The sequence below is a fragment of the Nicotiana tabacum genome, chromosome 5 (genome assembly GCF_000715075.1).
Source record: "Nicotiana tabacum cultivar K326 chromosome 5, ASM71507v2, whole genome shotgun sequence".
NCBI lineage: Eukaryota > Viridiplantae > Streptophyta > Magnoliopsida > Solanales > Solanaceae > Nicotiana > Nicotiana tabacum.
The window spans coordinates 119,463,500-119,535,588 of NC_134084.1; positions in this window are offsets into that span (position 1 = coordinate 119,463,500).

Genomic DNA, 72,089 nt, shown 5'->3' on the forward strand with positions numbered 1-72,089 from the left:
CATAAACCAAAATTTCAATTCATATCCTAAAGGTTCAACTCATATCCACAAAAGTTCAAGTCATATCCTAAAATTTCAATTTATAAACTAAATTTCCAATACATAGACCAAAATTTCAATTCATATCCTAAAGGTTCAACTCATATCCACAAAAGTTCAAGCCATATCCTAAAATTTCAATTTATAAACTAAAATTCTGATACATAAACCAAAATTTCAATTCATAACCTAAAGGTTCAACTCATATCCCCAAAAGTTCAAGTCAAATCCTAAAATTTCAATTTTTAAACTAAAATTCCAATACATAAACCAAAATTTCAATTCATATCCTAAAGGTTCAACTCATATCCACAAAAGTTTAAGTCATAACCTAAAATTTCAAATTATAAACTAAAATTCCAATACATAAACTAAAATTTCAATTCATATCCTAAAGGTTCAACTCATATCCACAAAAGTTCAAGTCATATCCTAAAATTTCAATTTATAAACTAAAATTCCAATACATAAACCAAAATTTTAATTCATATCCTAAAGGTTCAACTCATATCCACAAAAGTTCAAGTCAAATCCTAAAATTTCAATTTATAAACTAAAATTCCAATACATAAACCAAAATTTCAATTCATATCCTAAAGGTTCAACTCATATCCACAAAAGTTCAAGTCATATCCTAAATTTTCAATTTATAAACTAAAATTCCAATACATAAACCAAAATTTCAATTCATATCCTACAGGTTCAACTCATATCCACAAAAGTTCAAGTCAAATCCTAAAATTTCAATTTATAAACTAAAATTCTAATACATAAACAAAAATTTCAATTCATAACCTAAAGGTTCAACTCATATCCACAAAAGTTCAAGTCAAATCCTAAAATTTCAATTTATAAACTAAAATTCCAATTCATAAACTAAAATTTCAATTCATATCCTAAAGGTTCAACTCATATCCACAAAAGTTCAAGTCATATCCTAAAATTTCAATTTATAAACTAAAATTCCTATACATAAACCAAAATTTCAATTCATATCCTAAAGATTCAACTCATATCCACAAAGGTTCAAGTCATATCCTAAAATTTTAATTTATAAACTAAAATTCCTATACATAGACCAAAATTTCAATTCATATCCTAAAGGTTCAACTCATATCCACAAAAGCTCAAGTCATATCCTAAAATTTCAATTTATAAACTAAAATTCTAATACATAAACCAAAATTTCAATTCATAACCTAAAGGTTCAACTCATATCCACAAAAGTTCAAGTCAAATCCTAAAATTTCAATTTATAAACTAAAATTCCAATACATGAACCAAAATTTCAATTCATATCCTAAAGATTCAACTCATATCCACAAAAGTTCAAGTCATATCCTAAAATTTCAATTTATAAACTAAAATTCTAATACATAAACCAAAATTTCAATTCATAACCTAAAGGTTCAACTCATATCCACAAAAGTTCAAGTCAAATCCTAAAATTGCAATTTATAAACTAAAATTCCAATACATAAACCATAATTTCAATTCATATTCTAAAGGTTCAACTCATATCCACAAAAGTTCAAGTCATATCCTAAAACTTCAATTTATAAACTAAAATTCCAATACATAAATCAAAATTTAAATTGATATCTTAAAAGTTCAACTCATATCTGTGAGCACGTGATTTTTGCCTTACGAAAAACTGCTCCAAAATAAATCAAAATAAATTTCTTTTACTGTGTAATTTCTGAATTCGCATGGTGTTAAATATTTGTTTATGTCCGTAAAATGTTTGTTTTGTTATAATTAAACAAAATGAAAATAAAAATACATGTTTCATGCATATCTAGGATTTAAGTATGCATTTAATTAAGTTAATTTAAATAAAATCATAAAAATATGCATTTTGTTCTATTTTTAATGTTCCACTGTGTGATTAATATTGTCCATGTGTTAATAGTTGTTAAAAAGATAATTAATATCTTTGTAATGGTTGTTTTGTTTTTATAATTTTAATTAAGATTTTTGTTAATTAATAATGAAATTAGAAAATAAAAAATAATAAAAAATAATAATAACACAAGTTATACAAAATTGGACCTGGATTAAAAATCAGGCCCAAAACGTTAAATCCCCCCCCACAGCCCAATCCAAACAGCTAAGTCTGACCCAGTCCCAAACTAAGACCAAACGACGTCGTTTGGTAACCTCTCAACAAGGGCCGTTGGATTAAATCCAACCAACGGCCAAGATTTCACCACCCTAACCCAAGACCCTTACCCGATCCATTAACCCGATTCAGTCCGACCCCAACTTCAAACCGAACGACGTCGTTTGGATTAATGAAATAATCCTGGCCCTTCATCTTGCTTGATCGGACGGACGATATCAATCCACCCCACCCCTATATAAATCCCAAACCTTTACCCCGGCCCCTAACTAAACACCCCCCCCATCCTCTCCTGTTCATCATCTTCCCAAACCCCCACTCCTAACCCTAGCCGCCCTAGGATTCCTTCGCCTGAAACCCGGCGGCATCAACGCCGCCGGTCACCAAAATAACACCATAGAATCCCCTGAGCCTCCTCTATCCAAATATGTTAGCCGTTGGGCTCGAATCCTCCTGAAGGTTCTCGAATCTTCGTTTGAAGATTCGAGCCAAGTTCAGACCTAAACCAAATAACACCTAGTTAACACCATAGCTTCCCCTAGTCATCCTGAGTATGGATCTGTTGGTTGTTTGGCTCGAATCAGTCCCGAGCTTCTCGAATCTTCTTTTGAAGATTCGGACCAAACAAGGACGAACTCAGATCCGTTTCAAATTAACACCAAATAACCCCTAGGCTACCCTCACCATTGTGTCATGTTTGGTTCTTCTCGAATCTGACCAGAAATGGTTAAATCCCAAATCAAGTTTTTTAAGAACCCTAAAAATACCAAACTTCCAGATTCTGTGCATATTAAATGAAGATTGAGGTTTAATCGACCTTAGCCGAAGTATTTTCAATGGAAAATACTTCGACTAAGGTCAGTTTGATTTCAAACAAAAATCCGAAATCCAAGTTGAGTTCGAGTCGGAATAAAATTGAAGATTCAAAGGTATTTTTTCTATTTATATTGTGTATTATATATGTATTTTTGTGTTTGTTTTAGTCTGTATAATTTTTCAACCTGTTATTATCATACTGTCTCCTACTCGTCTACTTAATTTTAAATGTGAATTGTTTCTGATTGATTGTGCTTAGTTACAATGTGTGTAATCGACTCGATTTAGTTCGTCGATTAGTTATATTATGAATTTTCATTCATAATAATACTGATTGAAACAACCTGTTTTCTATCATATGTACTGTTTGTTGACAGATATTGTAGATAATCATCAGTTAAATCATCCTGGTTTATATGAATCTGTCAATAAGTGTTGTATATGTGTTGTCTGAACATTAAAGTGTCAAGGGCATTGTCAGTATTGGCAATGATCCTGTATGTGTCTGATTTTGGTTCAATGTTAAATCCAGTCTGAATTGTTATGATAACTTCAGTAATGTTGTTATGATGATAGTTCTGAATTCAGTATAATATTGCTGTAATGTCCAGTTTGAATTCAAGTTTGCAAAAGTTGGTCAAATGCAATTGTGTTAGGAGGTTAATAGGATTGGTTTTAGCTGTAAATCAGGGAGATAACTAAGTTTGTACAGATTTTAGAATCTGTTTTGCTATAGGTTCTGATTTTTCAGTAATAACATCAAGATTTCAGGGGCACTTCTGGGAATGAAACAGTAAAAAACAGGGTGTTAGTGCTAGTATATTATAATGTAATGTTAGTGGCTATTAGTTAATGATACTAATGGGGAACAAGGGATAATGGGCTGCTGAAAATCAGGGAAAAGGTTTTACATAATGGGATTTTTTGTTTTTAAAAAAGAAGAAGGGGGTCCAAGAAGCACTCAAATTGCCTAGGACCAGCCCTGTATAAATACAGGAGCTGGACAGACAGTTAAAGAGGACAGAAATTAGGAGAGAATTTTGAGTGAGAAAAACAGAATTTGGAGAGAAAAGAGAGAAACAGAATTTTCAGAGAGCTTTTTAACAGATAGAGAATTTTTAAGAGAGAATTTTTAAGACATTTTGAGGGCTGAGATTTTAAAGGAAGGAAACAGAAAATAGAATACTCACATACACACTCACACACAGATACAGCAGCAGAAACAGAAAATCAGAAAACAAACTGAATTTGAAACTGAAGAAAAATTGAAATCTGAAATGTTGTTCTTGTGTTGAATCTGTTCAACTTTATGTGATTCCACTGTTCAGTTAAAATCCGAAGTGTTTCTTAAAAGTACTTTACTGTGCATCTGGGCTCTTCGAATCCTATTCTTGATCAGATTTACTGTGTTATCAGTATATTCTACTGAATTTGTTACTGCTGTAACTGCTGAAACTTACTTCTTCTACCTCCATTTTCAGGTATATGTCTTTTAAATTTTAAGTTGGAAAGAGATTTCAGCATGACCCGTCAATGAAGCTTGAATTGAAATGTTATTTTCCAATTGTCCAAGTTCATTAGTTCTAATTTCATTTTTTATGTTAGTTAACTAATAGTGAATTCAATTTGATAGCTATGAGTTAAATTGTCTTATTTTGAAATTCATATAAAGTTTTGTAATAATGTTAGCTATTCCGAAATCTCGTTGGTATAGATATACGTGAATTGTCAAAACAGGGAGTGAGGCATAAAAAATGGGCCATTGATTACATCCCATAATACCATTAGCTAAATGTAATGATTAAGAAGTTACATTAGTAGAATATCTCGTAACAAATATGATTTTGTTTAGGTTGGTATAGTTATTATATGGTATGATGACAGGTATAATCATATGAGTAAAGTAAGTTGGTATAGCTCATCATGATGTTAAAACGTTATGAATGTTTACGCCAAACAGTTAGGTTGTATATAAGGTAATTTTGTTGAATTAACTTGCATAATAATGCCTTTCCTATAAATTCGATGCTTATCTACTTTCATAAAACAAAGTGACCGAATAATTGGGTCTATTAAGATTAAAACGAGTATGTGAGAATAAGTTGAGTTGTATATACACAAATGGCAACATCTTAAATCAATGGTAATTAAAAACAAAATTTGCATTAAGTAATCAGGAAAATTCCCGGAAAATATTTCCTTCCTTTATGAATCATTTATTTTCGGTTTCATATGCAATTTATTCTTTGGCATATATATATATGTCACATTTGTTTTAAAGTTAGTATTAATCATATTTTTAAACTGTCCTTTGAATTTGAATAATTGGAATGAATATGATTTATATTCGGAAATTATAATCAATGGTCGATATTTAATAAATGGTGGATTATTTTTCAAAAAAAAAAAATAAAAATTTAAAGAATATCTTAAAACGAGATTTCTCGTGATATAACAAACATTTTTTTTGAAATTCCATAATATCATTACAAATATGTTGCGCAATTATGGATACGTTCGCGTACCCTGATTATACTTTTAAAAGCAAAATTTCGGATTATGCGTAAGCGCAATTTCGAATGATTATTTAATAAAAGGATTTTTCTAAAGGCATTAAATCAATTTCATAAAAATCCGATATGTACGGTTCATTATTCAAGAAAAATAATTATTTTTGATTCAACGCAATCTCGAAAAAATGTGCTTAATAAATATATTGTCAAGAGTAATTGTGTACACGTAAGCGTGACACAATTCCGCATCTTTTTAATTTATAACACGAATATACGTACGCGTAATTCGATTCAAAGAAGGTTTCTCAATCATAATAAGTATAAGCGGTAGTAAAATCAGATAACATCAATATTTAATAAAATCAAGTTGATTAAGCCAATAATAAAAACAGTTAAGCGACCGTGCTAGAACCACGGAATTCGGAAATGCCTAACACCTTCTTCCGGATTAACAGAATTCCTTACTCAGGATTTCTGGTTCGCAGAAAAATAAACAGAGTCATATTCTCCTCGATTCAGGGATTATAATTGGTGACTTGGGACGCCTCAAAATTCCCAGGTGGCGACTCTGAAACAAATAAACAAATCCCGTTTCGACTGTCCTTTAATTGGAGAAAACTCCCCACGCGCCCCGCGGGCGCGCCCAAAAGGAGGTGCGACAGCTCTGGCGACTCTGCTGGGGACTAAACCAAGAATCTCTGGTTTAGGGTTTAAAGAATTCGAGCTTAAAATATCTGTTTTATTAGCTTTATTTACTATATAATTATCAACTGTTTATATGCTAATATGCTAAATGTTTTTTTTACCGCTTTAATATTATTCGAATTGTGAATATATAGAACTGCTACGAAACCCCTTTCTTTCTGAGTCTTCTGAATTTATGGTGTACACGTGCGCGTGACCCACTTTTCTGTTAAAGTCATACCAAATAAGACGGAGTTGGGACAAGTAACTAGGCCGGGCAGACTTTCGTGCTCCCGGTACATTACCCCCGCTTCGGCTCAAACTGTCCGTTTGGGTAAGCCAGGTTTAGAACAATCAACCTAAGGTTTTACACTTAGAATAACTCAGCCATGTACCGGATCCCTAGTAGGAACGAATATTTGCATCATATGCATTTGGCCTTGGAGACTCAACACAGGGGTTGGGTCTGTCTAGGACAGGTGAACCAAAAATTAAAAGACCATCATGATGCATCCTACTTGTTATTTGTGCATTCATTCGCCTCAAACATGCTTGTTGACCAGCTTAAATAAAATCATGGTGAGAAGCAAGGAATAAAATTGGTTGCTTTAAAAATTTCGAAAAAATATAGTTTTAATTTTTTTTTAAAATAAAAGAAAAAATTTCGAAAATGATTTTTAGTATAAATTTTGAATTTATTAAAATTAAATTTCAGATACAAAATGAGCAACACACAAAGCCCCTCATCCACAAGTACGGAGGAATTTCTATGTCAGCTTCAAATGTGGTGGTATGATTTAGGCGAAGACGGTCAAAAATGGGTCGTCAGGCATTTGGGAAATCTTACGAACATTATGAAAATTGAGCCTCGGGATGATCTGATTACAACATTAGTAACGTTCTGGGATCCTGTTCACAATGTTTTTCGTTTCTCTGACTTCGAGCTTACTCCTACATTAGAGGAGATAGCTGGCTATGTTGGTTTTGACGGAAGTTTAAGAAATCAAAGCTTGATATTCACAAAGGCTCCTTCAATACATCGATTCTTCGGTCTTCTGAACATCAGCAGTCAAATCAGGAAAAGCAATGTCATCAATGGATGTTGTTCCTTCAATTTTTTGTATTCCAGATTTGGAAAGTCAGATGGGTTCGAAATTCATGAGAAAGGCCTTACTAATAAGCAAAACAAAGACATTTGGCAGATACACCGTCGATTTGCTTTCATGGTGGCTTTTCTAGGAGTCATGGTCTTCCCAAATAAAGAGCGAACAATTGATATTCGCACCGCAAAAGTTGTGCAAATCCTCACCACTAAAGAAAATCACACCCTTGTCCCCATCATTCTATCAGATATTTATCGGGCTTTGACTTTATGCAAATCAGGAGCGAAAGTTTTCGAAGGATGCAAAATTTTGTTGCAAATGTGGGTGGTTGAACATCTCCAACAACAGCCCAAGATCATACAGTATGGGTCGAACAAAGCTAATTGCATCGAGAGCTATGAGGAAAGAACAAAAGATTATCAAGCTCCAGAAGGGATAGAAGCATGGGTATCTCATCTAAAGGCTTTAACTGCAAATCAAATTGAATGGACTCTGGGATGGCTCCCGATGAGAGAAGTAATACATATGTCAACCTCAAATAGTTATCTACTACTATTGGGATTGAGAAGCATTCAGCCGTATGCACCACTAAGAGTCCTAAGGCAACTAGGGAGATATCAAGTAGTTCCTGATGAGGAAGATTTGAGTATGCAAGTAATCGAATTACACCCAGAAGCCACTATTCCCGAAGCTTTACTTCAGCAAATGTGGAATGGGTGCCGATACTTGAAAAGTGATACTCAAGTCCTAGACACTACCAAGGGTGAGATAAATCCTGGATATGCAAGGTGGTTCGAAAAACGGTCTCGCGTGGATGATGTACCAGAACCTGAGCTAAAAAGGCCAACAAAAAGACCCCATGTTCAAAACTTCAATGATAAAATCCAAGAGCGGTTGATTTGGGGAGAAAAAGAAAAAGGGTACAAAGCCACTATCCATGCCCTAAAAGAAAATCTAAGAAGCCTCAGTTTGGAGAAAGATTTGCAAGAACAAGAAGCCAAAGGCGAGAAAAAGAGTCTAGCTTGTGAGAATGAAAATCTTCATGCTCGGTTCCAAAAAATGAAAAGAGTCTCTGAAACGCCAACGAGGAGCTGGAAGGATCAAAAAACCATCGCCAATCTCTTCGAAAAAATGCAAGATTATGATTCCATTCTTGCGGAAAACGAAAGGGCATTGAGCAAAGCAAAAGAATGGATCCAACAATTAAACGAAGAAGCCAGATCTAACAAGGAACGCCAAGATAGGCAATCCGAAAAAGACAAGGCTCAATTCAAGAAGGAAAAAGATTATTGGATGCGATCAAAAGACCAGCTTCGTGCACAACTAGAAGAGGCAAGAAGATGCAACAGAGAATATCAACAAGCAGACCTCGACAGGGAAAGATTGCAAGCAAGATTAGAGCAGGCCAGACTCCGAGCTCTATTAGAATCAGCTTTAGATCGTGAAAACCGTGTTAGAGACATAGCCACCACTCGTCAGCAGCAATTGCAAGACCAAGACCAACGTCTCCAAGGTTTCAGAGCACAGATCCACGACCTGGCAGTCTTCACATCTCAAAGTTATGTAAACTGCCAAGGAATGGATTATGAAAGGTTTACAGAACATGCACCCACTTTTGCTCGTCATCTAGCAATGGAATTGGAAAGGATGTATCGTACGCTGGGAGGCCATCCAGGTCAAGCCCCACATTGAGCAGATAATCCAATATTAGAGAACAAAAGTGGAAAGTGGGGCATGTTGTGAGATGTTATGAATTGTATCTTTTATTTTGATTTAAGTGTGTGTGTTTCAAGCTATTTTCTTAAAGTTTTCAAATGTAATTCCATCTTTGTGTAATAAATAAACATGATTGACTTTGGTCTGAACTACGCAAGGTCCGATTCATGTTTGGCATGATACGTAGGCAATCTCTAAAAATTCGACCACCACAATAAAGATATATATATTAAATAAAAGCGAATGACAATTTTTCAAAAAAAGCTGGGACGACACAAGCAACCGAGCGAATGCATAATAGAAAGGGATTATTTGTCTAGGAGCATTGCATCTCAACGTGTGATTATATATGTGTTAAACTCTCAAAACTAACAAGTTTGTCCATTTTCAGAATCCAGAATTCAACCAGTTAGTTTCTCTAAAGAGTATACTGGCATATTATCACTATCACACAAGATCAAAAGGACCAATACCCGAAAGTATGTCTATCCCAGATGTTGACACAGGTATGGAGATAGAAGAGATGGATGTCGGGAAAATGAAAGAAGAAATGCTTAAGCTCAAGCAGCAAATGGCTGAAATGTACCAAGCTTGGTCTACAGGACAGTTACCCCCATCTTACCCAAATAACCCTGCTCCATCAATGATCCAAACTCAGGATAATATCACCACTGAATTATCCCCAAGTTTCCCCATTTATCAGCACTACCGAGGCACCACCTCTCAGACACCACAGTCTCCACCTCCAAAACCAGTTCCGTACCTTCCTCCACCTATGACTCCTGTTTTCGTAGCACCTCCCCCTGCTACATTTCACAAATCTCCTAGTAAGCCTACATTTCAGGCCCAAGACAACCAATATTACCCCTCGGAGCCCACCTTCAAAGCCTCCGAAATCAATTCACCTGTTCCTCGGTTTGATCTCCCAACCGAAATTGACAAGCCAGCCAAAAATGATGAACAAGAAGAGATGTTCAGGAAGGTCAAAAGTCTAGAACAGTCGTTCCGAGACATGCGGGGATTGGGTGGGCAAGTCAGTGTAGCATACAAAGATTTATGCTTATTCCCTAATGTACAATTGCCATTTGCCTTCAAGATGCCCAAATTTGACCTATACAGCGGGCACGACGACCCAGTAGCCCACTTAAGGGGTTTTTGTAGAAAGATGCGAGGAGCTGGGGGAAAGGATGAATTATTGATGGCATACTTCAGTCAAAGTCTAAGCGGATCATCTTTGGAGTGGTATACACGCCAGGACCATGGAAGATGGTACACCTGGGATGACCTGGCACAGGCGTTCGCATACCATTTCCAGTACAATCTGGAAATCATCCCAGACCGGTTATCTTTGACCAAATTTGAGAAGAAACACAATGAAAGTTTCAGAGAGTATGGTTTTCGGTGGAGAGAACAGGCAGCAAGAGTGGATCCTCCTATGAAGGAGAGCGAAATGGTAGACTACTTCCTCCAAGCTTTGGAACCAACTTACTATGCCCATTTGGTTTCAGCGGTTGGGAAATCATTCAACGAAGTAGTGAAGATGGGAGGTATGGTGGAAGAAGGCCTCAAGACAAATAAAATCATGAGCTATTCAGCAATTAAGGCAACTACTCAAGCCATTTAAGGCGGGGTAGGAGGAATCGGAAGAAAGAAAAGGGAGGAAACAACAGTAGTTGATTCAGGAATTTGGCCGAGACCCAGGGGTTCACCGCTTTACTATAATCAGCAACGACCTCGCCAATCAGCTTACCACCATGATTCATCCCAACACTACTATCACCCTTCAGAGCCTCATTTTGCCATTAACCATGCTCAAGCATACAATCAGCCACCTGTTCACACCAATTGGCATGCTCCTGTCACATCAAATACTTACCCACGAGCCTATCCCAGACCAAGTTTCAGGCCTAGGCCAGCATTCAGGGGAGAAAGGGAACAAAAAAAGAAAACTTACACTCTATTAGGAGAGTCTTACACTAGTTTGTTCCACAGGTTGAGACAGCTAGACATGCTGAGACCAGTACAATCCAAACTACCCAATCCTCCACCAAAGAATCTGGATTACACCATTAGCTGTGAATATTGCTCCGGTGCACCAGGCCATGATACGGAGAAATGTTGGCATTTGAAAAATGCAATACAAGAGCTGATTGATACTAATAAAATCGAGGTTCAAACCCCCGAAGCTCCAAATATCAATAGAAATCCAATGCCAGCCCATCAAGAGACTAACATGATAGAAATCATACAAGCTAATGGGGAGACAAAGAAGCCGTCACAAACTGTCATGATGATCAAGTCTCATGAAACCAAGCCAGATAAACAGTTAATGGAGGAGAAGCCGGTGTCTAAGCATAAAAAGAATGGTGGTGAACCGTCTATGATAGTCGATGAGGGATCATCGAACAAAGTTGCCGCAAAACAAGAGAGGACAAAGGTGATAGTACCAGGGGTTGCTAACAAACCCGTTGTATTCGTGGAAGGAGCACGTACAGATCGGGTTATTATTGCACCTGTGATCCAGCTGCCAATAATCAACAACAAAGCCATCCCATGGAACTATGAACGGGTGACCGTAATGTACAAGGGCAAAGAAATCAAGGAAGAAGTGTGTGAGGTGCAAGGCTTGACTCGTTCGGGAAGATGTTTTACTCCCGAAGAGTTGAGAAAAACTAAAAACAATCCAATATCAACAAAGAAAGTTGTGACTGAAGAAGAGGCGGAGGAGTTTTTAAGAAAAATGAAGCTCCATGATTATTCTGTTGTGGATCAATTAAAGAAGACCCCCGCTCAAATTTCATTGTTGTCATTACTGATCCATTCAGAGGAACACCGTCTAGCGTTGATGAAAATCTTGAATGAAGCTCATGTTCCTGAAAAGATCTCTGTAAATCATTTGGGCAAAATAGCCAACAGAATCTTTGAGACAAACAGGATTACATTTGCTGATGATGAATTACCTGTGGAGGGTACCGAGCACAACAGAGCTCTTTACCTCACCGTGAAATGTGAAAATTCCGTAGTAACCCGGGTATTGGTCGACAATGGGTCCAGTGCAAACATATGCCCTCTTTCCACTTTAAACAAATTAAAAATTAAAGAGGAGAGGATCCAAAAGAATAGTATCTGCGTACGAGGATTTGACGGTGGAAGCAGAGATTCATTTGGCGACATAGTGTTGGAACTAACTATAGGGCCAGTTGAATTCACAATGGAATTCCAAGTGTTGGACATGACTGTTTCTTACAACTTGTTGTTGGGTCGACCATGGATCCATGCTGCTAAAGCAGTCCCGTCAACACTACATCAGGCTGTCAAGTTTGAATGGGACCATCAAGAAATAGTCGTGCATGGAGAAGAAAATTTAAATGCTCACAATAGCACCATTGTACCAGTCGAGGGAGCAGAAATTGACCAAGGACCATGGGTATACCAAGTGTCCGACACGGTGACGGTAGAGAAAATTCCAGAAGGAAAATACCTTGCAAATCCAAAGGTATCCTCTGCATCAGTCATGGTAGCTTACGAAATGCTGAAGAATGGCTTTATACCCGGCAAAGGTCTGGGCTTATCTTTGCAAGGAATTGTACAACCAGTATCTCTCCCCGAGAACTGGGGAACATTCGGTTTAGGGTTCACACCTACCACCAATGACGTGATAAAGGCCAGGAAGTTGAAACACCAAGCATGGGTTCTTCCAAAACCAGTACCACAGCTGTCGAAGTCTTTTGTCAAGACCGGCGCTAAAAATCGCCCGATAACAACAATTCCTAAATCCCAGGTTAATCCTGAGGAGGAATTAATTGAAAGGTTCGAGAAATTGTTTAGTGATGTGAATATGTTGGAAAGCGGAGAAGGGTGTAGTAACGCAGAAGTGCAATTCGTTGGACCGAAAACAAAGCTCAATAATTGGAAAGCCACTCCTCTCCCAATTCGAAAGGAGTCTTGGTAGTTTATTTTGATTTTCTTTCAGTTTGTTTGGGTTATTTCAAGGTTGTAATCCCAAAGTTTATCTTACAGTTGGTTTGAAGTGTGCAAAACCTTGTTATCTTTCATTATCCAATAAAAATCAGTTTCCTTTTTATTATCATTCCTAATAGCTTTCTTTTCTTTTTTTTCTTTTCTGTACAGTTCTTTTTACGCTGGCTCTAGTGATATGGCATGCATGAGGAATCTTCAGCCCAGTCTTAAAAATCAATCTGGTTCCGAAATATTAATTCAAGAAACATATTGTGATTATGAATCAGAATATGATGAAGATGAGGTTTTTGAAGAGATTAGTAAAGAGTTAATTCACTTTGAGGAAAAAATCAAGCCTAACTTGAGTGATACTGAGAACGTCAATATAGGGGACACGAGTAATGTCCGAGAAACTAAAATAAGTGTCCATCTGGAACCAAAGATCCGAGAAGAGTTAATTAAAGCACTCATAGAATTCAAAGATGTTTTTGCATGGTCGTATGATGACATGCCGGGCCTGAGCACTAATTTGGTGGTCCACAAATTGCCCACCGATCCAACAGTGCCTCCTGTTAAGCAGAGACTGAGAAAATTCAAGCCTGATATGAGTATGAGAATTAAGGAAGAAATCACCAAACAATTGGAAGCAAAGGTCATTCGAGTTACTCGATATCCTGTTTGGTTGGCTAATGTCGTTCCTGTGCCAAAGAAAGATGGCAAAATTAGAGTATGCGTCGACTATCGCAATCTCAACAAAGCAAGTCCAAAGGATAACTTCCCATTACCCAACATACATATTTTGATCGACAATTGTGCCAAGCATGATATAGGGTCTTTCGTGGATTGTTATGCCGGGTATCATCAAATTCTAATGGATGAAGAAGATGCAGAAAAGACGGCATTCATCACACCATGGGGAACTTATTGCTACCGGGTGATGCCATTCGGTTTAAAGAACGCCGGAGCAACCTATATGAGAGCAATGACCACAGTGTTTCATGATATGATACATAAGGAGATTGAGACTTCGCAGGTACAACCTCAAGCTTAACCCTGCCAAGTGCGCATTTGGAGTTCCATCCAGAAAGTTGCTGGGATTCATAGTCAGTCGACGAGGCATTGAGCTAGATCCGTCAAAGATCAAAGCCATCCAAGAACTGCCACCCCCAAGAAACAAAACTGAAGTAATGAGTTTGTTGGGAAGGTTAAATTATATCAGCAGGTTTATTGCTCAGCTCACAACAACCTGTGAGCCAATTTTCAAATTGTTAAAAAAGGATGATGCAGTCAAATGGACCGATGAGTGTCAAGAAGCGTTCGATGAAATAAAAAGGTATTTGTCAAACCCACCCGTGTTGGTCCCGCCAGAGCCAGGAAGACCTTTGATTCTTTACTTAACGGTTTTGGAAAATTCATTTGGTTGTGTATTGGGGCAGCATGACCTCACTGGCAGAAAAGAGCAAGCCATCTACTACCTTAGCAAGAAGTTCACAGCTTATGAGGTTAAGTATACTCATCTGGAAAAGACATGTTGCGCCCTAACATGGGTAGCTCAAAAATTGAAACACTATTTGTCATCCTATACTACTTACCTCATTTCTCGGTTGGATCCATTGAAATACATTTTTCAAAAGCCTATGCCAACGGGAAGACTTGCAAAGTGGCAGATATTGCTCACAGAATTCGACATCATCTATGTGACTCGAACTGCAATGAAGGCTCAAGCACTGGCCGATCATTTGGCCGAAAACCCGGTCGATGAGGAATATGAGCCGTTGAAGACTTATTTTCCTGATGAAGAAACAGTGCATATCGACGAGGTGGAGCAAATTGAAAAGTATGGCTGGAAACTTTTCTTTGATGGAGCCGCTAACATGAAAGAAGTTGGGATAGGAGCTGTAATCATTTCTGAAACAGGGCATCACTATCCTGTTACGGCTCAATTACGATTTTATTGCACCAATAATATGGCTGAATATGAAGCTTGCATTTTGGGGTTAAGGCTAGCTGCAGACATGGGTATCCGAGAAATCTTAGTCATGGGAGATTCAGATCTTTTGGTACATCAAATTCAAGGAGAATGGGAAACCCGAGACTTGAAGCTCATCCCATACCGGCAATGTCTACATGATCTTTGTCAACGATTTCAATCAGTGGAATTCCAACATATTCCAAGAACACATAATGAGGTTGCCGATGCATTGGCTACCCTGGCATCAATGTTGCACCATCCGGACAAAGCTTATGTAGATCCGATACATATTCAAGTCCACGATCAACACGCTTATTGCAATATGGTTGAAGAAGAATTTGATGGTGAACCATGGTTCCACGACATCAAGGAGTATATCAGAATGGGAATATATCCCGCACAAGCCACAGGAGATCAAAAGAGGACCATTAGGCGATTAGCAAATGGATTCTTCTTGAACGGAGGAGTTTTCTATAAAAGAACACCAGATCTTGGATTGTTAAGATGCATAGATGCCAGACAAGCTACAGCTGTCATGTCTGAAGTACATTCAGGAGTTTGCGGACCCCACATGAGTGGATATGTGTTGGCAAAGAAAATCCTCCGAGATGGTTACTATTGGCTTACCATGGAGAGAGATTGTATCAGTTTTGTACGCAAGTGTCATCAATGCCAAATACACGGAGATTTGATTCATTCTCCACCATCCGAGTTGCACACAATGTCGGCACCATGGCCTTTCGTTGCTTGGGGCATGGATGTGATTGGTCCAATTGAGCCGGCAACATCCAATGGACACAGATTCATTCTGGTAGCTATTGATTATTTTACCAAATGGGTTGAGGCCAAGACATTCAAATCAGTAACCAAGAAAGCTGTGGTCGATTTTGTCCACTCAAATATCATATGTCGATTCGGAATCCCGAAGGTGATCATCACAGATAACGGTGCTAATCTTAACAGCAACTTAATGAAAGAAGTATGTCAACAGTTTAAGATTACACATCGTAACTCTACCCCATATCGGCCCAAGGCGAATGGAGCAGTAGAAGCAGCCAACAAAAACATAAAGAAGATACTTCGGAAAATGGTAGAAGGTTCAAAACAATGGCATGAAAAATTACCATTTGCATTATTGGGATACCGCACTACTGTTCGCACTTCAGTAGGAGCAACTCCTTATTTGTTGGTATACGGCACTGAAGCAGTAATTCCTGCAGAAATTGAGATTCCTTCCATTCGGATCATCGCCGAAGCAAAGATTGATGATGATGAATGGGTCAAAACCCGTCTAGAATAGTTAAACTTGATTGACGAAAAACGATTGACCGCAGTATGCCATGGTCAATTATATCAAAGAAGAATAGAAAGAGCATACAACAAAAAGGTGCGTCCCCGGAAGTTTGAAGTAGGTCAGCATGTGCTGAAGCGTATTCTTCCACATCAGGTTGAAGCAAGAGGAAAATTTGCTCCGAATTGGCAAGGACCATTCATTGTGACCAGAGTATTATCGAATGGTGCACTATGTTTAACAGATATTGAAGGCAAATGCATAGATATGGCGATCAATTCTGACGCGGTAAAGAGATATTATGCATAACTTTTTGAATGTTTGTATTTAGCACTATTTCGAAGATTGAAATGACAAAGGCAATTTATTCTGCTATCCAAACACTATAACATTTGCTTCCCCTTTGAGCCATACTTGTTTCTTTCCTACCCTCTCTTGGAATCAGAAAGTCTAAAAAAAAAAAAATCATCAAAATCTTCACTATTATATGGTGAACTACGTTTGACCTGATTCCTCAAAGAAGGATACGTAGGCGTTTCACGGCTCGGTCATAGGATGCACAACATACATAAAATGTGCACAAAAAGAAACATTAAGCAACCCCAATCAAGGAACTGGAACAAGAATTGTATTAGGAATAAGAAAAGATTCCAAGAGTTGTAATTTCAAACACATACCAAAATTGTTTTTCACCTAAGAACCCCATACCAAAAAGACCTTTCGACCAATCTTAGAAAAAATGCTAATGAAGATGGTTCATAACATTCTGGTACAAACAAGAAAAGAAAGTAAAAACGAGAGAGTCTTATAGGTGAAAACCCAAATGGGCACCATAAGGCGACGGAAGTTGAGAGAAAAAGTAAAAATGAGAGAGTCTTATTGGTGAAAACCTTTGTAGGCACCATAAGGCGAAAAGGAAATGAGAAATGAACAAATGAGGAAGGTTTATCGGTGAAAACTCTTTGAGACGTTACAAGCCCAACAGGCTCGTGAAATGAAAAGTGAAGTTGGATTATGGAAATTTTGGGGAGATTGATTAAAAGACTGGGTTGATTAATTCGAAAGGCATACCCTGATCATTGGTGCCAGTAACTCCAATCAGATAAGTTTTTATTCTTTCTCAAACAGTCATCCAAAGTTGGATTTTTCTTTTGTTTAATTGTCGAAATCAACGTATTTCGTCACTAATAATCTTACTTTTCTCCAAGCTTTGAGATAAGTTTTATTCCAAACAAATAAGAAGGAATGTCAAGGTATACTACCAAGATTCAAGGTTACAAAAAAATACAGCCACGAAAGGTGGGAGATAAAATACGGGTGTAAGAAAGATGAAATAAAAAATGGATCAGCAAAGTCAGAAGAGGCACATGATTATAGTTGAAAGGTTTTAAAGGAAAACACACAGAGGGAATCCTATAGTCAAGGCTCAATTACAAAGACAAAACAGTCTTTTCAATCATTCCAAGGCAATAAAAAGAGACGAAGAGAAACATCACCATCTGCAAGAATACCACAGCCAACCACCCTGCTTTAAACTAACGAAGTTTTCTTTGATTTAAAACAGGGGCAAAAACAATATTTGTGTCAGGAAATACCTGGTAAAGAAAAAGAAGAAGTCAGGCGTCCACCTGGAGAATGAGGATGAGAATTAAAAGAAGTCAGGCGTCCACTTGGAGAATGAAGATGAAGAATTAAAGAAATCAGGCGTCCACCTGGAGAATGAGGATAGAGAATTAAAGAAGTCAGGCGTCCACTTGGAGAATGAGGATGAGAAAAAGAAGAAGTCAGGCGTCCACCTGGAGAATGAGGATGAGAAGAAGAAGAAGTCAGGCGTCCACCTGGAGAATGAGGATGAGAATTAAAGAAGTCAGGCGTCCACCTGGAGAATGAGGATGAGAAAAAGAAGAAGTCAGGCGTCCACCTGGAGAATGAGGATGAGAATTAAAAGAAGTCAGGCGTCCACCTGGAGAATGAGGATGAGAATTAAAAGAAGTCAGGCGTCCACCTGGAGAATGAGGATGAGAATTAAAAGAAGTCAGGCGTCCACCTGAAGAATGAGGAAAAAAAAAATTAAAGAAGTCAGGCGTCCACCTGGAGAATGAGGATGAGAATTAAAGAAGTCAGGTGTCCACTTGGAGAATGAGGATGAGAATTAAAGAAGTCAGGTGTCCACCTGGAGAATGAGGACAAAGAATTGACGAAGTCAGTTTTCTTTGATTTAAAACAGAGGCAAATACAATATTTGTGTCAGGAAATACCTGGTAAAGAGAATTAAAGAAGTCAGGCGTCCACCTGGAGAATGAGGATGAGAAAAAGAAGAAGTCAGGCGTCCACCTGGAGAATGAGGATGAGAATTAAAAGAAGTCAGGCGTCCACCTGGAGAATGAGGATGAGAAAAAGAAGAAGTCAGGCGTCCACCTTGAGCAAATACAATATTTGTGTCAGGAAATACCTGGTAAAGAATTAAAGAAGTCAGGCGTCCACCTGGAGAATGAGGATGAGAAAAAGAAGAAGTCAGGCGTCCACCTGGAGAATGAGGATGAGAATTAAAAAAGTCAGGCGTCCACCTGGAGAATGAGGATGAGAATTAAAAGAAGTCAGGCGTCCACCTGGAGAATGAGGATGAGAATTAAAAGAAGTCAGGCGTCCACCTGAAGAATGAGGAAAAAAAAAATTAAAGAAGTCAGGCGTCCACCTGGAGAATGAGGATGAGAATTAAAGAAGTCAGGCGTCCACCTGGAGAATGAGGACAAAGAATTGACGAAGTCAGGCGTCCACCTGGAGAATGAGGACAGAGAATTAAAGAAGTTAGGCGTCCACCTGGAGAATGAGGATAGAGAAATTGAAGAAGTCAGGCGTCCACCTGAAGAATGAGGATAAAGAAATTAAAGAAGTCAGGCGTCCACCTGGAGAATGAGGATGAAGAAAGAAGAAGTCAGGCGTCCACCTGGAGAATGAGGATGAAGAAAGAAAAGAAGCAGTCAGGCACCCACCTGAAGAACAAGGGAATGCAATTGAAGTGATGAAATCAAAAGCTCGCTCATATGAAAGGAGCACATTTAGAATCAATAAAGCAGAGGAGTTCAACAGAATCCCCAGTAAGAAACAACAAGAGTCCCAAAAGAAAATACGGGACATAGTGAAAAAGAATACGGAGTAAGACAAATGCCCAAGAGTCACCAAGATATCAAGACAACAAGAAACGCAAGGGCATGATCTAGATAAGATTTTTATAATTCATGTACCATAGTCTAATTTAGCTTTTTTTTTTATTTCCTTTAAAGTAAGGTGTAATAAGGAGGTCAGCAAGCAGTAAAAACAGCACAAAGCAGCAGTAACATCACAGTCCCATGGTAGTCCCAGCTACCAAGAAATTCCCGAACTACATTGACCTGATTCCTTTATAGCCAAGGATATGTAGGAAACCTTCGAAGCAGAGGTTCGGTCAAATCTTTCAAAAAATGCTTCCCACGGAGTATTCAAACGGGCAAACAATCGCTCGTATCCGCTCACTTTATCTTTGCACGAAAACTCTTCGAGTTTCCGCACAAAGAGGGGCAGTTGTGAGCACGTGATTTTTGCCTTACGAAAAACTGCTCCAAAATAAATCAAAATAAATTTCTTTTACTGTGTAATTTCTGAATTTGCGTGGTGTTAAATATTTGTTTATGTCCGTAAAATGTTTGTTTTGTTATAATTAAACAAAATTAAAATAAAAATACATGTTTCATGCATATCTAGGATTTAAGTATGCATTTAATTAAGTTAATTTAAATAAAATCATAAAAATATGCATTTTGTTCTATTTTTAATGTTCCACTGTGTGATTAATGTTGTCCATGTGTTAATAGTTGTTAAAAAGGTAATTAATATCTTTGTAATGGTAATTTTGTTTTTATAATTTTAATTAATATTTTTGTTAATTAATAATGAAATTAGAAAATAATAAATAATAAAAAATAATAATAACACAAGTTATACAAAATTGGACCTGGATTAAAAATCCAGGCCCAAAACGTTAAATCCCCCCCACAGCCCAATCCAAACAGCCAAGTCTGACCCAGTCCCAAACTAAGACCAAACGACGTCGTTTGGTCACCTCTCATCAAGGGCCGTTGGATTAAATCCAACCAACGGCCAAGATTTCACCACCCTAACCCAAGACCCTTACCCGATCCATTAACCCGATTCAGTCCGACCCCAACTTCAAACCGAACGACGTCGTTTGGATTAATGAAATAATCCTGGCCCTTCATCTTGCTTGATCGGACGGACGATATCAATCCACCCCACCCCTATATAAATCCCAAACCTTTACCCCGGCCCCTAACTAAACACCCCCCCATCCTCTCCTGTTCATCATCTTCCCAAACCCCCACTCCTAACCCTAGCCGCCCTAGGATTCCTTCGCCTGAAACCCGGCGGCATCAACGCCGCCGGTCACCAAAATAACACCATAGAATCCCCTGAGCCTCCTCTATCCAAATATGTTAGCCGTTGGGCTCGAATCCTCCTGAAGGTTCTCGAATCTTCGTTTGAAGATTCGAGCCAAGTTCAGACCTAAACCAAATAACACCTAGTTAACACCATAGCTTCCCCTAGTCATCCTGAGTATGGATCTGTTGGTTGTTTGGCTCGAATCAGTCCCGAGCTTCTCGAATCTTCTTTTGAAGATTCGGACCAAACAAGGACGAACTCAGATCCGTTTCAAATTAACACCAAATAACCCCTAGGCTACCCTCACCATTGTGTCATGTTTGGTTCTTCTCGAATCTGACCAGAAATGGTTAAATCCCAAATCAAGTTTTTTAAGAACCCTAAAAATACCAAACTTCCGGATTCTGTGCATATTAAATGAAGATTGAGGTTTAATCGACCTTAGCCGAAGTATTTTCAATGGAAAATACTTCGACTAAGGTCAGTTTGATTTCAAACAAAAATCCGAAATCCAAGTTGAGTTCGAGTCGGAATAAAATTGAAGATTCAAAGGTATTTTTTCTATTTATATTGTGTATTATATATGTATTTTTGTGTTTGTTTTAGTCTGTATAATTTTTCAACCTGTTATTATCATACTGTCTCCTACTCGTCTACTTAATTTTAAATGTGAATTGTTTCTGATTGATTGTGCTTAGTTACAATGTGTGTAATCGACTCGATTTAGTTCGTCGATTAGTTATATTATGAATTTTCATTCATAATAATACTGATTGAAACAACCTGTTTTCTATCATATGTACTGTTTGTTGACAGATATTGTAGATAATCATCAGTTAAATCATCCTGGTTTATATGAATCTGTCAATAAGTGTTGTATATGTGTTGTCTGAACATTAAAGTGTCAAGGGCATTGTCAGTATTGGCAATGATCCTGTATGTGTCTGATTTTGGTTCAATGTTAAATCCAGTCTGAATTGTTATGATAACTTCAGTAATGTTGTTATGATGATAGTTCTGAATTCAGTATAATATTGCTGTAATGTCCAGTTTGAATTCAAGTTTGCAAAAGTTGGTCAAATGCAATTGTGTTAGGAGGTTAATAGGATTGGTTTTAGCTGTAAATCAGGGAGATAACTAAGTTTGTACAGATTTTAGAATCTGTTTTGCTATAGGTTCTGATTTTTCAGTAATAACATCAAGATTTCAGGGGCACTTCTGGGAATGAAACAGTAAAAAACAGGGTGTTAGTGCTAGTATATTATAATGTAATGTTAGTGGCTATTAGTTAATGATACTAATGGGGAACAAGGGATAATGGGCTGCTGAAAATCAGGGAAAAGGTTTTACATAATGGGATTTTCTGTTTTTAAAAAAGAAGAAGGGGGTCCAAGAAGCACTTAAATTGCCTAGGACCAGCCCTGTATAAATACAGGAGCTGGACAGACAGTTAAAGAGGACAGAAATTAGGAGAGAATTTTGAGTGAGAAAAACAGAATTTGGAGAGAAAAGAGAGAAACAGAATTTTCAGAGAGCTTTTTAACAGATAGAGAATTTTTAAGAGAGAATTTTTAAGAGATTTTGAGGGCTGAGATTTTAAAGGAAGGAAACAGAAAATAGAATACTCACATACACACTCACACACAAATACAACAGCAGAAACAGAAAATCAGAAAACAAACTGAATTTGAAACTGAAGAAAAATTGAAATCTGAAATGTTGTTCTTGTGTTGAATCTGTTCAACTTTATGTGATTTCACTGTTCAGTTAAAATCCGGAGTGTTTCTTAAAAGTACTTTACTGTGCATCTGGGCTCTTCGAATCCTATTCTTGATCAGATTTACTGTGTTATCAGTATATTCTACTGAATTTGTTACTGCTGTAACTGCTGAAACTTACTTCTTCTACCTCCATTTTCAGGTATATGTCTTTTAAATTTTAAGTTGGAAAGAGATTTCAGCATGACCCGTCAATGAAGCTTGAATTGAAATGTTATTTTCCAATTGTCCAAGTTCATTAGTTCTAATTTCATTTTTTATGTTAGTTAACTAATAGTGAATTCAATTTGATAGCTATGAGTTAAATTGTCTTATTTTGAAATTCATATAAAGTTTTGTAATAATGTTAGCTATTCCGAAATCTCGTTGGTATAGATATACGTGAATTGTCAAAACAGGGAGTGAGGCATAAAAAATGGGCCATTGATTACATCCCATAATACCATTAGCTAAATGTAATGATTAAGAAGTTACATTAGTAGAATATCTCGTAACAAATATGATTTTGTTTAGGTTGGTATAAGTTATTATATGGTATGATGACATGTATAATCATATGAGTAAAGTAAGTTGGTATAGCTCATCATGATGTTAAAACGTTATGAATGTTTACGCCAAACAGTTAGGTTGTATATAAGGTAATTTTGTTGAATTAACTTGCATAATAATGCCTTTCCTATAAATTCGATGCTTATCTACTTTCATAAAACAAAGTGACCGAATAATTGGGTCTATTAAGATTAAAACGAGTATGTGAGAATAAGTTGAGTTGTATATACACAAATGGCAACATCTTAAATCAATGGTAATTAAAAACAAAATTTGCATTAAGTAATCAGGAAAATTCCCGGAAAATATTTCCTTCCTTTATGAATCATTTATTTTCGGTTTCATATGCAATTTATTCTTTGGCATATATATATATATGTCACATTTGTTTTAAAGTTAGTATTAATCATATTTTTATTCTGTCCTTTGAATTTGAATAATTGGAATGAATATGATTTATATTCGGAAATTATAATCAATGGTCGATATTTAATAAATGGTGGATTATTTTTCAAAAAAAAAAAATTAAAGAATATCTTAAAACGAGATTTCTCGTGATATAACAAACATTTTTTTTGAAATTCCATAATATCATTACAAATATGTTGCGCAATTAGGGATACGTTCGCGTACCCTGATTATACTTTTAAAAGCAAAATTTCGGATTATGCGTAAGCGCAATTTCGAATGATTATTTAATAAAAGGATTTTTCTAAAGGCATTAAATCAATTTCATAAAAATCCGATATGTACGGTTCATTATTCAAGAAAAATAATTATTTTTGATTCAACGCAATCTCGAAAAAATGTGCTTAATAAATATATTGTCAAGAGTAATTGTGTACACGTAAGCGTGACACAATTCCGCATCTTTTTAATTTATAACACGAATATACGTACGCGTAATTCGATTCAAAGAAGGTTTCTCAATCATAATAAGTATAAGCGGTAGTAAAATCAGATAACATCAATATTTAATAAAATCAAGTTGATTAAGCCAATAATAAAAACAGTTAAGCGACCGTGCTAGAACCACAGAATTCGGAAATGCCTAACACCTTCTTCCGGATTAACAGAATTCCTTACTCAGGATTTGTGGTTCGCAGAAAAATAAACAGAGTCATATTCTCCTCGATTCAGGGATTATAATTGGTGACTTGGGACGCCTCAAAATTCCCAGGTGGCGACTCTGAAACAAATAAACAAATCCCGTTTTGACTGTCCTTTAATTGGAGAAAACTCCCCACGCGCCCCGCGGGCGCGGCAAAAAGGAGGTGCGACAATATCCACAAAAGATCAAGTCATATTCTAAAATTTCAATTTATAAATTAAAATTCCAATACATAAACCAAAATTTCAATTCATATCCTAAAGGTTTAACTCATATCCACAAAAGTTCTAGTCAAATCCTAAAATTTCAATTTATAAAATAAAATTTCAATACATAAACCAAAATTTCAATTCATATCCTAAAGGTTCAACTCATATCCACAAAAGTTCAAGTCATATCCTAAAACATCAATTTATAAACTAAAATTCCAATACATAAACCAAAATTTCAATTCATATCCTAAAGGTTCAACTCATATCCACAAAAGATCAAGTCAAATCTTAAAATTTCAATTTATAAACTAAAATTTCAATACATAAACCAAAATTTCAATTCATATCCTAAAGGTTCAACTCATATCCACAAAAGTTCAAGTCATATCCTAAAACTTTAATTTATAAACTAAAATTCCAATACATAAACCAAACTTTCAATTCATATCTTAAAGGTTCAACTCGTATCCACAAAAGATCAAGTCATATCCTAAAATTTCAATTTATAAACTAAAATTCCAATACATAAACCAAAATTTCAATTCATATCCTAAAGGTTCAACTCATATCCACAAAAGTTCAAGTCATATCCTAAAATTTCAATTTATAATCTAAAATTCTAATACATAAACCAAAATTTCAATTCATATCCTAAAGGTTCAACTCGTATCCACAAAAGTTCAAGTCAAATCATAAAATTTCAATTTATAAACTAAAATTCCAATACATAAACCAAAATTTCAATTCATATCCTAAAGGTTCAACTCATATCAACAAAAGATCAAGTCATATCCTACAATTTCAGTTTATAAACTAAAATTCCAATACATAAACCAAAATTTCAATTCATATCCTAAAGGTTCACCTCATATCCTCAAAAGTTCAAGTCATAACCTAAAATTCCAATACGTAAACCAAAATTTCAATTCATATCCTAAAGTTCAACTCATATCCACAAAAGTTTAAGTCAAATCCTAAAATTTCAATTTATAAACTAAAATTCCAATACATAAACCAAAATTTAAATTTATATCCTAAAAGTTCAACTCATATCCACAAAAGTTCAAGTTATATCCTAAACATTCAATTTATAAATGTCATGACCCAAATCCCGGTCGTGATGGCGCCCAACACACTACTAGGCAAGCCCGACCATTATTCAAAACTTAACCCAATTTATCAAAAATAGCGGAAAGTAATATCAATTAAGCAAGATTAAAGTACTGAAGAATTTAACAAAATACACAATATAATCTCACTAAGACTCGGTGTCACGAATTTGAGCCTCTAGAATACAAAATATCATCCTAATACATGGTATATCCAAAGTCTGATAATGCGGAAATAAAGAGATTGGATAGGAGGGAGAAGATCAATGGCTGCGAACGCCGTGCAGCTACCTCAATACTCCCAGATCTGCTGATCAACTGGATCTACTGAGCCTGAGACTGCCTTGGATCTGCACACAAGGTGCAGGGAGTAAAGTGAGTACTCCGACCCAGTGAGTAATAAAAGTAACTACAGTCCGAGGATAAGAAAATCCAGTAAATACACAAAGTAAGCTAAAATCCAAATATACAGCAACATATGGAACTGAGCAGCTAAAAAACAGTATAAATAGAAATCCATGAATGCAATGCAATGCATATGATGGTACATTGCAGTACCCACTGCGGCGTGCAGCCCGAGCCATCCATATTTATTTATCATCGACGGCGCTCACTGGGGGTGTGTACAGACTCCGGAGGGGCTCCTACAGCCCAAGCGCAATATCTTGGTCAGTCATTGTTACCTGACCGGTCAGCCATTGTTACCTGACCAATTTATATCATACAGTGCCATTGTTGCCACTGTTCAAGTATATCATCCAGTGTCATTGTTACCACTATTTCAAGTATATCACACAGTGTCATTGTTACCACTGTTTCAAGTATATCACACAGTGTCATTGTTACCACTGTTTCAAGTCACTTTATAATTAGTCCAGAAAATAATATAATAAGCCCCTTGGGCATTTACAAACCAGAAGTTCCCAGCGCGGAATACATTTAAAAATATCATTTAAGTTTTCAACACTTAGAATTATGGCTGAGTTTGCAAAACAACATTTAAAACCTTGGACTGAAATTAAATGATATGCAAATCTTTCTAAGCAGTAATATCAATCCTCGAAGGATTTTACAAATCGGCACAAGGCCCCAAACATGGCATCAAGCCCTGTAATATCAATGAAGTATGTGTATCAATCACCAGTATAGTATAAACATCACACGGGATGGACCAAGTCACAATCCCCAATAGTATCCGACCTTGCACTCACCATGGAGTGCGTGTCACGCCTCAATATAGCGTTACGATATGAAAGTCTGGGGTTTCAAACCCTCAGAACAACATTTACATCTATTACACACCTCTAACCGGCCGTAGACTAGTCCGCAATGCCCTTTCCTCTTGAATCGACCTCTTCGCGCGTCGAATCTAGTCAAAACCACAACGAATACGTCACAGTAGGCTAAGGGAATATAACCCAATCGAAAAGACTCGAAAAATGTCGAAAATCCCGAAATTAGCAAAATCCGAGCCCCGGGCCCACTTCTCGAAAAATTACGAAAGTCACATCACCGGATTCCTCGTCTCGCCACGAGTCCGTACATATAAAATTTACCAAAATTGAAGTTCATTTGACCCCTCAAATCACCAAATCTTATTTTCAAATCCTTAGGCCTAAATCCTCAATTTTTCTACAATTTTCATGCTCAAATCCATACATAATTGATGTACTTAACTCAAAATAGGTGGGGATAACTTTCCTTCACATTGATGATGAAAATCCCCTCTTGAAGCTCCCCAAAAATCATCCATACTTTGAAGAAATGAAGAAAAGTGAGCTAAATCCGTGTATAAAAGAATCTGTCTGTGCTTCGTCGAGTTGTACCTTGCACTCGTGCTATACAAGTTGTACATCCTATTAAAATTGTTCCTTGTCGGACACCTTCTGTTTAAACACCCATAACGTCTTGTATAAATATCCAAATGACAAACGATTTGAAGATTTAGAAACTAGACTGAAAGATCTTTAATTTGATATGTTGTACACCACATAACTCTTTATATATCCCGAGATATGAGCTTCTAAAATGCATCGTAAATTCTACCGAAATTGCTCCAGCAGCCTTTTTCGATCCATCATAACTTTCTGAGATTATATCCAAATTACAAATGGTTTAACTTTCCGAAAACTAGAATGTATGGGCTTCAACTTTTGTGTTTTGCACTTTTTCTGATTTCTTATAAATTACAAGATATGAGCTTCCAAACTGGACTACTCGCAGCAGAATTTCTGCAATTTTCTGCAATTTTTCATAAGTCCGAAATCACTCCGAGACACCTTCGAAACACTCCCGAGCCCTCGGGGCTCCAAACCAAATATGAAAACTGACTCTAAAACATCACACAAACTTGCTAGAGAGATCAAATCGCCAAAATAACATCAAAATCAATGATTTGAGTCTTAAATCCAAGAATTCTTTCAAATTTCATAAACTTTCAAATTTTCCAATTTAAGGCCGAAACCCGTCAAACAACATCCGTTTGTAACCAAACATTACAGGAAGCGCTTAACCAACATATATGACCTGTACCGGGCGTCGGAACCAAAATACGAGCCCGATACCATTACTTTCCGATCAAATTTCATTTTCACTTTCCTTAAACATTTTCAGAAAACAATTTCACGAAAAAGTTCATTTCTCGGGCCTGGGACCTCGGAATTCGATTCCGGAAACACGTTCAACTCCCATTTTTTCTATGGACCTTTCAAGACCGAAAAATCACGGGTCCGGGTCTGTTTACCAAAAATGTTGACCAAAGTCAACTTTAACAATATTAAATATCAAAATTCTTCAAATTTTTCACATAATTCATATATTTCAACACAAAAATATTCCGGACACACTCCTAAGTCCCAAATAACCTAACGAAGCTATCCAAACCATAAAATTCGCATTTCGAATCCGATATCAAAATTTCCACTTCCGGCCAAATTTTCTCAAAAACCTTCAATTTTCCCTCTTTAGCCGAACGGCTCCAAAATGACCTACGGACCTCCGAATTCACTTCCGATCGCGCTCCCAAATCCAGAATCACCATACGGAGCTACTCCCTATCTCGGAATCCCAAACGGACATCAATAACACTGAAATGCATTTTAAACCAAACTGATGCAATTTCTTCTAAAATGCTATCTTCTACAATAGGCGCCAAAACGCTCCCAGGTTATCCAAAACCCAATCCGGGCATACGCCCAAGTCCGAAATCATCATACGAACCTGCTGGAACCTTCGGATCCTAATTCCAAGGTCGTTTACTCAAAATTCCAATCCTAGTTCATTTCTTCAATTTTAAGCTTTCAAAATGAGAATTTCCATTTAGATTTGACTCCAAACTTCCTGAATTTTAATTCTGACCATACACACAAGTCAATATACCTGAGATGAAGCCGCTCATGGCCTCAAACTGCTGAATGATGCGCCGGAGCTCAAAACGACCGGTCGGGTCGTTACAATCTCCCCCACTTAAACATACGTTCGTCCTCGAACGTGCTGAGAACTACACTGAAGTAGTCTGAAATAACTTGTTTAACATATCATGCACCTTCCCATGCTACCACTACTCCGTTGAGCACATTAGCTCGATAATTCTGTAGATATACTTATTTATTCAAGCAAATAAGCCATTAGGCCCAATTCCAACATCCTGAATTTCCCTCTTAAGCCTGTTTCCGTCATACGACCACCATATCAATCTCCACACGTTGTACCCAAACATGACTGCATAACTTTGCTGAATTCACACTTTGCATCACTTTACTCATAGAACCACAATAACATTCTTTAAACATAATAGTCGGAATTCCATGAATCTGATGCTCCCATTGCATCTCATGATCTACACAGGTCTTGCTCTAGTTTATTTTATTATTATTATTATTATTATTTTTTTTTTTTACACCGATACGACTGAAGAGATGTGTCGAAATTCACAACCAACTGCTGAATCAACAATTCATTGGATCTACACTCCTGACAAGTTCCATTACCTTGTCCCAAACCAAAGAATGATCTTTGCTCTATAATATACTTCATATAATCAGTTTGCACTGACCCCAAATCTAGTAACCTCGTCTCACCCAGTACGAACTGATCAGGCAATAAGCTACCTCAGACATAATCAAAAATCCCACAAGACGCCACAATGTGCCAGTATGCTATCAATTCGAACGCGATACAAAAGGAAGGCGAACTCTAGAAGGAACTACTCAACTCGCACACTAACATAGACTTCCTCAGAAAATAGGGAAACAGAACACACAAAAGCAAATATGGGCACTGAACTGAATATCGCATTGTTGCGGCGTGCAACCCGATCCAAACAACATACCCATGGCGGTGTGCCACCCGATCCACATATAGAACTCACATAAGGATCTATGTTGAGCTGAAAAGCTCATCACATCAAAACACCGGATATCGGTCATAAACACACTAAGGTGCATAATACCATTCACAAGGAAACATATAGCTCTATAGGCTACAAACTCAAGCACAACTGAGGTGCGATACATGATCTAAGTCTCAAGAGCCATCCTGCTCATATAATATCACCGCTTAGCGGAACCTCAACACAAAAGGAATTTACCAAGCCGTCTCACAACTCATACGGCGCAATATATCTTTACATAAATTAGCTGACCACGAAATAAGACTGTGACTATCCTTTCATAAAGAGCGCATTGCTGAAATAAACACAACTGGCCTGACGTAAGGCTCACTTCCACATTTAAATCTATCCACCGACCTCAAGTCGATCCTGATCGTGCCAAGCTAGGCCAATAATCTTTCACAGGTCCATAACCCAATAAACAGAGTGCCCTCCAGGCATAAATTCTCAAATGGATGATATTACCAAAATCCTCATACTTGGTTTAAATTTCTAATTAATCAAGTGACTACATGTCACACTTATACAATATTCCTGTGGGACAAGCTCCCGCCATCTTCTGAAATAATTAACGGGTCTGCACATCCAAACCACCAGCTGCACTAACGCTGAAAAGCGATCAAGAATCCCTAACCAGGATGCAAAGCCTTTCTCACAGAACACCGACCTCAGGTGATACTGACGTCAATACCCATCTTACTCAAAACACTGAAACTCATATACTGCTCATCCGAGATCGTGACATCACAGTCATTGACCAAACTGCAACCTTGGTCCTTACTTCAAATTCCATACCACTCACTGCACCTCACGTGCCAATATACAATAGACGTGATTTCCATCACAACTCTTGAACTGCCGATAGGCTAATACTTCATCACATAAGACCTTCCATTTAGCTCACTTCAGGAGAACTATAGCAACATACAGGTGAATTCTCATAACCGTCGAATATGCCAATCTCTAAGTAGTGGTCCAAGCCGCCATAACCCTTTCCGGGATCCGCCTACTCATAACAGGCCCTAACAGAAGAATGATTCAAAATAACATCAATCACTACGGCCGACAAGCCTCACACGCACCGCCACAAATCACATGCATAACTCGATCACGCTGAACGAACCGATCACTGACACCAATATGCCAACTCAACTATGGCTAATCAATCTACTTCCTTCCAGTTTATCCTTGATTGCCTTAGAAATAATAATATCTCCCTTCAACACCTAACTTATTCCAACGCACTCACCCCGAGTGACCTTAAATCATGAGACCATGTTGTCTCAAAAACCATGACCATTTCATGTCTCTCAATGCTACACCGCAAGTCAAAACATCATAGAACATTCTGTGTCTTTCTTCATAAGCTGCTTCAAAAGCTTGACTCTTAACTGTACTTATAGACTCAGAATCATCAGGCACCACACTTTGCCTCTTGAATTCACTAGGACCACTATTGAGAGCCACCCAGCTCTGACTTGGCCCCGAATGCAACCAACTCTACTGAATTTTATAACATATGAATACCATCTCGATAAAGCACCCAATGGAATCACTTTCCTCGAAGCCTGCACCTATACGAGGCATAAATCATGAATCTTCCCTCAAGTCTAAATATGAGCCAATAAGGCTAACCATAGCATGCATCCAACAATTCATTTACTCAAATTACCACTCATCGTCCTTTTCCGTAGCTGCAATAACCCACCAATACGCCAATAACCAGAATTCACGCATGTAATAAACCGTGCAATCAGCTAATCAACAGCAAGTTCCCCAACTTGGCTCGAAGACATAGATCACAACACATATACTCTATTGTTTTCGACCTTCAAGGTGGTCTCCTTGACTCAACGATTTCGTCATAATACATTTACGGAAGTGATCTCAGCTCCCAGACTTATCTAACTAGGAGACACGAAAAAATATTCTTCACGCGCCTATAACTCGGGCTACTCAACAGATCACAATAAGAAACGAATCACTTAACAGTTCATCTACTATCTAGTAGGCTTCTTCGCCACTACCAAGTCGTACAAATACACCTCGCAACACTAACATACTCATCACGTGGATATCCAACCGCCATTCCGGCTAACAAGGACAATAATGAACATATGAGTTCAAAACACTTGCTCACAAAATCAGCACCTCGGTGCTCAAGCCATTGGCAAAGATTTGGCCTCAAGTCCTCCAGACTGGTCTAACTTCAAACTCACAGAGATTACACCTCGCCCCTTGATCGGGGAATCAAAGCCATCGAGACACATCTGATACTGAGCGCCCGTTGGTGTATACGATCACGCGGAAGGAATTTCAAAAGTTTCTTTTCAAGCTGAATCAAAGACGCACGATAAGAATTCAAGAATGTGAAGTTTTCCTAAAGGTTCGGCAGCCTCTCGAGGATAAGTACAGACGTCTCCGTACCGATCCGCGAGACTCTACTAAACTGACTCATGACTCGCGAGACCAAGTAACCTAGGCTCTGATACCAACTTGTCACGACCCAAATCCCGGTCGTGATGGCGCCCAGCACACTACTAGGCAAGCCCGACCATTATTCAACACTTAACCCAATTTATCAAAAATAGCGGAAAGAAATATCAATTAAGCAAGATTAAAGTACTGAAGAATTTAACAAAATACACAATATAATCTCACTAGGACCCGGTGTCACGAATTTGAGCCTCTAGAATACAGAATATCATCCTAATACATGGTATATCCAAAGTCTGATAATGCGGAAATAAAGAGATAGGATAGGAGGGAGAAGATCAATGGCTGCGAACGCCGTGCAGCTACCTCGATACTCCCAGAAGCTGGATCTGCTGATCAACTGGATCTACTGAGCCTGAGACTGCCTTGGATCTGCACACAAGGTGCAGGGAGTAAAGTGAGTACTCCGACCCAGTGAGTAATAAAAGTAACTACAGTCCGAAGATAAGAAAATCCAGTAAATACACAAAGTAAGCTAAAATCCAAATATACAGCAACATATGGAACTGAGCAGCTAAACAACAGTATAAATAGAAATCCATGAATGCAATGCAATGCATATGATGGTACATTGCAGTACCCACTGCGGCGTGCAGCCCGAGCCATCCATATTTATTTATCATCGATGGCGCTTACTGGGGGTGTGTACAGACTCCGGAGGGGCTCCTACAGCCCAAGCGCAATATCTTGGTCAGTCATTGTTACCTGACCGGTCAGCCATTGTTACCTGACCAATTTATATCATACATTGCCATTGTTGCCACTGTTGAAGTATATCATCCAGTGTCATTGTTACCACTATTTCAAGTATATCACAGTGTCATTGTTACCACTGTTTCAAGTATATCACACAGTGTCATTGTTACCACTATTTCAAGTCACTTTATAATTAGTCCAGAAAATAATATAATAAGCCCCTTGGGCATTTACAAAACAGAAGTTCCCAGCCCGGAATACATTTAAAAATATCATTTAAGTTTTCAACACTTAGAATTATGGCTGAGTTTGCAAAACAACATTTAAAACCTTGGACTGAAATTAAATGATATGCAAATCTTGCTAAGTAGTAATATCAATCCTCGAAGGTTTAACTTTCCGAAAACTAGAATGTATGGGCTACAACTTTTGTGTTTTGCACTTTTTCTGATTTCTTATAGATTACAAGATATGAGCTTCCAAACTGGACTACTCGCAGCAGAATTTCTGCAATTTTCTGCAATTTTTCCTAAGTCCGAAATCACTCCGAGACACCTCCGAAACACTCCCGAGCCCTCGGGGCTCCAAACCAAATATGAAAACTGACTCTAAAACATCACACAAACTTGCTAGAGCGATCAAATCGCCAAAATAACATCAAAATCAATGATTTGAGCCTTAAATCCAAGAATTCTTTCAAATTTCATAAACTTTCAAATTTTCCAATTTAAGGCCGAAACCCGTCAAACAACATCCGTTTGTATCAACAGCCCGAAATTGTCACGACCCAAATACCGGTCGTGATGGCGCCCAGCACACTACTAGGCAAGCCCGACCATTATTCAACACTTAACCCAATTTATCAAAAATAGCGGAAAGAAATATCAATTAAGCAAGATTAAAGTACTGAAGAATTTAACAAAATACACAATAAAATCTCACTAGGACCCGGTGTCACGAATCTGAGCCTCTAGAATACAGAATATCATCCTAATACATGGTATATCCAAAGTCTGATAATGCGGAAATAAAGAGATAGGATAGGAGGGAGAAGATCAATGGCTACGAACGCCGTGCAGCTACCTCGATACTCCCAGAAGCTGGATCTGCTGATCAACTGGATCTACTGAGCCTGAGACTGCCCTGGATCTGCACACAAGGTGCAGGGAGTAAAGTGAGTACTCCGACCCAGTGAGTAATAAAAGTAACTACAGTCCGAAGATAAGAAAATCCAGTAAATACACAAAGTAAGCTAAAATCCAAATATACAGCAACATATGGAACTGAGCAGCTAAATAACGGTATAAATAGAAATACATGAATGCAATGCAATGCATATGATGGTACATTCCAGTACCCACTGCGGCGTGCAGCCCGAGCCATCCATATTTATTTATCGTCGACGGCGCTCACTGGGGGTGTGTACAGACTCCGGAGGGGCTCCTACAGCCCAAGCGCAATATCTTGGTCAGTCATTGTTACCTGACCGGTTACCTATTGTTACCTGACCAATTTATATCATACAGTGCCATTGTTACCACTGTTCAAGTATATCATCCAGTGTCATTATTATCACTGTTTCAAGTATATCACACAGTGTCTTTGTTACCACTGTTTCAAGTCACTTTATAATCAGTCCAGGAAATAATATAATAAGCCCCTTGGGCATTTACAAAACAGAAGTTCCAGCCCGGAATACATTTAAAAATATCATTTAAGTTTTCAACACTTAGAATTATGGCTGAGTTTGCAAAACAACATTTAAAACCTTGGACTGAAATTAAATGATATGCAAATCATGCTAAGCAATAATATCAATCCTTGAAGGATTTTACAAATCGGCACAAGGCCCCAAACATGGCATCAAGCCAGTAATATCAATGAATTATGTGTATCAATCACCAGTATAGTATAAACATCACATGGGATGGACCAAGTCATAATCCCCAATAGTATCCGACCCTGCACTCGCCATGGAGCGCGTGTCACGCCTCAATATAGCGTTACGATGTGAAAGTCCGGGGTTTCAAACCCTCAGAACAGCATTTACATCTATTACTCACCTCAAGACGGCCAAAAGTCTACTCCGCGATGCCCTTTCCTTTCGAATCGACCTCCTCGCGCGTCGAATCTTGCCAAAACCACAAGGAATATATTACAACAGGCTAAGGGAATATAACCCAATCGAAAAGACTTGAAAAATATCGAAAATCACGAAATTTGCAAAACCCGAGCCCCGGGCCTACTTCTCAAAAAATTACGAAAGTCACATCACGGATTCCTCGTCTCGCCACGAGTCCGTACATATAAAATTTACCAAAATCGGAGTTTAAATGACCCCTCAAATCTTCATTTTAGAATTTCAATCTCAATCCCTAATTTCTTATAATTTGGCTATGTTTTCATGGATTTTAAGGATGATTCTTCAATAAAATCATGTATTAACTCATAAAACTTACCTCCAATCGATCTCAGTTGAAACTCCCTTCAATCCCCATCCAAAAGCTCTCAAAATGACTGAAAATGGTGGAAAAATGACCCAAAATCGGATATAAACTCACTGCCCAGATTTTCGGAATTACTGTTCACCCGCGTGGTACTGTTCACGCGCGGGTTACTGTTCACTGCTGCTAAAAAATACACCAGCAGCCAATTTAAATTGCAGCACAACCATTTTTCACTAAAATGGCTCTAACTCCATCATACGAACTCGGAATTAGACGATTCTTGTTCCTATGAGTCACAAATAATAATACAAACACAACCCTTCAATAGAAACTCAATTAGGAGCTCATTTTCCCAGTGCGATATCCATTTCGTTCGTTAAACAATTACTCATGTTTCGCGTCAAAAACCCAATCGCGACTTGATGAAATTAGACCAAAATTTCCAGATCGGTCCTATAATTCATTATCAAAATTCTGGAAGTCTCGGAATCAAATTTGGATCTCTAGAACTAAAAATGAACCTTTAGATCATTGCATTTATGCTCAAAACGGCAAAAATCTTCCAAAAACTCTTCCAAAATTTGTCCGAGCCTCATGGGATCCCAACAAAGTATACTAACAAGTCCCATAATATGACACAAACTTAGTTGTTCCTTTGAATCACCAAAAACAACGCAAAAATACTAAATTCACCACGGATTCAAGCCTATGAACTTTGAAACTTCAAATTTTCACATCCGATGTCGAAACACGTCAAAACTAGTCCGAATGATCTCAAATTTTGTAGACAAGTCCAAAATGACATAACGAAGCTACAACAACTCTCGGAATTCCATTTTGAGCCTCGTATCAAAATCTTACCTATCAACCGGAATTCGCCAAAATACTAACTTTGCCTATTCAAGCTTAATTCTACACCGGTCATCACAAAAATATTCCGGACACACTCCTAAGTCCCAAATCACCTAACAAAGCTATCCAAACCATAAAATTCACATTTCGAGCGCTCTAACACATAAGTCAATATCCGATTGACTTTTCCAACTTAAGCTTCCTTAAAAGAGACTAAGTGTCTCAAACCTTACCAAAATCATTCAGGAATGACTTCAAATTTTGCACACAAGTCACATTCGACATTATGGACTTGCCCCATCTTTCGGAATCGCATTCCGACCCCCGATATCAAAATTTCCACTTCTGGTCGAATTTTCTCAAAAACCTTCAAATTTCTATATTTAGCCAAACGGCTCCAAAATGACCTACGAACCTCCGAATTCACTTCCGATCGCGTTCCCAAATCCAGAATCACCATACGGAGCTACTCCCAGTCTCGAAATTCCAAACGGGCATCAATAACACTTAAATGCATTTTAAGCCAAACTGATGCAATTTCTTCTAAAATGCTATCTTCCACAATAGGCGCCAAAACGCTCCCGGGTTATCCAAAACCCGATCCGGGCATACGCCCAAGTCCGAAATCATCATACGAACCTGCTGGAACCTTCGGATCCCAATTCCAAGGTCTTTTACTCAAAATTCCAATCCTAGTTCATTTCTTCAATTTTAAGCTTTCAAAATGAGAATTTTCATTTAGATTTGACTCCAAACTTCCTGAATTTTAATTCTGATCATACACTCAAGTCAATATACCTGAGATGAAGCTGCTCATGGCCTCAAACTGCTAAATGACGCGCCGAAGCTCAGAACGACCGATCTGGTCGTTACAGAAATCGGGGTATCACAAGTCATGAGCTACTACAGAGTTTACTAATATTTTACAAAGTCTGAAATTATAATAAATAACAAAGATAAGGGAGTAAACGGGGCTGCAGACGTCAACAACTACCTCGTTATTCCTAGTCACGGCCTGGCCTGGAAAGAATCAGCGCTCAGGAGCGAACTCAGCTCTGCCTCTATCTGCACACATGGTGCAGGGAGTAATGTGAGTACTCCGACCCAGTGAGTAATAAAAATAAATAACGACTGAAAACATGAAATCTCATAACGGCACAATATAGCGCTATCCCAAGCAGTAAAATCAGTTATATAGTAAAATAGTGAGTATCAGATAATTCTTCTTTTTGCAGGGAGTAATGACAAATAATTTCCACAGTAAGGATAAATCAAAAGCTTGCCCCTCGGGCTCAATATGTAAATCTCAGTATAGTATCAGCCCCTCGGGCTCACTCCCAACTTACCAGCACATAACATCAGCCCCTCGGGCTCACTCCCAACTCACCAGCACACAACATCAGCCCCTCATGCTCACTCCCAACTCACCACACACAAGCAACTGCCTCTCGGGCCCACTCCCAACTCACCACACACAAGCAACGGCCTCTCGGGCCCACTCCCAACTCACCACACATAAGCAACGGCCTCTCGGGCCCACTCCCAACTCACCTAGGTACCCTGCACTCACTTGGGGTGTGTACAGACTCCGGAGGGGCTCCTACAGCCCAAGCGCAATATCAATAGGCCTGAAAGCCTTCTCACATCACACACGAGGCCTGAAAGCCTCCTCATATAACACTCGAGGCCTGAAAGCCTCCTCATATAACACTCGAGGCCTGAAAGCCTCCTCATATAACACTCGAGGCCTGAAAGCCTCCTCATATAACACTCGAGGCCTGAAAACCTCCTCACATCACTCAACATATCCTCACGTATGGCCCTCGGCCTCAATCAGTCCAGAAAATAATCATAAGCCTCTTGGGCATCAGTAAAACAATAGTGCTCAGCTCAACATCATTAAAAATATCAATAAATCTCGAGTTGAGTATAAATGTAGCTGGGTTCACAAAATAATATAATTCAATTGGACTGAGTTCAAATAATATTTCAATTCGTGAGGAAAATAGTGATGTAAATTCACAAAAGATTTCAGATAATTGGCACGAAGCCCAAATATGGCAATAAGCCCCAATCATAGTGAAAAACAATAAATCTTTATCAGTTACGCGGTAAAAATATCAACTGGGATGGACCAAGTCACAATCCCCAATTGTAAATGACCCCGCGCTCATCATACAACGCGTGTCTCATCTCAACATAGCAGTATGTTGTGCAATCCGGGGTTTCAAACCCTCATTGCATCATTTAAAATCATTACTCACCTCTAGCTCGCTATGCCCTTGCCTCTCCGGTTGGCCTCCTCGTACGACGAATCTGCCAAAAAAATTACACAAACATCGATGAAGTTCGATTTCTAAAAGACGGGGTTGTAACCATACATATATGGGACTTGCCCCTTAATGGTACTACAAAGATCCACTACTCTTAGGTAAACTTCAATCTACAATACGTCATTCAATAGGGCTAATATTAGTACTAAATTCCATAACTTATGCCATTTAGGCATATTATCAAACACCTTGTAGGCATAGATATTTACACCTCATAACTATAGTATTGGTTCTTCCAACTATTACCATTAACCAACAATTCATCTCACCATCATTCCTAACCAATTTATAACTTCCAACTACACATGTATGACCATCCATTCATACCCAACCAACAAAATTCCATCAATTAAACACCTTTAAATCTCTACCATGTTCATGTATTTAAATTGGGAATTTATGGCCTCCAATCAACATACCATAAGTTGTAATACATGATTCATACTCATAATTCCATATTAACTACATATATGTAAGTCTAAGGTGTAGGATTACCTCTTGTAGACCAAATCTTGAAAGTCAACTTTGGGGTGTTCTTGAGATTTTGAAGAAATCCTATGAAATCCAATCAAAATCATATTGTAACTAGTGATTGTGAAGTGAAATCACCATGAAAACACACTTAAAAGCTTGACTTAGGAGTGCAATTGGTGCCTTGGTCGAGTTGGGATGTAGAAGAAGCCCTAAGCTTGAGAAATGACTCAATTCCTCTCCTTTCCAGTCTTTAGAGTACTTAAAAACCCTCCAGTCGCGCGAGTTCGCGTGCTGTTCGCACGTTGTTCGCCACTTTTTGCTGAGCATTCTTCCTCAGACGCGCGAAACGCGCGACTTCGCGCGATACTTCGCGCGCTCTGACACTTGACCAGTGAAATGGTCATAACTTCCTGAATACACTTCCAAATGACGAACAGTTTGTTGCGTTGGAAACTAGACTCAAAGGGCTTTAATTTGATAGGTTCTATATCACACAAATCCTTATATAACGAGAGATATTATCGTTGAAAGTGAGGCCTTGTGCGCACTCATTTACATTTTCGTCTATTATAAAATTTCCAACTTCAAAAGTTCCCGTTAGCCATCCGAAATCATCCCGAGGTCCCCGGGACCTCAACCAAAAGCACGAACATATCTTAAAACATTATTGAAACTTATTCCAATCATGAAAACACCTCAACAACATTAAAACCATCAAGTTACATCCAATTCACGCCTAAGTTCTTCCAAAACTTCCAAAATACGCATTTGATCAAAAACCAGACCAAATCACCTCTGAATCAACTGAAATTTTGCGCACAAGTCCAAAATCACCTAAAGAAGCTACAACAACTCTCGGAATCCCATTCCGACCACCGGATCAAAATCTCACCTACCAACCAGATTTCGCCAAAATCCTAACTTCGCCAAAATAGGCTAACTTCTACACCGAACCTCCAAAATTACTTCCGGTTGCTCTCCTAAGCCTTAAATCATCCCCCAAAACTAACCGAGTCATCGAAAATAAATTCCGAGCCCTATAACTCACAAGTCAACGTCCGGTTGACTTTTCCAAACTAATTCTTCCTTAAAGAGACTAATTGTCCCATTTCATACCAAACTCGATCCGAATTGACTCAAATTCACCAAGTACACATATTGAAACATGAATAAGCATTTAACGGGGAATACGAGACGAAAATACAGGAAACGACGGTTCGGGTCATTACATTCTCCCCAACTAAAACAAACGCTCGTCCTCGAGCGTACCCAGAGTTGTCCTAGAAGCCAACCAAAAGCTGAATGACCTTATCAAGCATAAACTCGGAGATGATCCCACGTCACCCTATCTCACATGGGTCCGATAACGCATTGTAACTAAGATCACACAATCTAGTCTAGCCCATAAATCATAGAGCCACATTTCACCTTTTCGAAATCATACACAAGATCAGAACCTCACACGTACATTCAGAATAGGTTTGAACCAGCTGTAATAGATCATGTCTGCAACCTTAGGTGCAATTGTATGATATACCAATAACTCAAACAAATGTAGCAATAACTTCCATTCACAGCAGCTGCCCACAACAACCAAATACTGATAGAAATCTCTTATTAGCCAATGTCTCATTCCAACACTCTCATATACTGCCAATGATAATTGAAACACACAATAAATCATAACCATTGCTCAGATCAACCATTCATGAGGCCATTTCTCCTCTAGCAATTATAGTAACATTTTTTTTAAAACCGAACCTCGATATTTACCCATCAAACATGCTGAAATCAAATCTGTTCGTATTCATCAATGACCCCAATGATCACCTCGAATCCAACACACCACTCTGGTGATATGACACCTCAATACAGGCCTAAGACACAACTTTCATAATACGTGCACCAATAAGAAACGGCCTGAACATATTCAAGTCATGAAAAATGACTCAAACGAAAGAGCCGTACCTCAAGCTCATCAGTACCATCAGCGGACCCAACAAGAACATGCGCAATACTACCGAAATATCATTAGTTTAATAACATTACCTTTTTATGAGACATATACTCTCGTCAAGTCACTTTCAATTAGCAATACTATTTCCCCAATCATCCGAAGATCATTTGCCCTAATCATCTGAAGCTTTTTATTAATCACCTAGAAGAAAACTGCTACACATCTCATGTTCTGCATGATGTACATAGGTATTGTTCTAACTCTTACAATATTGACATGACGGATGAGGTATGCATAAATTCATGACCACTGTCGAGAAAACGATTCGTTGGTTCTATACTCCTAGCAAGAACTATCACCTCATTTTGAGCAAAATCATGGTCTTAGCTCCTTAATTTACTTCATATACTCAGATTGCACTAATCTCAAATTCAATGATCTCGTCTCACCCGGTACGAACTGCTCAGGCAATAAGCCACCCCAGACATAATCAAAAGTCGCATATGATGCCTCAATATGCCAATAAGCTACCAATTCGAACGCGGTACAAAAGGAAAACAAACTCTGGAAGGAATTACCAATTTCACACACTAATACAGACTTTCCTTAGAAAACAGGAAGCAAGGCATACAAAATAGCATATAGAAAACTATACTCAACATCACACTATTGCGGCGTGCAACCCGATCCAGATAACATACCCATGGCGGCGTGCCACCCGATCCACACATAGATCTCACATAAGGAGATGCACATCGAGCCAAATTTGCTCATTACAAAAAAAATACCGAGTATCGGTCGTAAGCATGCTAAGTGCATAATAATATCTCTGAGGGACATATAGCGTTATAAGCTACAAAACTCAAGCACAACTGAGGTGCGATGTACAATCTGAATTTCAAGAGCCAAGATGCTCATATAACGTCATTCCTACACAAATTCTCAACACATAGCAATTTCTCAAGTCATCTCACAACTCACACGGCGCAATGTATCACTACGCGAAATATCTGACAATGAAACATCAACCTAACTACTCCTCCATGAGGACTACGTTACTAAAATGCACACATTTGGCCTGATATAGAGCCATTATTCACATTAAATCTATCCATCGACTTCAAGACGATTCTGATCACACTGAACTAGTCTGATAACCTTTCAAAGGTCCATAATAACTCCCATTTTTCTCATAACACACAAGAACAACCATCACAATCGGGGTAATCCTCCCCAGTTCACAACCCAATTTGCCAAGTGCCCTCCAGGCATGAATCTTTAATTTAACAACACCATCACAAACTTCATACTTGGTTTACATATTTAATCAATCAAGTGACTACATGTCACACTTATACAATCTTCCTGTGGGACAAGCTCCCACCATATTCCGAAATAATTAACGGGTTCGCACATTCAAACCACCGGCTGCACTAACGCTGAAAAGTGATCAAGAATCCCTAACCAGGATGCAAAGCCTTTCTCATAGAACACCGGTCTCAGGTAATACTGCATCAATACCCATCTTACTTAAAACACTGGAACTCCTTTCCTGCTCATCCGAGCTTGTGACATCACAGTCATTGACCAAACTGCGACCTTGGTCCTTACTTCAAATTCCATACCACTCACTGCACCTCACGTGCTGATATACGATAGACATGATTTCCATCACAACTCTGGAACCGCCGATAGGCTAATATTTCATCACATAAGGCTTTCCATTTAACTTACTTCGGGAGAACTATAGCAACATACAGGTGAATTCTTATAACCGTCGAATATGCCAATATCTAAGTAGTGGTCCAAGCCACCATAACCCTTCCGGGATTTGCCTCCACATAACAAGCCATAACAGAAGAATGCTTCTAAACAAAATCAATTACGGTGGCCGACAAGCCTCACACGTACCGCCACAAATCACTTGCATAACTTGCTCACACTGAAGGAACTGATCACTGACACCAATATGCCAATTCAACTATGGCTAATCAACCTTCCTCCTTCCAATTTACCCTTAATTGCCTTGGAAATAATACTTCTCCATTCAACACATAACATACTCCATCTACACTCCTCCGGAGTGACCTTGAATTATGAGACCACGCTGTCTCAAATCCCACGAACCATTTCATATCTCCCAAATGCTACACCGCAAGTCAAAATATTATAGAACATTTTGGGCACCATCTCATAAGCTGCTACAAAGCTTGATTCTTATCTGTATCTATAATGTCGACATCATTAGGCACCATACTTTGCCCTTTGAATTCATGAAGACCGTTACTAAGAGCCACCTGCTCCGACTTGGCCCCGAATGCAACCACTCCACTGAATTTTATAACATATGAATACCCTCTCTATGAAGCACCCAGCGGGATCACTTCCCTCGAAGCCTGCACCTATACGAGGCATAAATCATAAATCTTCCCTCAAGTCTGAACATGAGCCAATAAGGCTAACCATAACATGCATTCAACAATTCATTTACTCAAATTACCACTTATGATCCTTTTCCGTAGCCGCAATAACCCGTCAATATGCTAATAACCAGAATTCACGTAGGTAATTAACCATGCAACCCAATCGTAAGCGGTGGGACTCTCCCACTTAGCTAAAAGCCACTATTACACGACTTTCGAACACATTAGAACCATTCTCTCAAGTCATTTACTCTTATTCAAAATGCAATTCACCTGATCCAAGGAACATAACCACACGTGCCTCATTAGCACTCTGACACCGCAGGGTTTGACCTCATTCCAGTACAACCAAACATCTTCCTGCTCCATGCACCGAGCATTCTTTACCAACGACAGCTTAAGACATACTATGATTCTCACACATCTATAAAGCACCATGTAGCCTTTGTCCAAGTTTTCCCTCACTCGTTCCATCTTCGGACCAATTTCCGTAACCAGAGCTGATTCGCCAGCATGCCTCGAACCGAAACCAACATAGCACATGACCGCACAATTATCTAATCAATAGCAAACTCCCCAACTTGGCTCGAAGCCATAGATCACAACACATATACACTATTGCTGCCGTAATACCATGGTGAGATTAAACTCACTCCTTCATTCACTCGCACAACAGTTAAGCCCACTATTAGGCGACAATTGTTTTTTTTTTACTAAGTCCCAAATTTTTCAAAAATTTCGGCAAAGTTTCCTTTGTAATTGGGCCTATCCACCTACCAGAGAATCACCAAAACCATCCTAACAACACATCCACAACTTGACAAAGCATCACAATAAAAAGTCAAACACTTAATAGTCCACCTATCATCCAACAGGTCTCCATCGTCACTTCCAAGTCATATAGATACATCTCGCAGTTGTAACATACTCATCACGTATCTATCCATCCATCATTCCCACTAATAGGGACAATACCGAACATATAAGTTCAAAACACTTGCTCACATAATCAGTACCCCAGTGCTCAAGCCATAGGCAATGATCCGGCCTCAAGTCCTCCCAACTGGCCTAACATCAAACTCACAGAGATTACACCTCGCCCATCGATCGGGGAATTACAAGCCATCAAGGCACATCTAATACTGAGCATTCGTTCGCGCATACGAATATGTGGAAGGAACTGTAAAAGTTACTTTTTAAAGCTGAATCAAGGAGGCATGATTAAGAATCCAAGAATATGAAGTTTTTCCTAAAGGTTTTGCAGCCTCTCGAGGATAAATACAGACGTCTCTATATCGATCCGCGAGACTCTACTAAACCGGCTCATGACTCGCGAGACCAATTAACCTAGGCTCTGATACCAACTTGACACGACCCAAAATCCCAACCCGGTCGTGATGGCGCCTCTCGTGAGGACAAGGCCAGCCAATCAACAAAACAGTACATCTCTTTATAATTACTTAGCAGGAATAAGTCTAAATCATGGGCAATATAATCTTAAATGCGAAATAAACGTGATAGAACAAGGAAAACCATCCCAACTCAGCCCAAAATCAGGGTGTCACAAGTCATGAGCTACTACAGAGTTTACTAATATTTTACAAAGTCTAAAATTATCATAAATAACAAAGATAAGGGAGAAAACGGGGTTGCGGACGTCAACAGCTACCTCATTACTCCTAGTCACCGCCTGGCCTGGAAAGAATCAGCGCTCAAGAGCGAACTCAGCTCTGCCTGTATCTGCACACATGGTGCAGGGAGTAATGTGAGTACTCCGACCAAGTGAGTAATAAAAATAAATAACGACTGAAAATATGAAATCTCATAACGGCACAATATAGCGCTATCCCAAGCAGTAAAATCAGTTATACAGTAAAATAGTGAGTATCAAATAATTCTTCTTTTTGCAGAGAGTAATGACAAATAATTTCCACAGTAAGGATAAATCAAAAGCTTGCCCCTCGGGCTCAATATTAAATCTCAGTATAGTATCAGCCCCTCGGGCTCACTCCCAACTCACTAGCACATAACATCAGCCCCTCGGGCTCACTCCCAACTCACCAGCACACAACATCAGCCCCTCATGCTCACTCCCAACTCACCACACACAAGCAACGGCCTCTCGGGCCCACTCCCAACTCACCACACACAAGGAACATCCTCTCGGGCCCACTCCCAACTCACCACACATAAGCAACGGCCTCTCGGGCCCACTCCCAACTCACCTGGGTACCCTGCGCTCACTGGGGGTGTGTACAGACTCCGGAGGGGCTCCTACAGCCCAAGCACAATATCAATAGGCCTGAAAGCCTTCACACATCACACACGAGGCCTGAAAGCCTCCTCATATAACACTCGAGGCCTGAAAGCCTCCTCATATAACACTCGAGGCCTGAAAGCCTCATCGTATAACACTCGAGGCCCCGAAAGCCTCCTCATATAACACTCGAGGCCTGAAAGCCTCCTCATATAACACTAGAGGCCTGAAAGCCTCCTCACATCACTCAACATATCCTCACGTATGGCCCTCGGCCTCAATCAGTCCAGAAAATAATCATAAGCCTCTTGGGCATCAGTAAAATAATAGTGCTCAGCTCAACAGCATTATAAATATCAATAAATCTCGAGTTAAGTATAAATGTAGCCGAGTTCAAAAAAATAATATAATTCAATTGGACTGAGTTCAAATAATATTTCAATTCGTGAGGAAAATAGTGATGTAAATTTACAAAAGATTTCAGATAATTGGCACGACGCCCAAATACGGCAATAAGCCCCAATCATAGTGAAAAACAATAAATCTTTATCAGTAACGCGGTAAAAATATCAACTGCGATAGACCAAGTCACAATCCTCAATTGTAAATGACCCCGCGCTCGTCATACAACGCGTGTCTCATCTCAACATAGCAGTATGTTGTGCAATCTGGGGTTTCAAACCCTCATTGCATCATTTAAAATCATTACTCACCTCTAGCTCGCTATGCCCTTGCCTCTCCGGTTGGCCTCCTCGTACGATGAATCTGCCAAAAAAAATCACACAAACATCGATGAAGTTCGATTTCTAAAAGACGGGGTTGTAACCATACATATATGGGACTTGCCCCTTAATGGTACTACAATGATCCACTACTCTTAGGTAAACTTCAATCTACAATACGTCATTCAATAGGGCCAATATTAGTACTAAATTCCATAACTTATGCCATTTAGGCATATTATCAAACACCTTGTAGGCATAGATATTTACACCTCATAACTATAGTATTGGTTCTTCCAACTATTACCATTAACCAACAATTCATCTCACCATCATTCCTAACCAATTTATAACTTCCAACTACACATGTATGACCATCCATTCATACCCAACCAACAAAATTCCATCAATTAAACACCTTTAAATCCCTACCATGTTCATGTATTTAAATTGGGAATTTATGGCCTCCAATCAACATACCATAAGTTGTAATACATGATTCATACTCATAATTCCATATTAACTACATATATGTAAGTCTAAGGTGTAGGATTACCTCTTGTAGACCAAATCATGAAAGTCAACTTTGGGGTGTTCTTGAGATTTTGAAGAAATCCTATGAAATCCAATCAAAATCATATTGTAACTAGTGATTGTGAAGTCAAATCTCCATGAAAACACACTTAAAAGCTTGACTTAGGAGTGCAATTGGTGCCTTGGTCGAGTTGGGATGTAGAGGAAGCCCTAAGCTTGAGAAATGACTCAATTCCTCTCATTTCCGGTCTTTAGAGTACTTAAAAACCCTCCAGTCGCGCGAGTTCGCGCACTGTTCGCGCGTTGTTTGCGCGTTTTTACTGAGCATTCTGCCTCAGACGCGCGAAACGCGCGACTTCGCGCGATACTTCGTGCGCTCTGACACCTGACCAGTGAAATGGTTATAACTTCCTGAATGCACTTCCAAATGACGAGAAGTTTGTTGCGTTGGAAACTAGACTCAAAGGGATTTAATTTGATAGGTTCTAGCTCACACAACTCCTTATATAACAAGAGATATTATCGTTCAAAGTGAGGCCTTGTGCGCACTCATTTACAACTTTCGTCTATTATGAAATTTCCAACTTCAAAAGTTCCCGTTAGCCATCCAAAATCATCCCGAGGTCCCCGGGACCTCAACCAAAAGCAAAAACATATCTTAAAACATTATTGAAACTTATTCTAATCATCAAAACACTTCAACAACATCAAAACCATCAAGTTACATCGAATTCACGCCTAAGTTCTTCCAAAACTTCCAAAATACGCATTTGATCAAAAACCTGACCAAATCACCTCCGAATCAACTGAAATTTTGCGCACAAGTCCAAAATCACCTAACGAAGCTACAACAACTCTCAGAATCCCATTCCAACCACCGGATCAAAATCTCACCTACCAACCAGATTTCGCCAAAATCCTAACTTCGCCAAAATAGGCTAACTTCTACACCGAACCTCCAAAATTACTTCCGGTTGCTCTCCTAAGCCTTAAATCATCCCCCAAAACTAACCGAATCATCGAAAATAAATTCCGAGCCCTCTAACTCATAAGTCAACGTCCGGTTGACTTTTCCAAACTAATTCTTCCTTAAAGAGACTAATTGTCCCATTTCATACCAAACTCGATCCGAATTGACTCAAATTCACCAAGTACACATGTTCAAACATGAATAAGCATTTAACGGGGAATACAGGACGAAAATACAGGAAACGACGGTTCGGGTCGTTACAGAGATGCAATGCAATTCATATGATGATACACTCCGGTACCCACTGCGGCGTGCAGCCCGAGCCATCCATTTATTTATTGTCGACGACGCTCACTAAGGGTGTACAGACTCCGGAGGGGCTCCTACAGCCCAAGCACAATATCAAGCCATCTCGTGGCATCAAATCTAGGCCCTCGCGCTCACATCAATATCAGTATAATCAACCAGGCTCTTGGCCTCAATATCAATGTACTCAACCAGGCACTCGGCCTCAATATCAATGTAATACTGTTGCGGTGCGCAGCCCGATCCATGCTCATTCCAGAAACCATCATAAACCCCTTGGGCATTTGTAAGACAGTAGTTCTCAGCCCGAAATATCATTTAGAAATATCATTTAAGTTTTTAAATCTTAGAAAGATGGCTGAGTTTGCAAAACAGTATTTAAAACCTTAGACTGAGGTGAAATGATATGCAAAATATGCGAAAGCAGTGATATCAATCCCTGAAGGATTCAAATTGTCACGACCCGGATTTACCGCCCTCGGGAGTCATGATGGCGCCTACTAGTGAAAGTTAGGCAAGCCAACCAACTGAATTATTTACCTTGTTTCCATTTTTAATCCGATAACAGTTAAGAGCCAACAATTAGATAACAACAGAATTGAATAAGCGGAAGGTTGCATTGTAAAGTTTTAATAATACTGCTAATAAAAATCCATAACAAATCTACCCAAGACTGGTGTCACAACTTCACAGACTGTCTAGGAGTACTACCAATAAAGGTCTGAAAGAAATAAATACAACACTGTCTCTGAAAATACATGAAAGAAACAGGAATAGTAGATAGAAGGAGACGTCAAGGCCTGCGGACGCCTGCAGGACTACCTCGGGGTGCCTGATGAACAAGAAACAACAATCTCACTGCGGTCCGAAGTCTACAGCACTGGGATCTGCACAAAAGAGTGCAGAGTGTAGTATCAGCACAACCGACCCCATGTGCTGGTAAGTGCCTAGCCTAACCTCGGCGAAGTAGTGACGAGGCTAGGACCAGACTACCAAATAAACCTGTGCAATATAGCGTACAAAAATAATAGGAAGCAGATAACAATGATGGCAACAATGATCAACCAGTGATATAAATAACAGACAACAGAACACCATAAATGTTTCTCAACAAATAATAAATACAAGTGCAATCAATTAATCAAGTCCTTCAAATATAAATCTTTCGCCTATAAATCCTTCAAGTAATAATCTCTAAGATAATATGCTTTTCGATAAATATATTTCCTTCAAATAAATATCTTTCAGATAAGCATCTTTCGAATATAATTCTTTCGAGTAAAGGTCACCTTGTGACACCTCATTTTATAATCATAAATAATATAGGTCTCAGCCCACTTTCATATTTTCACGGTACCTTGTGCCCATATTTATGTCACAACCGCACGGACAACTCACGTGCCCTTAAATATAACCATAATATTTTTCCCGACACCTTGTGCCCACATATTTCTGTCTCAGATTGCACAACGATATTCTCATTTTACTCAGCTCATAGGTTCCATAACCCAATGCAATTAAGAATGTTCAAGGAGCCTCATTCACTTAACATAAAGTAGAGTACAACTTCCAACCCAATTAGGAAATCAACAAGAAAAGATGAAGTTATTTTTAAAAATCATTTAATAAAGAAAATACCCTTTTCCATTAAATTACAATATCTAATGAGTCATTACCTTTAATACAAGAAACTAATAAATCAAAACATAATAGAAATTTATTTTTAAGTAAAGTACAACCTCAAACGGTTTAAGGAAACTTTAGTTGAGAAATCAATTGAGTTAAAAATGTAACGATTCTTGAAATTTGAAGTATTGAACATATTAAAAAAAATAAGGCGAGGTATTGTAAACATTATGGATCCCAACACAAAGGATCACAACAGTAAAGAGATCTAAACAGTTAATACACTTGAATTGTTAATAACAAGTAAATACAGCAAACAGAAAGTGCACGGCATCACCCTTCGTGCTTTAACACTCTCTCACCAAAACATTACACGACATCACCCTTCGTGCTTTAACACTCTCTCACCAAAGCAATACACGGCATCACCATTCGTGTTTTACACTCTTCCTCACCCAAGCAAAAAATACAATGCGAATAGGGTAAGGGAATCTATAACATCGAAATAAAATCAAGTAATAACGGAAAATCAGTAAATAAATATTCAGGACAACATAACTCAATTAGAATCAGGAAAAATCAAGGACAAGTGCACGACATCACCCTTCGTGCTTTTACTCTCATCCTCACCATAAGAATCAATATAAACTGCACGGCATCACCCTTCGTGCTTTACACTCTTCCTCACCATAAAATCAATATAATCGGCACGGAATTGTACATCGTGCAACACAACATCATCCTTCGTGCTTTACACTCTTCCTCACAAAATCATACACGACATCACCCTTCGTGCTTTAACACTCTTTCTCACCCAAACAACAATCACAAGAAGTAAGGGTAAGGAAATAAATGAAATCACAATAAAATCACGGTAAGGGAACAATAGTACAACAATCAAATCCCGGCAAGGAAAACAACATCAAAACAATAACATCCCGGCAAGGGAGACAATATCATGATTCTCTCTCTCCTTTCTTCTTTCACGTTTACTTCCCAATTCTATTCACAACATGAGCCAATGCTCTACAATGTTCAAAACTTCAATTCTCAACTTGAGCCAATGCTCTACAATGTTCAACAATTCAATTCTCAACTTGAGCCAATGCTCTACAATGTTCAACAATTAAATTCTCAACTTGAGCCAACGCTCTACCATGTTCAATTAACAATAATACTTCCACAAGTCATATTCCTCAATAGAAATTATCATATAGAGCATATACAATACGAAACACAGTCACATTAATCAAAGTATAAGACTCACGGGCATGCTTGACAACAACGTATAGATACTCGTCACCATGCCTATACGTCGTACTCAACAAATAACACATAACAAATAGGACACAACTCCTATTCCTTCAAGCTAAGGTTAGACCAAACACTTACGTTGCTTTGCAACCAATTCAAAATTCCAACAAGCCTTTGCCTTGCGAATTCGTGCCCGAAATTCTCAAATCTAGTCATAAATAATTCGATTCAGTCAATAAAAATTATAGAAATTAATTCCATAAGAAATTCTACATTTTACATTAAAAATCCGAAATTGTACTAAAAATTCGCCCATGGGGCCCACGTCTCGGAACCCGACAAAACTCACAAAATCCAACAGCCCATTCAACCACGAGTTCACCCATGCAAATTTTATTAAATTCCGATAAAAACTCGACCTCCAAATCTAAAACGTTCATTTTTGGAAGATTTTGCAAAAATCTTGATTTTCTTCCATTTAAATCCGAATTAAACGATAAAAATAACCATGGATTTATGTAATATAAACACTTTCGAGTATAGGACACTTACTTGAGTTGAAATCGTGAAGAACTATCACGACCTGATCCCCGAACCCGAACCCGAACAAGGCCAGCCAGACCAAAACAGAACACCTTTTTTAAACAGTTAATCATTATAAACAGTAATAACATATAATATAATGCTCATAAATTGCGGAATTTAACGATAATAACAGCAGGAACCATCCCGACACAGCCCAAACCGGGGTGTCACAAGTCATGAGCTACTATAGAATCTACTATAGGTCTACAAAGTACGGAATCCGATACAACAGTTTGAAGAAAACATAAATGATAGAGGATAAGAGAGTCAAGGGGCTGCGGACGTCAATAGCTACCTCGTAACTCCAAATCACAGCCTAGCCTGGAAGGAATCAGCGCTCATGTGCGGACTCTGCTATACCTGAATCTGCACACATGGTGCAGGGAGTAATGTGAGTACTCCGACTCAGTGAGTAATAATTACAAATAATGGCTGAAAGTATGAAAACACGTAAAGGCACAAAGAAATTCCATATCAAGCAGTAAAATCACTTAAAGCAGTAAATCAGTAAAGAAATCAAATGATATTCCTTTTTAAAACAGGTAATTTAACAGGTAATTAACAAGTAGAAATTCGCCCCTCGGGCACAGTATCAATCGCTCAGCATAGTATCAGCCCTTCGGGCTCACTCTCAGTACAGTATCAGCCCCGCGGGCTACCTCACAATCACTCAGCATAATGATCAGCCATTGTTACCTGACCAGCTTTCATCAAACAGTGTCATTGTTACCACTGTTTCAAATCACATGGGTACCCACGCTCACTGTGGTTGTGCAGACTCCGGAGGGGCCCCTTACGGCCCAAGCGCTATATCAAGCCACCTCGTGGCATCATCACTCAACATATCCTCACATCACTCAAGCCACCGCATGGCATAAATAGTATCTCAGGCCCTCGACCTCATATCACTTAGCATATCCTCACATATGGCCCTCGACCTCACTCAGTCCAAAAATCATCATAAGCCCCTTGGGCATTAGTAAAACAGTAGTTCTCGGCCCAAAACATGATGTAGAAATATCATTTAAGTTTCAAATCTGAGTAAAAGTGGTTGAGTTTGTAAAATTGTAGATATCAACAGGACTGGGTTCAAATAATAAGTCAAGCAGTAAGGAAACAGTGATAAAAATCCCCGAAGGGTCCAAATAGTTGGCACGAAGCCCAATTATGACAATCAGCCCAAATCTTGATGGTAACAAATGAATTTCTGTCAAATATTCGGTAAAATCATCAAATCACATCGAATTCAAGCCTATGAATCTCAAGAACTACCAAATTCCATTTTTGATCAAAAACCCAACCAAACCACGTCCGAATGACCTCAAATTTTGCAAACAAGTCCAAAATGACATAATGAAGCTACAGAAACTCTCGGAATTCCATTCCGAACCTTGGATCAAAATCTCACCTATCAACCGGAATTCGCCAAAATACTAACTTCGCCAATTCAAGCCTAATTCTACACCGTACCTCCAAAACCACTTCCGATCACTCTCCTAAGTCACAAATCACCTTCCGAAGCTAACCGAACCATCGGAACTCACATCCGAACCCTCTAACAAATAAGTCAACATCCGGTTGACTTTTCCAACTTAAGCCTTCTTAAAAGAGACTAAGTGTCTCATTTCTTACCAAATCCTCTCCGAACTCGAACAAATCATCTCGATCCCATAAAACATGGATAACGAAGCGTAAAGAAGCTGAAATGGGGGAAATGGAGATGTAACTCATGAGACGACTAGCCGGGTCGTCACATCCTCCCCAACTTAAACAAACGTTCGACCTCGAACGAGTCAAGAAACATACCTGAAGCCTTAAACAGATGAGGATATCTACTCCGTATCTCCCGCTCGGTCTCCCAGGTGGCCTCCTCCACGGGCCGACCTCTCCACTGCACCTTCACTGAAGCTATATCCTTTGACCTCAACTTCCAAACCTGGCGACCCAAAATAGCTACTGGCTCCACATCAAAGGTCAAATCGTCATCCAACTGAACCGTGCTGAAGTTCAAAACATGAGACGGATCCCCAATATACTTCTGGAGCATAGAAACATGAAATACCGGATGCACACTCGACAGGCTGGGTGGTAAAGCAAGCTCATAAGCCACCTCCCCAATCCTCCAAAGCACCTCAAAAGGCCCAATGAATCGAGGACTCAACTTGCCTTTCTTACCAAATCTCATAACACCCTTCATGGGCGAAACCTTCAGCAGGACCTTCTCACCAACCATGTAGGACACATCTCGAACCTTCCGGTCCGCATAACTCTTCTGACGTGACTGCGTTGTACGAGGCCTCTCCTGAATCACCTTCACCTTCTCTAAGACATCCTGAACCAAATCTGTACCCAATAGTCTAGCCTCGCCGGGCTCGAACCAACCAACCGGAGATCTACACCGCCTCCCGTACAAAGCCTCATATGTAGCCATCTGAATACTCGACTGGTAGCTGTTGTTGTAAGCAAACTCTGAAAGTGGTAGAAACTTATCCCATGAACCTCCAAAGTCAATAACACAAGCATGCAACATGCCAATATTTGAATAGTACGCTCGGACTGTCCGTCCATCTAAGGATGAAATGCTGTGCTCAACTCTACCTAAGTACCTAACTCTCTCTGCACGGCTCTCCAGAACTGCGAAGTAAACTGAGTACCTCTATCTGAGATGATGGAAACAGAAACGCCATGCAACCAAACAATCTCCCGGATATGAATCCCTGCCAACCGCTCTGAAGAATAGGTAGTACACACAGGAATGAAGTGCGCAGACTTGGTCAGCCGATCCACAATCACCCAAATATCATCAAACTTCTTCAAAGTCCGATGAGGTCCAACCACAAAGTCCATCGTGATTCTCTCCCACTTCCACTCGGGAATAACCATCTGTTGAAATAAGCCACCCGGTCTCTGATGCTCATACTTCATCTGCTGACAGTTGAGATACCGAGCTACACATCCAACAATATCTTTCTTCATTCTTCTCCACCAATAGTACTGCCTCAAATCCTGATATATCTTCGCGGAACCCGGATGAATGAATACCGCGAGCTATGGGCCTCCTCTAGAATCAGCTCTCTAAGCCCATCAACATTGGGCACACAAATCCGGCCCTGCATCCTCAACACACCATCATCACCGACGGTCATATCTCTGGCATCTTCATGTTGGACTTTGTCTCTAAGGACAAGCAAATGTGGATCATCACACTGTCACTCTCTGATGCGATCATATAAGAAGACCGAGAAACCACACAAGCCAACACCCTACTGGGCTCCGAAATATCCAACCTCACGAACCGATTGGCCAAGGCCTGAACATCAACTGCAAGAGGTCTCTCCCCAACTAGAATATATGCCAAACTCCCCATACTCACTGCCTTTCGGCTCAAAGCATCGGCCACGACATTGGCCTTTCCCGGATGGTAAAATATAGTGATATCATAATCCTTCAGCAACTCCAACCATCTCTGCTGCCTCAAATTAAGATCCTTTTGCTTGAACAAATGCTAAAGACTGGGATGATCAGTAAACACCTCACAAGATACGCCATACAAGTAATGCCTCCAAATCTTCAATGCGTGAACTATGGCAGCCAACTCCAAATCATGAACGGGGTAGTTCTTCTCATGGTGCTTCAATGGCCGAGAAGCATAAGCAATAACTATACCCTCCTGCATCAACACACAACCAATCCCAACTCTTGAGCATCACAATACACAGTATATGAACCTGAAGCTGATGGTAAAACCAGCACTGGAGCTGTGGTCAAGGCTGTCTTGAGCTTTTGAAAGCTCTCCTCACACTCGTCCGACCATACGAATGGAGCACCCTTCTGAGTCAACTTGGTCAAGGGTGATGCAATAGAGGAAAATCCCTGAACAAACCGGCGATAATGGCCTGCTAACCCAAGAAAGCTACAAATTTTTGTGGCTGAGGACGATCTGGGCCAACTCTGGACTGCCTCTATCTTCTTCGGATCAACCTGTTTACCCTCTCTGGACACCATGTGTCACGACCCGGATTTCCCACCATCGGGTGTCGTGATGGCGCCTACTATCGGAGCTAGGCAAGCCAAATATTTAAAACACCTTTCCTGATTTCTTTCAAACAATAAAATAAATGAGACAAAATCTAAGCGGAAGACTTTAAATCTAAAGCAACTGAAAACCAAAAGTGCGGAAGTTTAATACACATCACTACCCAAGGTCTGGTGTCACTAGATCACGGACTACTACAGAATACTACAAACAATGTCTGAAAGGAAATACATCATGTTTGTCTAATACAAGATGAACAAATGAAAAATATGGAAAGGGACTTCGGCCTGCGAACGCCAGCTAGGCTACCTCGAGAGTCCCTGGACTGAAGATAGCTCCCAGAAGTCCTACTGCTGCGGTCCGTAAGCTACTCCCTGATCTGTGCACCAAAAATGCACAGAGTGTAGCATCAGCACAACTGACCCCATGTGCTGGTAAGTGCCTGGCCTAACCCCGGCGAAGTAGTGACGAGGCTAGACAGTACCTACCACAATTAACCTGTACAGATATATATATATACAACAAGTGCAAGAAAACAATAACAAGATAATACAAAGTAAAGCTGGGAGGGGACATGCTATCGGGGAGTAATAGATAAAAATGAAGTATCGGAAACAAGCAGAAGAGACTCCAGCTCCCATGATGTATATATATATATAAGTGGACGGCGTGCCACACGATCCTATAATATCATATATATAAGTGGACGGCGTGCCACACGATCCCATAATATCATATATATAAGTGGACGGTGTGCCACACGATCCCATAATATCATATATAAGTGGACGGCGTGCCACACGATCCCAATTCATCTTTATCACAGTGCACGATATGTCACCGGCAACAGAGGCCAATAACCAAGTGGGCGGCGTGCCACACGATCCCGTAATATCATATATAAGTGGACGGCGTGCCACACGATCCCAATTAATCCTTATCACAGTGCACAATATGTCACCGGCAACAGAGGCCAATAACCAAGTGGGCGGCGTGCCACACGATCCCAATTCATCTTTATCACAGTGCACAATATGTCACCGGCAACAGAGGCCAATAACCAAGTGGACGGCGTGCTACACGATCCCGTAATATCATATATAAGTGGACGGTGTGCCACACGATCCCAATTTATCTTTATCACAGTGCACAATATGTCACCGGCAACAGAGGCCAATAACCAAGTGGGCGGCGTGCCACACGATCCTGTAATATCATATATAAGTGGACGGCGTGCCACACGATCCCACGATATAGTTCATAATATCTGACTTCATATAGTAGACCCCTTCAGGGGAGAATAACAACTCAATACCTTTAACCCGGCAAGGGTACAACAAACAGCCCAAAATATCCCGACAAGGGAGAATATATATATCAGTCTACACATCCCGGCAAGGGAGTATTCACAACACATTCCCCTTTTAAATCATTCTTCCTCAACCGTTCACATTATATGAAACTTATCAAATAAACAAGGAGCTTGTATCACATTATTCGAATTAAAAGCAATCAAGACTCACGGTCATGCTAGACTCCGGTGCATAGATAACCGTCACCATGCCTATACACCGTACTCCACATTAGCAAGTAGAAAATATCATCCTAATCCTATTTCCTCAAGCCAAAGTTAGAACAAACACTTACCTCCAATGCTTCAAACTCAACTCACGCTTCTAGTATAGCTTTACCTCTTGATTCAACCACCAATCCGCTCGGATCTAGTCATAAGTTACTTAATCACATTAATAATTACTAAATGAATCATCCCCAATGCATGAAAATAGATTTTTCAAGGTTTTTCCAAAAAAGGTCAAAAATACCCCCGGACCCACGTGGTCAAAACTCGAGGTTCGGACCAAAACCCGGTTACCCATTCCCCCATGAATCCCAATAGATGATTTGTTTTTAAATCGGACCCCAAATTGAGGTCCAACTTCTCAATTTGTAGAAAACCTAGGTTCTACCCAAAACACCCAATTTTCCCCATGAAAATCTTTGATTTGAAGTTGAAATTATGTTAAAAGATGTTAAGGAATAAAGAAATTAAGTTAGAAATCACTTACCAATCGTTTTGGAGAAAAAACGTTGTTTGGAAAATCGCCTCTTAGGTTTTGGGTTTTTGAAAAGTGAAAAAATGACTGAGATTTTCCGAACTTGTATACCTTTCTGAGGACCTGGCGCGGACCGCACAAAAATGTGTTGCGACCGCGCCGAGTGGAAGAAAAGTGGGGCTTCTCTGAACCCTTCCAGCGCGGACCGCACTGTTTTGGTGCGCGGCCGCGCTGGCTAACCTGAAACCCTACCCCTCAGACTCAGCCACACAGACCGCACAAAAATGCATCGCGGCCGCGCGGCGCCAGCGCAGACCGCGCGGAAATGACCTCGGCCGCGTTGGTGTCTGCAACACCTGAACCTGCATTTTCTTAAGTCCAAGACCTCCCGGGCCCCATTCAAAACTCACCCGAGCCCTCGGGGCTCCAAACCAAACATGCACACAACCTTAAAAACATCTTACAGACTTACTCGTGCGATCAAATCGCCAAAATAACATCATATACATAGGATCAAGCCTCAAACACATTATTTTCTTTCTTCAACTTTCATAACTCAAACTCTCCATTTTTAGTCTGAAACACGTCATATGACGTCCGTTTTTAGCCAAACTTTACAGATAGTGCTTAACACATATTTAAGACTTGTACTGGGCGTCGGAACCAAAATACGAGCTCGATATCTATATTTTCTAACTCCTTTTCATTTCAAATTTTCTTATCAAATTTCAGAAAAACAATTTCTTTCAAAAATTCATTTCTCGGGCTTGGGACCTCTGAATTTGATTCCGGGCACAAACCCAAGTCCCATATTTTTCTACTAACCCTCCGGGACCGTCGAATCACAAGTCCGGGTCCGTTTACCCAAAATGTTGATCGAAGTCAACATTATGCATATTAATACCAAAATTCATCAAATGTTTCACATAATTCACATATTCTAACATAAAAACTTTCCGGATACGCGCCCGAACTGCGCACGTCAATCGAGGCAACTAATAGCGAGGTTTTCAAGGCCTGGGGAGCACGGAACAAGGAAAAATTACGGTGATGACCCTTGGGTCATCACATTCTCCACCTCTAAAACAACCGTTCGTCCTCGAACGGACAAAAGAAAGAAGTACATGTGTCGGGAAATAAATGAGGATAACGGCTCCGCATATCGGGAAACCAAAAGTGCGGAAGTTTAACACACATCACTACCCAAGGTCTGGTGTCACTAGCTCACGGACTACTACAGAATACTACAAACAATGTCTGAAAGGAAATACATCATGTTTGTCTGATACAAGATGAACAAATGAAAAACATGGAAAGGGACTTCGGCCTGCGAACGCCAGCTAGGCTACCTCGAGAGTCCCTGGACTGAAGATAGCTCCCAGAAGTCCTACTGCTGCGGTCCGTAAGCTGCTCCCTGATCTGTGCACCAAAAATGCACAGAGTGTAGCATCAGCACAACCGACCCCATGTGCTGGTAAGTGCCTGGCCTAACCCCGGCGAAGTAGTGACGAGGCTAGACAGTACCTACCACAATTAACCTGTACAGATATATATACAGCAAGTGCAAGAAAACAATAACAAGATAATACAAAGTAAAGCTGGGAGGGGACATGCTATCGGGGAGTAACAGATAAAAATGATGTATCGGAAATAAGCAAAAGAGACTCCGGCTCCCATGATGTATATATATATATATAAGTGGACGGCGTGCCACACAATCCCATAATATCATATATAAGTGGACGGCGTGCCACACGATCCTATAATATCATATATATAAGTGGACAGCGTGCCACACGATCCCATAATATCATATATAAGTGGACGGCGTGCCACACGATCCCAATTCATCTTTATCACAGTGCACGATATGTCACCGGCAACAGAGGCCAATAACCAAGTGGGCGGCGTGCCACACGATCCCGTAATATCATATATAAGTGGACAGCGTGCCACACGATCCCAATTAATCCTTATCACAGTGCACATTATGTCACCGGCAACAGAGGCCAATAACCAAGTGGGCGGCGTGCCACAGGATCCCGTAATATCATATATAAGTGGACGGCACGCCACACGATCCCAATTAATCTTTATCACAGTGCACAATATGTCATCGACAACAGAGGCCAATAACCAAGTGGACGACATGCCACACGATCTCGTAATATCATATATAAGTGGACGGCGTGCCATACGATCCCAATTCATCTTTATCACAGTGCACAATATGTCACCAGCAACAGAGGCCAATAACCAAGTGGGCGGCATGCCACACGATCCCGTAATATCATATATAAGTGGACGTCGTGCCACACGATCCCACGATATAGTTCATAATATCTGACTTCATATAGTAGACCCCTTCAGGGGAGAATAACAACTCAATACCTTTAACCTGGCAAGGGTACAGCTAACAGCCCAAAATATCCCGACAAGGGAGAATATATATATCAGTCTACACATCCCGGCAAGGGAGTATTCACAACACATTCCCCTTTTAAATCATTCTTCCTCAACCGTTCACATTATATGAAACTTATCAAATAAACAAGGAGCTTGTATCACATTATTCGAATTAAAAGCAATCAAGACTCACGGTCATGCTAGACTCCGGTGCATAGATAACCGTCACCATGCCTATACACCGTACTCCACATTAGCAAGTAGCAAATATCATCCTAATCATATTCCCTCAAACCAAAGTTAGAACAAACACTTACCTCCAATGCTCCAAACTCAACTCACGCTTCTAGTATAGCTTTACCTCTTGATTCCACCACCAATCCGCTCGGATCTAGTCATAAGTTACTTAATCACATTAATAATTACTAAATGAATCATCCCCAATGCATGAAAATAGATTTTTCAAGGTTTTTCCCAAAAGGTCAAAAATACCCCCGGACCCACGTGGTCGAAACTCGAGGTTCGGACCAAAACCCGGCTACCCATTCCCCCATGAATCCCAATAGATGATTTGTTTTTAAATCGGACCCCAAATTGAGGTCCAACTTCTCAATTTGTAGAAAACCTAGGTTCTACCCAAAACACCCAATTTTCCCCATGAAAATCTTTGATTTGAAGTTGAAATTATGTTAAAAGATGTTAAGGAATAAAGAAATTAAGTTAGAAATCACTTACCAATCGTTTTGGAGAAAAAAAGTTGTTTGGAAAATCGCCTCTTAGGTTTTGGGTTTTTGAAAAGTGAAAAAATGACTGAGATTTTCCGAACTTGTATACCTTTCTGAGTACCTGGCGCGGACCGTACAAAAATGTGTTGCGGCCGTGCCGAGTGGAAGAAAAGTGGGGCTTCTCTGAACCCTTCCAGCGCGGACCGCACTATTTTGGTGCGCGGCCGCGCTGGCTAACCTGAAACCCTACCCCTCAGACTCAGCCACGCGGACCGCACAAAAATGCATCGCGGCCGCGCGGCGCCAGCGCGGACCGCGCGGAAATGACCTCGGCCGTGTTGGTGTCTGCAACACCTGAACCTGCATTTTCTTAAGTCCAAGACCTCCCGGGCCCCATTCAAAACTCACCCGAGCGCTCGGGGCTCCAAACCAAACATGCACACAACCTTAAAAACATCTTACGGACTTACTCGTGCGATCAAATCGCCAAAATAACATCATATACATAGGATCAAGCCTCAAACACATGATTTTCTTTCTTCAACTTTCATAATTCAAACTCTCCATTTTTAGTCTGAAACACGTCATATGACGTCCGTTTTTAGCCAAACTTTACAGATAGTGCTTAACACATATTTAAGACTTGTACCGGGCGTCGGAACCAAAATACGAGCCCGATATCTATATTTTCTAACTCCTTTTCATTTCAAATTTTCTTATCAAATTTCAGAAAAACAATTTCTTTCAAAAATTTATTTCTAGGGCTTGGGACCTCAGAATTTGATTCCGGGCACAAGCCCATGTCCCATATTTTTCTACGAACCCTCCGGGACCGTCGAATCACAGGTCAGAGTCCGTTTACCCAAAATGTTGACCGAAGTCAACATTATGCATATTAATACCAAAATTCATCAAATGTTTCACATAATTCACATATTCTAACATAAAAACTTTCCGGCTACGCGCCCGAACTGCGCACGCCAATCGAGGCAACTAAAAGCGAGGTTTTCAAGGCCTCGGGAGCACGGAACAAGGAAGAATTACGGTGATGACCCCTTGGGTCGTCACATTCTCCACCTCTAAAACAACCGTTCGTCCTCGAACGGACAAAAGAAAGAAGTACCTGTGTCGGGAAATAAATGAGGATAACGGCTCCGCATATCGGACTCGGACTCCCAGGTCGATGCCTCAAGAGGCTGACCTCTCCACTGAACACGCACCGAAGGAAAACTCTTCGACCTCAACTGTCGAACCTGCCGGTCTAGAATAGCCACCGGCTCCTCCTCATATGACAGATCCTTACCCAATTGGACAGTGCTGAAATCTAACACGTGCGATGGATCTCCGCGATACTTCCGGAGCATAGACACATGAAACACGGGATGCACAGCTGACAAGCTATGTGGAAAGGCAAGTCTATAAGCCACCTCTCCCACACAATCAAGAATATCAAATGGACCGATGAACCTAGGGCTGAGCTTGCCCTTCTTCCCAAATCTCATCACGCCCTTCATAGGCAATACACAGAGCAATACCCGCTCACCAACCATGAAGGCCACATCTCTGAACTTGCGGTCTGCGTAACTCTTCTGTCTGGACTGAGCTGTATGAAGTCTATCCTAAATAATCCTGACCTTGTCCAAGGCTTCTTGAACCAGATCCGTAACCAATAATCGAGCCTCTCCCGGCTCAAACCATCCAACTGGAGACCGACATCGCCTACCATACAACGCCTCGTACGGAGCCATCTGAATGTTGGACTGGTAGCTGTTGTTGTAGGCAAACTCTGCTAAAGGCAAAAAACTGGTCCCACGAGCCTCCAAAACCAATGACACAGGCTCGGAGCATGTCCTAAAGAACCTGAATAGTCCTCTCGGACTAACCGTCCGTCTGGGGATGGAATGTCGTACTCAACTCAACTGGGGTGCCCAACTCTCGCTGAACCGCTCTCCAAAAATGTGAGGTAAACTGCGTACCCCGATCCGAAATGATAGATAGCGGCACCCCATGAAGGCGAACAATCTCCCTGATATAAATCTCGGCTAACCTTTCGGACGAATAGGTGGCTGCAACAGGAACAAAATGCGCTGACTTGGTCAGCCTATCAACAATGACCCAAACTGCATCAAACTTTTTCCGAGTCTTCGAAAGTCCAGTAACGAAATCCATCGTAATCCTCTCCCACTTCCACTTGGGAAGTGCAATCCTCTGAAATAGACTACTGGGCCTTTGATGCTCGTACTTAACTTGCTGACAATTCAAACACCAAGCCACGTGCACAACGATGTCTTTCTTCATCTTATGCCACCAATAGTGCTGCCTCAGATCCTGATACATCTTCGCGGTGCCCAGGTGAATAGAATACCGAGAACTGTGGGCCTCCACTAAGATCAACTCTCGAATCCCATCAACATTGGGCACACAAACTCGCCCCTGCAATTTCAATACACCATCATCATCTAAGGTTACTTTCTTGGCACCTCCATGTTGCACCGTGTCTCTCAAGACACACAAATGGGGATCCTCAAACTGCCGCTCGCGGATACTCTCTAATAGTGAGGAACGAGCAACCGTGCAAGCTAACACTTTGCTAGGCTCAGAAATATCCAACCTCACACGACGATTGGCCAAGGCCTGAACATCCAAAGTAAGCGATCTCTGGCTGAATAGAATATAAGTAAGACTACCCATGCTGGCGGACATCCTGCTCAATGCATCAGCCACCACATTGGCCTTCCCCGGGTGGTATAAGATAGTAACATCATAATCCTTTAGCAACTCTAACCACCTCCTCTGCCTCAAATTCAACTCTTTCTGCTTGAACAGATACTGAAGACTCTTGTGATCAGTGTAAACCTCACACGTCATGCCATATAAGTAATGCCTCCAGATCTTCAAGGCATGAGCAATGGCTGCCAACTCGAGATCATGAACCGGATAATTCTTCTCGTGGATCTTCAACTACCTCGAAGCATAAGCAATGACGTTGCCTTCCTGCATCAACACTGCACCAAGCCCAATACGAGACGCATCACAATAGACCGTATATGGCCCTGAACCTGTGGGCAAAACCAATACGGGTGCCGTAGTCAGAGCCGTCTTGAGCTTCTAAAAGCTCGCCTCACACTCGTCCGACCACCTGAACTGGATACCCTTCTGGGTCAATCTGGTCATAGGGGCTGCAATGGATGAAAACCCCTCCACGAACCGACGGTAGTAACCTGCTAACCCCAGGAAACTCCGAATATCCGTAGCTGAAGATGGTCGAGGCCAGTTCTTGACTGCCTCTATCTTCTTCGGGTCTACCTAAATACTTGCTGCTAATACGACATGACCCAGGAATGCGACCGAACTCAACCAAAAGTCGCACTTTGAGAACTTAGCATACAACTGACTATCCTTTAGGGTCTGAAGGACCACTCTGAGGTGCTGCTCATGCTCCTCCTGACTGCGGGAGTATATAAGAATATCGTCAATGAAGACTATCACGAACAAGTCCAAATAAGGTCTGAACACTCGGTTCATCAACTCCATGAACGCTGCTGGGGCATTAGTCAATCCAAATGACATGACCAAAAACTCATAGTGCCCATACCGAGTGCGAAATGCTGTCTTAGGGACATCAGACGCCCTAATCCTCAGCTGGTGGTAGCCAGATCTCAAATCTATCTTTGAAAACACCCTCGCACCCTGAAGATGGTCGAATAAATCGTCGATCCTCGGCAGTGGATACTTATTCTTAATTGTAACCTTGTTCAATTGCCGGTAATCGATGCACATTCTCATCGAACCATCCTTTTTCTTAACAAACAACACCGGCGCACCCCAAGGCGAAACACTGGGTCTAATGAAACCTTTCTCAAGCAAGTCCTGCAGTTGTTCCTTTAACTCTTTCAACTCCAGCGGGGCCATACGATATGGCGGGATAGAAATGGGCTGAGTGCCCGGGGCCAAATCAATACAAAAGTCGATATCCCTGTCGGGCGGCATACCCGGAAAGTCTGAAGGGAAAACCTCAGTAAACTCCCGAACAACGGGCACAGAATCAATAGAAGGGGCCTCTGTGCTAGAATCGCGAACATACGCCAAGTAGGCCAAACATCCCTTCTCGACCATACGCCGAGCTTTCACATACGAGATAACACTGCGGGTACAATGACCAGAAGTCCCTCTCCACTCTAAACGGGGTAAATCCGATAAGGCTAAGGTCACGGTCTTGGCATGGAAATCCAAGATAGCATGGTACGGGGATAACCAATCCATCCCCAATATAACATCAAAGTCGATCATGTCCAAAAGCAACAAATCAACACGGGTCTCAAGACCCCCAAACAGTACGATACAAGAACGATGAACTTGGTCGACCACAATAGAATCACCCACCGGTGTTGACACATAAACAGGAATACTCAACGAGTCACTAGGCATAACCAAATAGGGTGCAAAATAGGACGACACATATGAATACGTAGATCTGGGATCAAATAGCACAGAAGCATCCCTATCACAAACCAGAATAGTACCTGTAATCACAGCATCTGATGACTTAGCCTCTGGCCTGGCTGGCAAAGCATAACAACGGGGCTGGGCCCCACCTCCCTGAATCATATCCTTGGGACGATCTGTTATTGGTTGACCCCTACCTCTAACGGTCGGAGTTCCACCTCTAAGACCTATACCTCCACCTCTATGTCCTCTACCCTCGCCTCTAGCTGGTTGGGCAGGCTGTGGGGCAACTAGTCCCTGGATCATCGCGCGAGGTCCCTGCTGCTAAGAGATGCCGAAAGCTCGAGGGCAGTACCTGGCAATGTACCTCACATCGCCGCAAGTGAAACAAGCCCTCGACTGCTGAGAGTAACAAAGTGGCAGGGCACTGATAGGTGCTGATGGAGAACTGAAGAGCTGCTGGTCAGAATACTTCGGCTGAGAACCACGACTCACTGGTGAACCATGAGAAGTCTGGAGAGCTGACTGAAAGGGCCTCAGAGGATGGCCTCTACCATAAGAATCCCTACCTCCAGACGAGGTACCACTGAATCTACCAGAATGATGGGGCCTCTTATCAGACCCTTGACCACCTCCCTGAGAAAGTGCCATCTCTATCCGGCGGGCACCATCTGCCGCCTCCTGAAATGAAATCTCACTACCGACACTCATGGCCACCTGAACACGGATCGGCTGGGCCAACCCATCAATAAACCTCTGCACCCTCTCTCTATCGGTGGGGAGTATCACAATGGCATGGCGTGCAAGATAAATAAACTGTGTCTCGTACTGGGTAACTGACATCGAACCCTGCTGGAGACGTTCAAACTACCTACGAAGGGCATCCCGCTGAGTAACTGGGAGAAACTTCCCCAGAAATAACTCTGAAAATTGATCCCAGGTCAATGATGGCGACCCTGCTGGCCTAGCTAAACAGAAATCTATCCACCAAGTCTTGGTGGATCTTGCTAGGCGAAAAGTGGCGAAGTCGACCCCATTGGTCTCTAAAATACCCATAGTCCGTAGAACCTCATGACAGCTGAATATGAAATCCTGAGCATCCTCTGAGGGAGTGCCACTATATGTAGTAGTGAAGAGCTTGGTGAAACGATCAAGCCTCCACAAAGCATCCGCGGACATAGCCGCACCATCACTGGACTGAGCCGCAATACCTGGCTGGGCTGCCACAGCTGGCTGAACTGCTGGAACCTGAGCCTGAGGAGCTACCGGCTCTGGAGTACGAGTATCGGGAGTCTGAACTCCTCCCCCAGCCTGAGATGTGGCTGGAGCTGCGGGAAGCAAACCCGCTCTAGAAATGCCCTCCATAAAGCCTAACAGTCGGACCAAAGCATCCTAAAGCACTGGAGTGGCTATGAAACCCTTTGGGACATGAGCTAGGCCCACTGGAACAGCTGGGGCCGGAACCTCCTCCTTAAAATCGACCTGAGGTTCCGTCGCTGGAAATGCTGCTCGGGGCTGAGCTCTACCGCGACCTCGGCCTCTGGCACGGCCTCGGCCTCGCCCTCTGCCCCTAATAGGGGCTGCTGCTGGGGGCTTAGGCTGTTGCGCGGTAGAAAAGGAAGCACGTTTCCTCGCCATCTGCGAAAGAACAGAGTGGAAAGACAATCAGTACTTGAGAAACACAATCGCACGACAAGAATGAACAAGGTGAAGTTTTCCTAACTCGGTAGCCTCTGCGGGATAAATACAGACGTCTCCGTACCGATCCCCCAAACTCTACTGAGCTTGTCCGTGAGTTGAGAGACCTAAGTAACCTAGAGCTCTGATACCAACTTGTCACGACCCGGATTTCCCACCATCGGGTGTCGTGATGGCGCCTACTATCGGAGCTAGGCAAGCCAAATATTTAAAACACCTTTCCTGCTTTCTTTCAAACAATAAAATAAACGAGACGAAATCTAAGCGGAAGACTTTAAATCTAAAGCAACTGAAAACCAAAAGTGCGGAAGTTTCATACACATCACTACCCAAGGTATGGTATCACTAGCTCACGGACTACTACAGAATACTACAAACAATGTCTGAAAGGAAATACATCATGTTTGTCTGATACAAGATGAACAAATGAAAAACATGGAAAGGGACTTCGGCCTGCGAACGCCAGCTAGGCTACCTCGAGAGTCCCTGGATTGAAGATAGCTCCTAGAAGTCCTACTGCTGCGGTCCGTAAGCTGCTCCCTGATCTGTGCACCAAAAATGCACAGAGTGTAGCATCAGCACAACCGACCCCATGTGCTGGTAAGTGCCTGGCCTAACCCCGGCAGAGTAGTGACGAGGCTAGACAGTACCTACCACAATTAACCTGTACAGATATATATACAGCAAGTGCAAGAAAACAATAACAAGATAATACAAAGTAAAGCTGGGAGGGGACATGCTATCAGGGAGTAACAGATAAAAATGAAGTATCGGAAATAAGCAGAAGAGACTCCGGCTCCCATGATGTATATATATATATATAAGTGGACGGCGTGCCACACGATCCTATAATATCATATATAAGTGGACGGCGTGCCACACGATCCCATAATATCATATATATAAGTGGACGGCGTGCCACACGATCCCATAATATCATATATAAGTGGACGGCGTGCTACACTATCCCAATTCATCTTTATCATAGTGCACGATATGTCACCGGCAACAGAGGCCAATAACCAAGTGGGCGGCGTGCCACACGATCCCGTAATATCATATATAAGTGGACGGTCTGGCCACACGATCCCAATTCTTCCTTATCACAGTGCACAATATGTCACCGGCAACAGAGGCCAATAACCAATTGGGCGGCGTGCCACACGATCCCGTAATATCATATATAAGTGGACGGCGTGCCACACGATCCCAATTCATCTTTATCACGGTGCACAATATGTCACCGGCAACAGAGGCCAATAACCAAGTCGGCGGCGTGCCACACGATCCTGTAATATCATATATAAGTGGACGGCGTGCCACACGATCCCACGATATAGTTCATAATATCTGACTTCATATAGTAGACCCCTTCATGGGAGAATAACAACTCAATACCTTTAACCCGGCAAGGGTACAACTAACAGCCCAAAATATCCCGACAAGGGAGAATATATATATCAGTCTACACATTCCGGCAAGGGAGTATTCACAACACATTCCCCTTTTAAATCGTTCTTCCTCAACCGTTCACATTATATGAAACTTATCAAATAAACAAGGAGCTTGTATCACATTATTCGAATTAAAAGCAATCAAGACTCACGGTCATGCTAGACTTCGGTGCATAGATAACCGTCACCATGCCTACACACCGTACTCCACATTAGCAAGTAGCAAATATCATCCTAATCCTATTCCCTCAAGCCAAAGTTAGAACAAACACTTATCTCGAATGCTCCAAACTCAACTCACGCTTCTAGTATAGCTTTACCTCTTGATTCCACCACCAATCCGCTCGGATCTAGTCATAAGTTACTTAATCAAATTAATAATTACTAAATGAATCATCCCCAATGCATGAAAATAGATTTTTCAAGGTTTTTCCCAAAAAGGTCAAAAATACCCCCAGACCCACGTGGTCGAAACTCGAGGTTCGGACCAAAACCCGATTACCCATTCCCCCATGAATACCAATAGATGATTTGTTTTTATATCGGACCCCAAATTGATGTCCAACTTCTCAATTTGTAGAAAATCTAGGTTCTACCCAAAACACCCAATTTTCCCCATGAAAATCTTTGATTTGAAGTTGAAATTATGTTAAAAGATGTTAAGGAATAAAGAAATTAAGTTAGAAATCATTTACCAATTGTTTTGGAGAAAAAAGGTTGTTTGGAAAATCGCCTCTTAGGTTTTGGGTTTTTGAAAAGTGAAAAAATGACTGAGATTTTCCGAACTTGTATACCTTTCTGAGGACCTGGCGCGGACCGCACAAAAATGTGTTGCGGCTGCGCCGAGTGGAAGAAAAGTGGGGCTTCTCTGAACCCTTCCAGCGCGGACCACACTGTTTTGGTGCGCGGCCGCGCTGGCTAACCTGAAACCCTACCCCTCAGACTCAGCCACGCGGACCGCACAAAAATGCATCGCGGCCACGCGGCTCCAGCGCGGACCGCGCGGAAATGACCGCGGCCGCGCTGGTGTCTGCAACACCTAAACCTGCATTTTCTTAAGTCCAAGACCTCCCGGGCCCCATTCAAAACTCACCCGAGCCCTCGGGGCTCCAAACCAAACATGCACAAAACCTTAAAAACATCTTACGGACTTACTCGTGCGATCAAATCGCTAAAATAACATCATATACATAGGATCAAGCCTCAAACACATGATTTTCTTTCTTCAACTTTCATAACTCAAACTCTCCATTTTTAGTCTGAAACACGTCATATGACGTCCGTTTTTAGCCAAACTTTACAGATAGTGCTTAACACATATTTAAGACTTGTACCGGGCGTCGGAACCAAAATACGAGCTCGATATCTATATTTTCTAACTCCTTTTCATTTCAAATTTTCTTATCAAATTTCAGAAAAACAATTTCTTTCAAAAATTCATTTCTCGGGCTTGGGACCTCAAAATTTGATTCCGGGCATATGCCCAAGTCCCATATTTTTCTACGAACCCTCCGGGACCGTCGAATCACAGGTCCGGGTCTGTTTACCCAAAATGTTGACCGAAGTCAACATTATGCATATTAATACCAAAATTCATCAAATGTTTCACATAATTCACATATTCTAACATAAAAACTTTCCGGCTACGCTCCCGAACTGCGCACGCCAATCGAGGCAACTAAAAGCGAGGTTTTCAAGGCCTCAGGAGTACGAAACAAGGAAGAATTACGGTGATGACCCCTTGGGTCGTCACACCACGTGCCCCAAGAAAGCCACTGAACTGAGCCAAAACTCACACTTGGAGAATTTTGCATAAATCTTCTCCTACCTTAGTCTCTGTAACACAACTCTCAAATGCTCCGCGTGCTCGTCCTGACTACGCGAGTACACCAGGATATCATCAATGAATACAATAACGAACGAATCTAGATAAGGCCAAAATACACTGTTCATCAAATGCATGAATGTTGTTGGGGCATTGGTTAGCCCGAAGGACATAACAAGAAACTCATAATGACCATATCTGGTCCTAAAAGCAGTCTTAAGAATATCTGAATCCCTGATCTTCAACTTGTGATAACCCGAACGGAGATCAATCTTGGAGAACACCCTCGCTCCCATAAGCTGATCAAATAAATCATCAATGCGTGTTAAATGATACTTGTTCTTAATTGTTACTTTGTTCAAGTGCCTATAATCAATGCACATTCTCATCGTGCCATCCTTCTTCTTCACAAACAAAACCGATGCACCCCAAAGGGATACACTAGGCCGAATGAACCCCTTATCTAGGAGTTCCTGAAGCTGTTCTTTCAATTTATTCAACTCTACTGGTGCCATACGATATGGCAGAATAGAAATGGGCTGAGTGCCCGGCACCAGGTCAATACCAAAATCAATATCCCTGTCCGGTGGCATGCTCGACAGGTCTGCAGGAAAAACATCGGGAAAATCCCTCACAACTGGAACAGAATCAATAATAGGAGTCTAAGCTCCAACATCTCTCACAAATGCTAGATATGAAAGGCAACCCTTCCCAACAATACGCTGGGCCTTCAAGAATGAGATCACTCTACTAGGGATATAATCAGTCACACCACGACACTCGATCCGCGGTACACCCGGCATAGCCAAAGTGACTGTCTTAGCATGACAGTCTAGAATAGCACGACACGGAGATAGCCAATCCATGCCCAAAGTGACATCAAAATCCACCATGCTCAATAGCAATAGATCCACTCGGGTCTCCAGACCCCCAATAGTCATCACACATGATCGGTACACACGGTCTACCACAATAGTATCGCCCACTGGGGTAGATACATGAACAAGTAAAGCAAGAAACTCACGGGGCGTACCCAAATAACGAGCAAAGTATGATGACACATAAGAAAAGGTGGAACCGGGATCAAATAATACAGAGGCATCTCTGTGGCAGACTGAAACAATACCTGTAATGACAGCATCTGAAGCAATAGCATCTGGCCTGCCAGGAAGTGCATAGAAACGGGCCTGACCGCCCCCCGATTGACCTCCCCTTCTAGGGCGACCCCTAGCTGCATGACCTCTACCTCTAGCTGGCTGGGCGGGTGGTGAGGTAACTGGAGTAGTAGTCGAGGGGTGACCCCTCTACTGAGATGAACTAGCCATACGACGAGGACACTGCCTCCACACATGTCCAAACTCTCCACACTCATAACAACTCCCAAGTGCTGGAGAAGGGGACTGAAGGGAACCCCTCACACCGGAGTGACCAACTGATGCACTCAGCATAGAAGAACCCTGAGCTGACGGGGCACGAGATGAACTCTGGGCTAGAAGGGCACTGAGTGATGACTGGCCCCGCTGAGATCCATGACGACCATGAACCAAAGATGCCCCGCAATACTCTGGGCGGACTAGCTGAGCATGCCTGAAAGAACGGCCTCTACCATGCTGAAACTGGCCCCTCGAAGAAGCACCACTATAACTGCCAGATCCTCGTGGCTCCTTGGCCTCCCTCTCCTCTCAATCCTGACGGCGAACGGTCTCAATAT